General features: G+C 46.3%; 1 long non-coding RNA gene across 3 annotated transcripts; it reads left to right on the forward strand.

Annotated features, from left to right (window-relative positions):
* The first annotated feature begins 5935 nt into the window (after positions 1 to 5935).
* On the forward strand, positions 5936 to 14383 carry LOC128932291 (uncharacterized). 3 transcript variants are annotated; one of them, XR_013536427.1, is made up of 4 exons: positions 5936 to 6362; positions 7716 to 10936; positions 11637 to 11733; positions 12215 to 14383. It is a non-coding gene; the product is annotated as an uncharacterized LOC128932291 (long non-coding RNA). The 3 variants fall into 3 exon arrangements; XR_013536429.1 differs by having other exon boundaries at positions 5936 to 6103; XR_013536428.1 differs by having other exon boundaries at positions 5936 to 6044.
* Positions 14384 to 72089: the final 57706 nt, after the last annotated feature.

Genomic DNA, 72089 nt, shown 5'->3' on the forward strand with positions numbered 1-72089 from the left:
CCCTTCTTACCTGCTCCAGTTTATTCTCCACAGGGCAGCTAGAGAGAGTCTCTTAAAACATAAGATGTTCAGGCAAGAGGGGCAAAAGAAAAGAAAAAAGAAAACGTAAGATGTATCACAGTCACTGCTCTGCTCAAAACCCTTCAATAACTGCCCCCCCCCACTTAGAATAAAAATTCAAGGTCCTTACCATGACCTAAAAGGCCTCTTTCAGCATGGCCCCAACAGCCTTTCCTGCCTTGTTTTCTACCCTCTGCTCCCTGCTTCTCCCACTCCAGTCCCTCTGGCCTCTTGGCCAAGTGGTCCCACCCCAGGACTTTCAGATGTGTGGTTCCCTTGCCCAGAAACACTCCTTTCTCCCCACTGTTCCCTGACTGTCTCCTCAGCATTCTCTGCAGAGAAGAATTCCTTGGCTGTGTGTCTGTAACACTCCTACCACCCCTCTGCATGGCATTATGTATTCATCTTGTCTATTTGCTTATTGTCAGTCACCTATGCTGGACTGAAGCTCCCTGAGGGCAGGAATTTGATTTTGTTCAGTACTCTGTCTCCAGGGAGAAGAACAGTGCCTGTCTCAACAAGTATGTGTCAGATAAATAAATGTTTCTAATAGTAACACATCTATTCACTTACCTTTTTCTCTAGGAATTTTGGGGTGGGTGTGTGGGAGGTACCAGTCTATACACATGTGAGTTGAGCTCCCTGCTCAATAATCTGTAGGATGGATGAAGTGCTTTGCTTTCAGCCAGCTGGAAACAATAATAAATGTCCTTGTATAATTTGTAAGACCTACCTAATTTTGGAGAGACCTGCCCAACTCTGTCTGAAATTAACATTGTTAGTTGCATCTACCCTCATGGAATGGCTGACCCTTAAAGAAAGTTGACTGTGTGCCAAGCACTGTTCTAAGATTTTTTCGTAGATTTCTCATTTAATCCTCACAGCAGCTCCAAGGGAGGGTGTGACTATTATTCCCATTTTATAGATTAAAAAACTGAGGCTAGCGAGCCCTCCAAAGCGTCACCTCTAAGAAGCAGTGCAAGCAGAATTTAAACCCAGCAGTCAGCTTTAAAGATTGAGCTATTTCTTACTGCAGCACAGACCCCGGGGAGAAGGCAATATCTGCTCAGCAGTCGGCCTGCAGCCCTTACCTGTAATGGACACTAATTAGCTGATCTGCTCATCAGTTCTCAGGAAGAGGTTTGGCCTGTCTTGTCTGCGGGCTGTGGCGAGCTTTTTGTTAAGTATATATCTCAAGCTGGGAAAATAGTGAGCTATTATTTCCTTTTAGGATATAATATTGCAAATGAGATCTTCCCATGTTTCTAGTTCTCACTTTTGAGACTATGCTCTTAAGGGAGAGAAAATAAGGGACCAATATAGGCTTCTTTGACCCCAGGGATAGCTGTGAGTGGCGAATCTTCAGGGAACTATCCCGCTAGCTTAAGCACAGAACTGTTTACCATGGGGAACAGTTCTCATTCTTCAGTGAAATCATTTAGTCACGGTGCTGACCTCACTCAAGGTCATTAGCCAGACATTGCCTCTGGTTTGCGAATAGCTTTATTCTCTTCTGGACATCCATAATAGTGTGAATCAGGGAGGTTTATCATGTTTAAAAATTATTCCTCATTTTCATTTCATGGATAATCACGTGTTGTACTTCACACACAAGGATGAATCATTGGGATGCAGCGTGGGGTGGAAAGTGCGTGGTTTTAGTGTCGTGTAGACTGGGAGTTCGTTTTTGTCTCTGCTACTTACTCCAGTGTAGTTTTGGGCGAGGCGATAAGCCTCTGGAGCCTCTGGTTCTTCATTTCCCCTTGTAGCTTTGCTGTGGGTATGAGGGACGATCAATGTTAAGCCCACAGCAGGGGGTTGATTGCTCTGGCTGTTAATATCAATATTATAACATATGAACTAGAAGCCTTCCCAACCCACCTGCCAAAGCTCTGACGGCCACTCCCTCAGTGCACAGGACGGTCACCTTCCCCAGGTGAAAGGCAGGCCTCCAGAGGCTGGTGAAAGAGAACAGAAAGACAGCAGCATGGCCCAGTGGTGAAAAGGAAAATCACCTCTGTGCCTTCTGACCACCGCCTGAGCCTGTTTTGCATTGAGACCAATGTCCTGGTGACAGTCTCCTTCGGCTGCGATGGGATCTCACACTGCCGCCTCTTTGATCTGTGGTCTGGCTTTGCGCAGAGAGGGCTGAGCTTGTGCAGGCTTCCATTGTCCCCTAGGATTCACAGGTTGTGACAGTGCAAGGGAAAAACACCAACAGCTCTGCTCTTTTACTTCCTCCCAGAGTTGCTCATCTCCCTGCCTGGCCGAGAAGCCCCTATCCGCCACCCCGAGCAAGCGCTGCTCCTGAGATGCCAGGGAAATGGCGCCCTCTGGTGTTGGCTCAACGCCTGTGTTCAGCACCGGGAGCTGTCCAATTCTGCCTTGAGAGCCAAGTCTCTGCAAAGCAAACTTTATATGCAAAGTCTTGTTTGGCAGAAATCCTTTTCCACAAGAGGTAATCTCTGGACGAAAAGCACTGTGCCTACAATGAGAAGGAATCAGGTGGTTATTGTTTTTAATGGACTTAAGCGTTTGGCAGTTGTACCATAAGCTCAGCATGGAAAAATAAGAGCCCTACAGCGGGGAGAAGATGCTCCCAGTCTCTCGTTCTCTTTATTTTTTTTTATTTTACTTTAAGTTCTGGATCTTGCAGGATTGTTACATAGATGCACACATGTCTCAAGAAGTGCTGTAGAATTGCAGAAGCGATGCCCCCTTCCAGGTGTGACGAGAGAGATATGCGGTTCACTTTCCCTGGTGTGGTCCTGATGAGCTTCAGTCAGATGAGGCGGCCCTTGTTGAACCGCCAGCTGCCGGTTTACTCTTCTCAACTGCAGCAGTTGCATAGACCACCTGGAGTAACAGGGCCTTTCCCTCCCCTGGATGAATTATCCCACTAGATTCAAGGAGAAGGGACTTGGGAGACAGCACCTTTGGCTCTAGGATACTTAAATACCAAATCCCCTCACCCCTTTGCATCTTGCTAGCCCAGAAGAGACTTCAAAGTGATTGTCAGGCATTAGGCTATGAAACCAGAGGTGGGGAAAGCATCGTTTATCAAAAGTGAACGTATGGAACTGCTCCATTCTTTACTTAAACTTAAATCTCTCCATAACCAAGAAGAAAGCGTGATTGAGACATAGATTCTGTCTCTGGGCTTTGTGAAACAACCACCAGGCACCCCGTGGGGGCAGTTCTGCACCAGAGTTTTGGAGAGTGTTAAAGCATGACAATAAGCAGGACTAATAATAGCCTTTGCACTAGACCCCAGGGGACTCCTGGCAGCCTCAATTACTCTAGTTCTTTTTTTCCTTTGCCCTGTATAAGCCGTAGCTGCCCTTGAATGCAGAGGCTTTTAGCCAGAGAATTGGAATTCGCTCTTTCAAACTTGCCGTACATTTCTCCCTCTCTCATCATGTGTTAAACTGTATCTTATCTCAGATGGTTCTGCTTGCTTAATTATTGTTGTCTGCTGTTAATTGCCAGCAGTAATCTAAGTCTAATGTGCTTACTAATGAGCACAGCTTAGGAGTTCCACATGTGAAGATTTATAAGAGTGGTTCCTTCATTATCATCACTAAATGTTCCCATATATATTCTCACTTGACACGTGTAGAGGCAAAAATAATAAAAACTGTAAAGTGCTGTGAGATATGAGAGAGCAAAATGTTCATAAAGGGAAAGTTATGACTGTATCTTGGACTTATAAAATGCTAGCCATTTGCAGGGTCACACAATAGCCAACTGGGATCAGATGCCAGGTTCCCAACTCCTGATTGGGTAAGGTGCCCAATGTGGAGTACTTGTCCCGAAGAACACATATGTATATCCTGCTAGTTGAATTGAGCTTTTGCAAATAAATGAACCAGAATGTTCATTGTGTTATTATTTACAACAGCGAAAGTTTGGAAACAACCCAGATGGCCAGCACTAAGGAAATGGTAAAATAAATGATGATACACTTGTACTAGGAATATTTTCTAAATATTATAAAATTATAATTATGTATCATATACAGATAATTGCAATTATATATTTTACATAAGTATTTAAAAATCATTTTTGGACAATAATGATCTGGTAGAACACTTCCAATATAACGTTGAATGAAACATACCAAGATATAAAACTAAATGCAGATAGTATAACAGCAATTTTTTTTTTTTTGAGACGAAGTCTTGCTCTGTCGCCAGGCTGGAGTGCAGTGGCACAATCTCAGCTCACTGCAACCTCCACCTCCTAGGTTCAAGTGATTCTTCCACCTCAGCCTCCCGAGTAGCTGGGACCACAGGCACGTGCCACCCATGCCTGGCTATTTTTTATTTTTTTGTATTTTTAGTAGAGACAGGGTTTCACCATGTTTGCCAGGATGGTCTTCATCTCTTGACCTCGTTATCTGCCATCCTCGGCCTCCCAAAGTGCTGGGATTACAGGCGTGAGCCACCACACCCAGCCCAGCAATTCTTTTTAACATATAATGTAAGAGAAGGAAGAATACATTAAATATTAATAGTGGCTTTTTTGAAGTGGAAGATTATGAGTTATTTTTGTCTCCTTTTGAAACTTTTCTGTATTTTACACGTTTTCTACAATTTGCGTGTCTTAATTAAATTTACAATTAGAAAAACATTTTTAAAATTGTTTCCAGCTATACTTAGAGATAATTGACAAGAATTGTATAAATTAAAAGTGTACAACTTCATGTTTTGGTATGCATCAACATTGTAAAATAATTACCACATCAGGACAAGTAACACACCTACCACCTGACACAGTTACCATTTCCCTTTTTGTAAAAAAAAAAAAAAGTATTTTTAACAGAAAAAAGGTACAGTATAATCAGGGCTTAGTAACTTGGAAGAGATTTTTCTCAGACGGAGAAATGGCATTTACAAAGAATTTTGAAGAAATTCATAGAAACTAGAGCTATTTGCACAACTGCTATGGAATTATTAAATGGCAAAACTTTAGCCTGAGTGAAGAAGACAAGTCAGTATCTTCTGTCTCTTACATTTTGTTCCATTACTTCTTTCTCCAAACAATATCCACTGAGTGATCAGATGTTGTTGCTGAGCACCTGAGCTATTGACTGTTGTAACAGTGGAAACAAGGTCAAGAGAAGCTTCCCTTTCTTTGTATGTGTGTGTATGTCTGGGGCTGTGCAGTGTCAAGCAAGCCTGGAGCTCCAGTAAAATTGTTCAGCTACAAATCTGTTCCCTACACTAACATTCCACTTACTAGAAATAAAATAAACTGAAATTAAAACAATCTCATGTTTTTTGTATACAAAATAGAAAACATTCCTTGATACTACCCCATGGCAAAAATGCCATATGATATAAAATAGTACCATTAATTTGAACTTCAGCTGACAGTAAGTTTCAAGTACAATAAGATAATTTAGCTTTCCATCGAATCATCTCATATCTGGGAATTTATACAAAAGAAAAAAATCAAAAAGAAGAAATGCAACATGCCTAAAGAAATTCGTTCCCAGATTATTTCCAACAGCATAAAAGTAGAAGCAACAAGAAGTTCAAAGAAGAGAAGGATTTGTAATAAAATGAAAGCACATTGGAATTGATGTTGTAACCACCCAATGGATTCATTTTTGCCCACTGCCCAGGTAGAGCCAGTTTGTCAAGACAGGGGAATTGCAATAGAGAAAGAGTTTAATTTATGCAGAGCCATCTGAATGGGAAACCATGGTTTTATTATCACTCAAATCAGTCTCCCCAAAAATTCAGACAGAGACTAGGGTTTTTCAAGGACAGTTTGGCAGGTAGGGGGCCAGGGAGTGCTGGTTGGTTGGATCAGAGATGAGATCATAGAGAGTCAAAGCTGTCCTTTTGTGCTGAGTCAGCTCATAGCTGGGGGCCACAGGACTGGTTGTTGGGTCCAGGTGGAGCTACTGGTCATCAGAAATGCAAACACCTGAAAAGACATCTCGAAAGGCCAATCTTCGGTTCTACAGTAGTCAAGTAACTGTCAGGGGTAACTGGGGAAATTGCAAATCTTGTGACCTCTGGAAAAATGGCTGGTAATCATTTATGTCTACACATTAGCAGGACTCAGGCTCTTCTCATCCTCCTAACCTGGTGGCCTTCCATTAGCTTTATGAAGGCGGTTTAGTTTTGGGGAAGGACTATTATCATTTAAACTATAAAGTATATTCCTCTCAAAGTTACCTCGACCCAAGCCCAGGAATGCCTAAGAGAAGCTTGGAGGTTAAGAGCAAGACTGGAGTTGGTTAAATCTTTCACTGTCATCATTTTCTCCCTGTTATAATTTTCACAAAGGTAATTTCAATATTATGAAGTAAAGAAATACAAAGGAATGTTTGTAGTAGGACATTAAAAATTGAGAACATTAAAGAGTTATTTTTTATTTTTATGAATGTCATATGAAATACATGCAGAAAAAACTATTTTGTTAGAATGGTAGCATTGTAGATTATATTCTATTTTCCAGGGATTTTTTTCTTCATAGTAAAAAAAAAGATGAAAATTGTTCCATGGGTTTTGTCAGATCACCTCCTGTTGGGCTGGATTGTTATAACTGTCATGTACAGCATCTATAAGGCACGGTGGCTGAAAAGGCAGTCTTTGGAGACAGATCGTTTGAGTTCACAAGCCTGGTTCTACCATTTTCTAGCTTCATGACCTTGGACCGTTTACTTAACCCCTCTCTAAGTGTCAGGCCTCCATGTGCAAGCTGGGACCCAGAAAGTCTAAGGTCCTGCCTACCTCAGCTAGTCCCACTCTCCCCTCCCCGCCACTCCTTATGTACCTATTACACAGCTTGAACAAAATGAATGATTCATCCTATTATCCCACTCATATCCCTCACTCTGGATAATGCTGAAGTGATAATTTTCTCACTACAGCTGTAGTACTTTCATATGTATCTCTAAAAGATACAGGCCCTTTTATTTAATATAACCACAAAACCATTATCATACTTAAAAAGTTAGCAATAGTTCTTAAGGGAGCCATTTAAGGGCTTGTCCCAAGGTGAGCCTGCTACATTTCAATGATCAGGGGCCGAGCATTGTGGTTCACACCAGTAATCCCAGCACTTCGGGAGGCTGAGGCAGGAGGATGACTGGAGCTGAAGAGTTCAAGATCAGCCCAGGCAACATAGTGAGACTTTATTTCTACAAAAACTTTTAAAAGTCAAAATTTTTGATTTTAAAAATTAAATCAAGTGGTTTTCTTTTGCAGGCCTATAGTCTCAGCTGCTAGGGAGGCTGAGGCAGGAGGAACACTTGAGCCTAGGAGGTCCAGGCTGCAGTGAGCCATGACTGTCCCACTGCATTCCAGCCTGGGTGACAGAGTAAGATACTGCCTCAAAAGTAATAATAATAATAATGTAAAGTAAATATAGGATTAGAATGGGGCAACCTGAGAGCCCAGGCCTATCTGTCTAATGTCACCCACCCTTCCTCCAGCACTGAGAACAGGCAGCTCTGAGAACCACCTGAGTCGTCACCATCTGGGAGGTGTGGGCAGACTCAGCCCAGCGTTTTGCCTATGTAAGCACGGAAAGACCAAAGTGAGGGCTCCAGTTCTGGAAGAATTCTTCAAATAGACCTAAAACAAATCGCCTAAGAGGATGATGGAGGGTAATGGTTTTCAAACTGTGGTTCACAGGACCCAGGGTTCACTGAAAATGGAAGAGACAAGACGGATTGCAAAGGCTGGGCTCGGTGCCCCACCCAACCTAACAAGTGACTCCACTTTTACCTGTTTCAACTACTGGACTTCTAGAGCGGTGCAATATGAAGAAAGCATCCTGTGCCAAAATAAAGGTCTCTTGGGGACAGGCTCCTTTGCAGGTCAGGGAGGCCTCTGTGGGAGAGTGTGGGATACAGGCTCAGAGACCCCACTCCCTGCCTCCACCTGAGCTCAGAGCAGCCATGACCCTCAGACACATCGTCTGTAAAGTGAACACAGACAGCACAGTTCTTTGCAGGGATTGAGTGGAATGAGGAACACGACCACACCTAGCCCATATTGGGTATTTATGCATGTTAGCTGAATATGATCTAAATATATCTGCCAAGCTGATAAACTGCCATATTGAGAAGCTTGCAAGATAATATTTTTCAGAAAATTTGGAAAACTAGATAGTCTTTCTGCAGATTTGTGCATGTTAATTAATATACATTACCAGGTGGCTTTCCCATGACCTAATTTTAAGCCACAAAGAAATGAATCTGTGGCAAGTGGGTTCCAGTGCGGCGTTCAGAGTCACCTAGCCAGGTGGGCAGTGGCATGCTTCAGCAACCAAGGGTTATCTCCTAAAAAATGAGTCTCCTGAGCCCCTTGCCAGAGGTGAGGGGACTGAGTGACAAGTGTCCCAGATCCTGAGAATGTTTGGCAGATCTCAGGATGGGATTCTTCCCAAATATGGATTTTGCTTTTCATTGGACTTTTAGAAACATTTTGAAGTACAACTCACAGTGACTTCATCTGCATAGCATCGGGGCTTCTTTCCTGTTACCGGGGAAATGTTCATGATTTGTGGGGACTGATTCACTACGGTGTATCAAAGAGAAAAGATGGGTGGCAAGAGCACTGGTCTGTTTTGTTTTGATTTTGGGTGTGAGCAGAAAGAGAGGGGATGAGGGCATTCGGGTCACCAGGAGGGCAGTGCAGCCCGTGTCTTGCAGGGCGAATTTGTCTTTTGCTGAAGCACAGCTGAGCTCAGCTGGGACAAAGAATATCCCTTAATGTGTCTGAGTTTCTCACCCTGTTAGCTCTCTGGCAGCGGCAGCGCACAAATGGGGCTTTCTGGATTTTTCGCTGGCCTCCGGCTTCCCAGGCGAACCATTCTCCATCACCTGGCATAATGAGCTGTGACTTCTGCCGGATGAAACTAACATTGCTTCACAGCTCACCAGAGCAAATTTTGGCTCTTGGCCCAGATGAACCACCACTTCCCACTGCCCGTTATAAAAACAGGAATGGCATGCTTGCCTGGCACCTGTCAGTGCTGAGTTTTGACTGAAGGAATTTCTTTCATCCTCTGTTGTCATGGAGCTGTGGAAATATGAGCCTTCACGTGGGGTGTGCACAGGTGAAACTGCAAAGGCAGGCAGTGATTTGAACTGACGGCTCCTCTGACATTCAAATTCAGGCTCAGGAGGGCTCCTGCTTCTAACTCAGTCTCCATAGAAATCATACCCACAGATGGGCTTGGACGTGTGAAACCTCACCAGTGTGCTCACCAGCCTGGAGTAGCCCACTCCCACTGTCAAAAACCCTTCTTTCCCTTCTTCTCATCCCTCACCCTCATTTTCCTCAGACACACTCCATTGCTTCTGTCTGATTTCGGTAAAGAGATTTTTAACGGGCTCTCAGATTCGTGAAGAGCTGTCGCTCTCTGACACTAAAGGAGCCCCCATATCTCTCTAAACTTTTCTCAAACCAGGGACAAAATGAGAATTCCAAACTCCTCTTTGGATCCTTGGACAACTGAAACAGTTTACAAAATATATTCCTAGGAGCCAGTGGTGGTAACAGAGTTCTCTGTCCTGGGAAAGGAGGGTATAACTTGTCACCCCTTGGGGACTCTTCCCTTACTCTGAAAGGGCAATAACGTCACAGTAGACAAGGAGAAAAGTGGCAGCGGCTCTCCCATGCTCAGGTCCAGAACAGACCAGGGAACCGGAGGATGGTGAAAGTACGAACCTCAGTCTAAATGAAGCCGGGAATGTCCACTAGGGATTAGCGGGGGAATGGTCCATGGGAGAGCAGAGGTGTCCACATCCATCATAGGTAGAGAAGCGCTCACAGAATGCAGGATCTCTGACTCCCCATGGCCCAACCAAATTTAGACACGCTTTGTTCTTGTCACCTGTGGGACATTATGGGGTAAATGTGGAAGGAGGGAGGGCCGATCCTGCGTCTCACTGGCATTCATATTGTGATGTGGCTGCTCCTGACATTGCAGGTGACATAAGGAAGAAAAGCACTGCTGAGGTTAAAGGAGCTGATGGTTTCACAAGGCAAACAGCTCATCTGCCCCGGTCTGATGGGGAGAGGGCTGGACACGCTGAGGCCGCTCGAGTTGCTGTTCTTGACATTCACGCTCGACTCGGGTTCTCTGCTCCTGTCTTCACCCTCAGAGGAGTTGTTTGATCCTTTGGACGCCCACCCCTAGACACTCAACTGCACTACACCCCATGTCCAAGGCCACTCCCTGTTCCCTGTTCCCATGTTATCACTCAGCTCCGTTCCACCCAGACGATACCTCCGGGTCCCATCCTCACACTGACCCCATCCTTCCAGCCTCTGCACTGTCTTACTGCCCAAGCTCTTCCTCTTGCATCTCATCTCAGCGTGTGTCCCTAGACCAGCCATTCTCTCTGTCATGAGCTGCCTTCTGGTTTCAGTTCCTTCTCGGTCAGCCTGGAGTCGGTCACCACCACAGGTTTCCTCTGCCAAGTCCCAGGACTCTCTAGTCCTCCCATTGCACCTGTCCCAAAGAAGCCCAGCCTTAAAGCGCCCCGGCCACTTGCCCTCCTCAGCCTCCAGGTCCTGTTGGAGAACACCAGGCCCTGTGCACGCCAGTGCCACCACCTTGCTGGGTCCTTGATGCAGCTGGACAAGCACCACACACCTCTGCGGCCAGATTGCTGCTCCACCCACCCCCAAATGCTCACTCATGTTGCCTGTGCACCAAATTCTCCACTCCAAGGCCTTTCTCTTCATTTTTAGCAGTCAGTTTTGCTTCCTATTTCACTGAGAAAATGAAGGTCACAGGAAAAGGACTCTCCAAGCAGTGCCTCTCCACCCTCTCCCAGGGAGTCTTACAAATCTACCCCCATCTGCACCCACCTCGTAACTACCTCTCCTGGCCCATCCAGGTAGGCATGCCCTTCTGCCACTCAAGTCCATCTTTCCACCTGTGATGTGGAGCTCACCCTCAGTGCTTCCTCAAAGATCCTGCTCAGTTACCCGCTCCCATCCTGTTTTCTGAGGTGAACCATCACCGTCCCTAAACACTCTTTCCTCTAAGCCACGTAAACACTGTTGTCTATTTGTCTTACAGAAAAGCCAGACCACCCAAATCCCAAATCCCCATCCAGCTACCATCCACCCTTGAATATGTTTCTTCTCAGCAGACTGCAAACCACTCTCCTGAAATAGCTCCCCTTGACTTTGTCAGTGGTTTCCATCCTTTATTTTGCTAAATCCATTCGCTGCTTTTCTCTCCTTATCTTACTGGGTATTTAACACTGGCCTTATAGTTAGTACTCATGGTGGATCCCTCAGGTGGAAGCTCTTCCTTCCCTGGGCTTCTGAAACAGACATGCCCTGACTTCTAGGTTTCCTGCCGTGCACTGTCCACTTCTCGGCAATAGCCTTTATGCATTTGTCTTTCTCTGTTTACGTCTTAAAGACAATGTCTATAAGGTTTCCCTCTGGTCCTTTACACTTCTTACTCTGCATGCTCTTCTAGGGTGCTCTTTTTCTTTCTTTCTTCTTTCTTTCTTTCTTTTTTCTTTTTCTTTTCTTTTCTTTTTTTTTTTTTTTTTTGAGACAGAGTTTCACTCTTGTTCCCAGGCTGGAATGCAATGGCGTGATCTCAGCTCACTGCAACCTCGACCTCCCGAGTTCAAGCATTCTTCTGCCTCAGCCTCCCAAGTAGCTGGGATTTCAGGTATGTGCCACTATGCCTGACTAATTTTTTTGTATGTTTAATAGAGACAGGGTTTCACCATGTTGGCCAGGCTGGTCTCGAACTCCTGACCTCAGATGATCTGCCCGCCTTGGCCTCCCAAAGTGCTGGGATTATAGGCGTGAGCCACCACACCCAGCCCTTGCTCTTCCAGGGTGCTATTTCCACACCCGTGGTTCTAGCTGGCATTTGTACTCCAGAGTCCTTGCTGTCAGCCCTGGTCACTGTTCTGTGATTGGGACCTATTACTTATTTTGCATCTTCCCCGAATGTCCTACACACCCCACCCCGCTTATCACATGCAAAATTAAATTCATCTTCACCACTTACATTTTTCTTCCACCCTTGTGTTCTCTTGAGAAATACATCATCTTGCAAGCTATTGTCTAAGTTCCAGAACTGAAAATCATTGTGGTTACCTCCGTATCACTTCCATTTCTAATTACTTATTCATTTTTTAAAGCTTTCCCTGCATTTCCTCATCCTCCTTCCTACTGCCAACTTGTGAGGGCCGCATTCTACAGATGCCTCCCCCACCATCCCCTCCAAGAGTTATTCAAACACTAACCTCAGTGCTTCTGTGAAGGATTTTGCAGCGATATTAAAGTCTCACAGCAGCTGACATCAAGATCCAGGTGTGCCTCATGTAGTCACAGGAGCCCCTTAAAAGCAGAGTTTTCTCCGCTTTCAGAAAAGAAAAGAAAAAAAGCACAGGTAAGACCAGAGATGTACCGTTGCTGGCTTTGAAGATAGAGGGGCCGCATGCAGAGAAATGAGGCATGTGGAAGCTGGGTGTGGCCCCCAAGAATCAGCCACCAAGAAATGAGAACTTCAGTCCTACAACCACAAGACATCGAATTCTGTCAACAACCTGAATGAGCTGGGAGAGAACCCCCGACCCCTGGATGAGGCTGCAGCCACAGCCAATAACTACATTTCCCAGTGAGGCCTTGAGAACACCATCTAGCAGGCCCACAGAAACTGTGAGAGAATCAGTGGTAACGTTGCTCTTTGATTTGTGGTCATTTGTTAAGCAGCAACAGAAAAGGAAGACACAATTTCTTAGAACAGATTATCTTCCCTTGTCACCTTTTTTAACTAGCACCAGTGGAATTCCTTCCAATCCGTGATGAGAGGTGGTTTTCTAAAATGCAAATCTAGTGTCGTCATTCTTTCTCCCAACATTTCAGAGGCTTTCGTTTCTCAAATCCTTTACTGAGCTCTCAAGGCCCTTCAGAGTTGGACTTCCACCAGCCTTTCTGGCTTCCCTCTTGTACATCACAAATACCTTTCTCTCCCACCCACAAAGCAGACCGCACTCTCCGAATGGAGATGCAGTCTCCTGTTCTTCACCCATGTGACCCTGCCTGGACGTCCTTCCATCCTTCTCACTATACAGATAATTCCCACTCATCCATCAAAATGGAGCTTTCTGCTACTGCCTTCGGAAAGCCTTCCTTGACATATTCAGTTTGATTTCCATGTTTCTCTTTGCTGTTTTCATAGCATTCATTTTTGCATCTATCATAAGAGCTGACAATATGTGCAGACGGCGTTCTAAGTGATTCTGTCTGAAAGCTTGCTTCCACTTCATAGGAATGATTTTCAAGTCACAATAACCTTGTTACTATTATCTCCACTTTTATGGCAACTGCTGTAGTTGGGATGTTTGCCCCCTCCAAACCTCATGTTAAAATTTGATTCCCGGCGTTGGAGGTGAGGCCTGATGGGAGGTGTTCGGGTCATCGGGACGGATCCCTCAGTATGTCTTGGTGCTGTCCTTGGAACAATGAGTGAGTTCTTGTGCTGTTAGCCCCCACAAGGACTGATTGTGGAACAGGGCCTAGTTCCTGTTCCTCTCTCTCTCTCCATGTAATCTCTACATGCTGACTCCCCTTTACCGTCCACCACAAGTGGAAGCAGCCTGAAGCCCTTGCCAGAAGCAGATGCTGGCACCATGCTTCTTGTGCAGCCTGCAAAACCATGAGCCAAATAAACCTCCATCCTTTATAAATTAGTTGGCCTCATATATTTCTTTATAGCAATGCAAAATGGACTGAGACAATTGGGAAACTGAGATTAAGTAAATTTCCAAGGTCACACAATCATAAGTAATAGAACTGGGATTTGAACTCAGGCAATCTCTGAATCCTTATACTATAGCACTTATTAAGCTATACTTTAATCAATGGCATAATTACCTAACTCCTTCTTTATACTGTGAGTTCTTTTGAAGGCCAAAGTCAAGTTTTAATCACTGCCTGTCCCCTTAACTAGAAAAGTGCCTGACTCTCAATAGGTATGTTTTGAATGAATGAGTGGGAAAATTATGGCACTCTTGGTTCTCAAGCTCCAAAGTGCCTCATGTTGGAAGGCCCACTTTAAAGGCTGTCTCTGAATCACAATTATTAAATAGTCACGATCGTAGGAAATAAAGTTGGATAGAGTTTTTCCTTTTCAACTTGATCCCATCCCTCTTTATCCCATTTAGCCAAATTGCTGGTACTTGGTATTTCCAAATAAATGTCTAATGAGTGCTTATTGGACAATGCATTTACTCGTCAAATGTGATTGAAAAGCCATTCTCCCTTGTCAGCCTCACAACCATCACCACCACCAAATTAAGAACATAAAACAGGTGCCATCTAATGAAAAATTCAAGAGGAACAGCATAGGTGAGAAATAATCTAGCTGTCTCAAACACGTAATTACTAAGGGAAGGTAGAATAAATGCCTCAACAGTGAGGTGGTCCTGGTGGAGGAAGACTTCTGGAGTTGAGCTTCAGGCCCATCAGTAGGAAGAGGTATGGACACTGACCCATGGAAGCCTTGCTAGAGCAGGGAAAAGTGTCAGGAGGAAGGAAAAGAGAAGTGCAGGGCAAAGCATGTCAAGACACGGAATGCATGGACTGGACCAGAGCAAATGGGCCAGATGATGAAGGGGAAGGTTGGGAGCCATGTGGAAGACCAAGTCCAGGCCAAGGTACTCAATACTGTTTCCAATGGTGTTGGAGCTTGTGTGTCCTGAGGTGACAGGAGAGCCTTAGATGCCCATGAGTGGGCACTGGCCCCAGTTCCTGGTCATATCTTTGCTCCTTGCTGTTCTCCCCCCGCCCCTTAGAAAGCTTATTATCACTTTCTGCCTCTGCCATTTCGGCACCCAGCCTGCCTCTGGGCTGCACTCCTAGACACTACCTGATCCACCTCTGCTTCTTCTAGAAGCCTTTGCTGTGCTGGACAAAATTTACACAGAGCAACCCTAGATTCCTAGGCAGAGGGGTGCTGGGATATTGAATTAGTCCATTTTCACAATGCTGACAAAGACATACCCGAGACCAGGTAATTTAGAAAAGAAAGAGGTTTAATTGGGCTTACAGTTTCACACGGCTGGGGAAGCCTCACAATTATGGCAGAAGGCAAGGAGGAACGAGTCCCATCTTACATGGATGGCAGCAGACAGAGAGAGAGATTGGCCAGGGAAACTCCCCCTTACAATACCATCAGATCTCATGAGACTTATTCACTATCATGAGAACAGCATGGCAAAGACCTGCCCCCATGATTCAATTACCTCCCACCAGGTCCCTCCCACAACATGTGGGAATTCAAGATGAGATTTGGGTGAGGACAGAACCAAACCATATCAGATGTCAAGGGTCTACGAGAACCACTAAACCAACAAGATGTGGACTTCATGCACTGGAGAAAGGTCGTGGATTAAAAACTATTTCTTTTATTCCTAGACCTTTAACTGGATTATGTGACATGAAAGAGATCCTTCAGTCAGTGGATCATTCATGACTAAGTGCATAAGATTTTGTGAGTTTTATTAGCTAAACTCACTAGATGTGCTTTGCCATTGATTAATGGACCCTATTTTAATTTCACCTTTTTATAAAACCACATTCAAGAAAAGAACAAGAAATCTGAAACCTGCATCAGAATATGTCTTGAGTCTTCTGGAATACTGATCCACAGGCTGTGGCAGACACAGGTCCAGCCTTGTTCTCAACTCTTCCCTGCTGATGAAAACAGTATCTGATATGGCCAAGGCACAGTGGCTCACACCTGTATTCCCAGCCCTTTGGGAGGCTCAGGCAGATGGATTGCTTGAGTCCAGGAGGCGGAGTTGCAGTGAGCTGAGATTGCACCACTATGCTCCAGCCTGGATGACGGAGGGAGTGGCAGTCTCAAAAGAGAGTATGTGATATGGACTTAATAAACTTCTCCAGGGACCTACTTAAGATGGCACGTTGAGAACAACCCAGGATTGAAGCTCTCAGTGAACACGTGGAGGATGAGTCAGGGCCTCATTTCCAGACAGATCTTTGTTGCCCACAGAAAGGGAAAATTTCCAGGTATAAAAGAGACGTGGGACGCCCCCAAAGCGGTTTTGGCTGGTGCAGCCAGCAGCCGGTGCTGCAGTGCAGCAGCGCTCCACAGCACTCTGCACAAAGCGCACTGGTCCAGGTGCCCTGTTGAACCGGCAATCTGAGACTTGAGAGAGCAGATTGTCATATCCATCTGATTGAACAGGACTTGGACAGTGAACCAGGCCAGGAGATTACAGGGAAGCGGCATTTGGGCCAGGGCAGTGGGACAAACAAAATGGCGATTCCAAATGCTCCGGGTGGAGAGTTTCACTGCTGGCACAGCTGAACCCAGGATGGTGCAGCTCGGTGGGGGAGGGGCATTTGCCATTACTGAGGCAACCCGCCCCTACTGAGGTACACTCCCATTGCTGATGCAGCCTGCTGTTGCCACAACAGAAAGACTCCACCGCAGGGCATAGCCCGTGGCAGCAGGGTGGAGACCGCAGCAGCAGGGCAGAGCCTGCAGCAACAGGGCGGACCTCACACCTGCAGGGTGGAGCCTCGGCAGGCAAATAGTGACTAGACTGCCTCCTAGCTGGGCAGGACAGCGCAACAGACACATAAAGAAAACCCCAACCCCCTGAGACAGAGCATCTGAGAAAAAAAGGGGTTTTTTTAATGAGTTCTGCTGCAGCAGAATTAAGTGTAGCAGCCTAACAGCCCTGAATGAACAACAGAGCTCACAGATCAGCACTTGAGCTCCTATAAAGTACAGACTGTCTCCTCAAGCAGCTCCCTGACCCCTCTATATCCAGAAGCCTGACATTTGGCCGGCATCATTCTGGGACAAAGATAGCAGAAAAAGAAACTGGTAGTATCCCTCACTGTTCCACAGCTGCTATAGGTGCACCCCAGACAAGCAGGGCCTGGAGTGGACCTCAGCAGTCGTACAGCAGAGGGGCTAGACTGGTAGAAGGAAGACCAAGTAACAGAAATACTTCATCATCAACAATCTGGGCATCCACTCAGAGACCCAATTGAAAAGTCAGCAACTACTCAGATGACAGGTGGATAAATCCACAAAGATGGGAAGAAACCAGTGCAAAAAGGAGGAAAACACCCGAAACCAGAACACCGTGACTCCTACAAAGGATCAAAACTCCTCACCAGCAAGGGAACAAAGCTGGACAGAGAATGACTGTGATGAAATGACGGAATTAGACTTCAGAAGGTGGATAATGAGAAACTTTCGTGAGCTAAAAGAACATGTTTTAAATCAATGCAAAGAAACTAACAACCTTGAAAAAAGATTTGAGGAAATGATAACAAGAATGGATAACTTTGAGAGGAATATGAATGAATTGAAGGAGCTGAAAAACACAATACGAGAACTTTGCAAAGCATGCACAAGTTTCAACAGCCGAATTGACCAAGCAGAAGAAAGAATATCAGAAGTCAAAGATCAACTCAATGAAATAAAACGAGAGACCAAGATTAGAGAAAAAAGTGCAAAAAGGAATGAACAAAGTCTCCAAGAAATGTGGGACTATGTGAAGAGACCTAACCTACGTTTGATAGGTATACCAGAATGTGACGAAGAGAATGAAACCAAGTTGGAAAATACTCTTCAGGATATTATCCAGGAAAATTTCCCCCACCTAGCAAGGCAGGCCAACACTCAAATGCAGGAAATACAGAGAACACCACAAAGATATTCCGCAAGAAGAGCAACCCCAAGGCACATAATCGTCAGACTCACCAGGGTTGAAATAAAGTAGAAAATACTAAGGGCAGCCAGAGAGAAAGGTTGGGTCACCCGCAAAGGGAAGCCCATCAGACTCACAGCAGATCTCTTGGCAGATACTCTACAAGCCAGAAGAGGGTGGGGGCCAATATTCAACATCCTTAAAGAAAAGAACTTTCAACCCAGAATTTCATATACAGCCAAACTGAGCTTCAGAAGTGAAGGAAAAATAAAATCCTTTGCGAACAAACAAGTACTCAGAGATTTTGTCACCACCAGACCTGCTTTACAAGAGCTCCTGAAAGAGGCACTACACATAGAAAGGAACAACCAGTACCAGCCATTCCAAAATCACACTAAATGCTAAAGAGCATCAACATAATGAAGAATCTACAACAACTAACAGGCAAAACAGCCAGCTAGCATCAAAATGGCAGTATCAAATTCATACATAACAATATTAACCCTAAATGTAAATGGACTAAATGCACCAATCAAAAGACACAGACTGGCAAATTGGATAAAAAACCAAAACCCATCGGTGTGCTGTATCCAGGAAACCCATCTCACATGCAAGGATACACAAAGGCTCAAAATAAAGGGATGGAGGAAGATTTACTAAGCAAATGGAGAGCAAAAAAAAGCAGGAGTTGCAATTCTCATCTCTGAAAAAATAGACTTTAAAGCAACAAAGATCAAAAGAGAAAAAGAAGGCCATTACATAATGGTAAAAGGATCGATACAAGAAGAGCTAACAATCCTAAACATATATGGACCCAATACAGGAGCACCCAGATGCATAAGGCAAGTTCTTAATGGCTTAAAAAGAGACTTAGACTCCCACACAATAATAGTCGGAGACTTGAACACTCCACTGTCAATAATGGACAGATCAATCAGACAGAAAATCAACAAGGATATCCAGGGCTTGAACTCAGATCTGGAACAAGCAAACCTGATAGACATTTACAGAACTCTCCACCCCAAATCCACAGAATATACATTCTTCTCAGCACCACATCACACCTACTCTAAAATTGACCACATAATTGGAAGTAAAGCACTCCTCAGCAAATGCAAAACAACTGAAATCATAACAAACATTTTCTCAGACCATAGTGCAATCAAGTTAGAACTCAGAATTCAGAAACCAACCCAGAACCGCACAGCTTCATGGAAACTGAACAACTGGCTCTTGAATGTTGACTGGATAAACAATGAAATGAAGGCAGAAATAAAGAAGTTCTTCGAAACCAACGAGAATGAAGACACAACATGCCAGAATCTCTGGGACATATTTAAAGCAGTCTCTAGAGGAAAACATATAGCAATAAGTGCCCATATGAGGAGAATGGAGAGATCCAAAATTGACACCCTATCATCAAAATTGAAAGAGCTAGAGGAGCAAGATCAAAAAAACTCAAAACCTAGCAGAAGACAAGAAATAACTAAGATCAGAGCTGAACTGAAGGAGATAGAGACACACAAAACCCTTCAAAAAATCAGTAAATCCAAGAGCTGGTTTCTTGAAAAGTTCAACAAAATAGACAGACCACTAGCCAGATTGATTAAAAATAAAAGAGAGAACAACCAAATAGATGCAATAAAAAATGATGAAGGGGAAATCACCACAGATCCCACAGAAATTCAAACCATCATCAGAGAATATTACAAACAACTCTATGCGCATAAACTAGTAAACCTGGAAGAAATGGATAAATTCCTGGACTCTTGTGTCCTCCCAAGCCTTAACCAGGAGGAAGCTGAAACTATGAATAGACCAATAACAAGGTCAGAAGTCAAGGCAGCAATTAAGAGCCTACCACACAAAAAAAGCCCAGGTCCAGATGGGTTCAGAGCCAAATTCTACCAGACACACAAAGAGGAGCTGGTACCATTCCTTCTGAAACTATTCCAAATAATCCAAAAAGAGGGAATCCTTCCCAAATTATTTTATGAGACCAACATCATCCTGATACCAAAACCCAGCAGAGACCCAACAAGAAAAGAAAACTTCAGGCCAAGATCCATGATGAACATAGGTGCAAAAATCTTCAATAAAATATCGGCAAGCCGATTGCAACAGCAAATCAAAAAACTTATCCATCATGATCAAGTAGGATTCATCCTGGGGATGCAAGGCTGGTTCAACATATGCAAGTCTATAAACGTAATTCACCACATAAACAGAACCAAAAACAAAAACCACATGATTATCTCAATTGACGCAGAGAAGGCATTCTACAAAATTCAACAGCCTTTTATGCTAAAAACCCTCAATAAACTCAGTATCGATGGAATGTATCTCAAAGTAATAAAAGCTACTTACGACAAACCAACAGCCAATATCATACTGAATGGGCAAAAACTGGAAGCATTCCCTTTGAAATCCGGCACTAGACAAGGATGCCCTCTTTCACCACTCCTATTCAATATAGTACTGGAAGTTCTAGCCAGAGCAATCGGGCAAGAAAAAGAAATAAAGGGCATTCAAATAGGAAAGGAGGAAGCCAAATTGTCTCTATTTGCAGACGACATGATAGTATACCTAGAAGACCCCATTGTCTCAGCCCAAAAACTCCTGAAACTGATAAGCAACTTCAGCAAAGTCTCAGGATATAAAATCAATGTGCAAAAATCACAAGCATTCCTATACACCAATAACAGACTTAAAGAGAGCCAAATCAAGAACAAACTGCCATTCACAATTGCTACAAAAAGAATAAAATACCTAGGAATACAACTCACAAGGAATGTAAGGGACCTCTTCAAGGAAAACTACAAACCACTGCTCAACGAAATAAGAGAGGACACAAACAGATGGAGAAACATTCCATGTTCATGGTTAGGAAGAATTAATATCGTGAAAATGGCTATATTGCCCAAAGTAATTTACAGAATCAATGCTATCCCCATCAAGCTACCATTGACTTTCTTCACAGAACTGGAAAAAACCACCATGAACTTCATATGGAACCAAAAGAGAGCCCGCATAACCAAGTCAATTCTAAGCAAAAAGAACACAGCGGGGGGCATCACACTACTGGATTTCAAACTATACTACAAGGCTACAGTAATCAAAACAGCATGGTACTGGTACCAAAACAGAGATATAGACCAATGGAACAAAACAGAGGCATCAGAAGCAACACAACATATCTACAACCATACAATCTTTGACAAACCTGACAAAAACAAGCAATGGGGAAAGGATTCCTTGTTTAATAAATGGTGTTGGGAAAACTGGCTAGTCATGTGCAGAAAGCAGAAACTGGACCCCTTCCTGACACCTTACACTAAAATTAACTCCAGATGGATTAAAGACTTAAACATAAGACCTGGCACCATAAAAACCCTAGAAGAAAATCTAGGCAAAACCATTCAGGACATAGGAGTAGGCAAGGACTTCATGACCAAAACACCAAAAGCATTGGCAACAAAAGCCAAAACAGACAAATGGGACCTATTGAAACTCCACAGCTTCTGCACGGCAAAAGAAACAGTCACTAGAGTGAATTAGCAACCAACAGAATGGGAAAAAATTTTTGCAGTTTACCCATCTGACAAAGGGCTGATATCCAGAATTTACAATGAACTCAAACAGATTTACAGGAAAAAAACAAACAAGCCCATTCAAAAGTGGGCAAAGGATATGAACAGACACTTTACGAAAGAAGACATATATGAGGCCAACAATCATATGAAAAAATGCTCATCATCACTGGTCATTAGAGAGATGCAAATCAAAACCACATTGAGATACCATCTCACGCCAGTTAGAATGGCGATCATTAAAAAATCTGGAGACAACAGATGCTGGAGAGGATGTGGAGAAGAAGGAATAGTTTTACACTGTTGGTGGGAGTGTAAATTAGTTCAACCATTGTGGAAGACAGGGTGGCGATTTTCCAAGGCCTTAGAAATAGAAATTCCATTTGACCCAGCAATCCCATTACTGGGTATATATCCAAAGGACTACAAATCATTCTACTATAAGGACACATGCACACGAATGTTCACTGCAGCACTGTTTACAATAGCAAAGACCTGGCACCAACCCAAATGCCCATTGATGATAGACTGGATTGGGAAAATGTGGCACATATACACCATGGAATATTATGCAGCAATCAGAAATGATGAGTTCGTGTCGTTTGTAGGGACATGGATGAATCTGGAGAACATCATTCTCAGCAAACTGACACAAGAACAGAAAATGAAATACCGCATATTCTCACTCATAGGAGGGTGATGAAAAATGAGAACATATGGACACAGGGAGGGGAGTACTACACACTGGAGTCTATTGGGGGGAAAAGGGGAGGGCCAGTGGCGGGGGGAGCTGGGGAGGGATAGCCTGGGGAGAAATGCCAAATGTGGGTGAAGGGGAGAAAAGAAGCAAAACACACTGCCATGTGTGTACCTATGCAACTGTCTTGCATGTTCTGCACATGTACCCCAAAACCTAAAATGCAATAAAAAATTAAATAATAATAATAATAATAATAAAATAAATAAATAAATAAACTTCTTCAAATTAACTAAAAGAAATAAAGATCAACCCCTGTCATATCTAAGCCAAAGGACGATAGTGATTCTACAGGAATCTGGGCAGATATGAAACCTGGGATGTCAGACTCTGACAAGCTACCCCTCATAAAGATTCTTCCAAGATCTCTCGGGGTGGGAATTTCAGCTTCTGTGGTCTCTGTCCATCCATCCACCAAAAGTGGCAGGAAGGAGACATTTTTCCTAGTGTATAGTTCCAAGGACAGTGGCAATGTGCTTTCTAACTTTGTGAAGACAAAATGTCAACATTCTGCAGTAGGACAAAAAAGATGTGAGAAATTAATTTTCTTGCTCAGTTTTAGTTCCTTGATGATTAATAAAAAGATGATGGTGACTTTGGGAAGAATTCAGAAGGTTCCAGTATTCTCTTACTGGAACAGTAACTTCCATTCTGGAAAACAGCTCTGAGACTAAAAGCCACCATTTTAAGTGGAGTGCTTTTCTTTCTTAACCGCTGGCTTTTCAACTTCAAGCATACGGGCAAATGGAAAGTACAGCTGGATAAACACCTGGATGTCTTTTACCTCATTTCACCAATTTTTAATATTTTGTGATGAGCTGGGTTTTGATGTATGTGTTCTTGATAGTACTAGCAATTTTGGTGCTCATTTCTAATCCAGTTATTTTTAAAACGAGTGTGGACTGGATATACAGAGGGGCCACACACTGATCCAAGATACAGGGAAGACAACCCACAAAATCTCAGTCTTTGTGGAACTCATGTCATCTAGTGGGGAAGACAGAAAATAAATAAACAAGTATGGAATAAATGCAATATTATGTGAGGTAGTGTGAAGATTAACTGATTCAGTTTTAAGTGCCATAAGCCAATATTCTAGTCAAACTATGAAACTTGACCTTCTTCAAGGCATCTGGAAGTTAGTCTTTGGGAACCTGTCCAATGGCCACTGGAAAGCACTAAACCCTGAGCAGCATGCCCCAGCCAGCAAATCCTGGCCTTATGTCCATCAACACCTCATGCTAGCTTGCATAAAAAGGCAAAAGGCAAAGCGGTAGGCTGGTGGCTGGAAGAGGACTTGAGGGACTCTGGATACTCAACACAGGGCCGTGCCTAAATGCAACAAGACGGCAGCAGTGGAGGGAAAGCTATGGGAGAATAAAGAGGATAACGTTCAGTTTCACTCTAAGCTGCCTCCATACATAGCTTATGCTTGGCTTCCAGTACATAGTGAACTGTAACCTCACTGGATGTGTAAACAGCCGGCATCCTAGTCTTGTAGCGAGTAGCTGAGTCTCAACCAATCACAGCAGATGAGCTTGGGCCAAGCAGAGGCGACCCACTGTTTAAACCTGTCCAAATAAGGCAAATACCCAGCTGTGACCAATCCAGCTGTTTCTGTACCTCACTTCCAATTTCTAGACATTCCTATTCCTTTTCTTTTTCTTCCCCATAAATGTTATCCGGCCATGTGGCAGCCCTACATCTCTCTCAACCTCTTCTGGTTCTAGAGGATACCCAATTCATGAATGGTCCTTTGCCCAATTAAACTCTGTTACATGTAGTGTTGTCTAAAGTTTTTCTTTTAACAATAGCAATCAGGACTCTGGGTCCCTGGGAAAGTGAAATGATTGGCAATCAGAATCAGGCGAGAAACCAGCCTTGGTGAGAGAAAATCCACATCCTCGCTCTAGGAGAAACGAGGAAAGCTTAGGGGTGTGGGGCTGGATTACACTCCTGGATCTGGGGCGGAAAGCTTGAGTGTTCCCAGCAGTCAACTCCACGAAGCAGGTGGTGAGGCCATCAGCTGAGAGTGAGAAAGGAGGAAAAGGCAGGGGTGACGGGGGGAGAGAGCCTGAACTGAGTATTCATTGTGGAGAACTGAGAGTGAGCTGGCAGGGATTGTGGCTGCTGTTTCTCGGAAACTCTTTTTTGATTGAATCTGCATGTGTCATTTCAGAAGCTCCCACCTGCACTTGAGTTGAAAATAGAAAGCCCTGTCGCCCCCACTTTCACCTCCTTCCAGCCTTTAGCAGAAGTTGAAGTGAAATGGATTCCTGTGCCCAGGCGCAGTGGCTCACACCTGTAATTCCAGCACTTTGGGAGGCCAAAGTGGATGGATCACTTGAGGTCAGGAGTTCGAGATCAGCCTGACCACAAAAATTAACCAGGCATGGTGGCACACACCTGTAGTCCCTGCTACTCGGGAGCCTGAGGAAGGAGAATTACTTGAACCTGGGAAGACGGAGGTTGCAGTGAGCAGAGATCATGCCATTGCACTCCAGCATGGGTGACAGAGCAAGACTCCATCTCAAAAAAGAAAAGAAAAGGTTGAGCATGGTGTGGGTCACAAGGTCAGGAGTTCAAGACCACCCTGGCCAACATGGTGAAACCCCCATCACTACTAAAAATACAAAAATTAGCTGGGTGTGGTGGCATGCACCTATAACCCCAGCTACTTGGGAGGCTGAGGCAGGAGAATTGCTTGAACCTGGGAAGACAGAGGTTGCAGTGAGCTGAGATCACACCATTGCACTCCAGCCTGGGTGACAGAGCAAGACTCTGGTCCTGCCCCCCAAAAAAGAAATGGGCTCCCATTTCTGTCAGAAACAAGCAGAGGTGATCTTGCAGGTCTGGCCTCCTTTCTGGGCTGTCTTTCGGGTAGAGAGGGTTCCCCGGCAAGGAGGGAACAAGGTTCCTCAAGGCTGAGTTTGTCAGGCTGGTCAGACTGATTCCCTGGTGTGGGACAGGGAATGAATGCAGAGTCCTGAGTGGGGCAGACACTGGCTTCTATTTCCAAATCAAACCACAGGGCCCCTGGAGCTTCTGTTTTACAGAAGAGAAAGTTGTAGCTTATTGGAAAGGGAAAGACCTGAATGAATATTGAGTACATCCTGTGCAAATACTTAATTAGAGTAAGCTTTTAAAATTCATATTGTGGCTCATTGACTCAAAGGTGTGAGAACAGCTATATTTATCACTCCTCCAGACCCAGCTAGATCATTAAGAAGAAAATGAAAGGCTCTAAATTTTAACGACCTTTCCTTCAGCAAAGGCGCTGTAGCTGGAACACTGAGGGCATTCCATTTGATTTATAGCAAAGCCTTTCCTTCTGACCCTGGAGTGAGTGGTAAGGGAAAGAACTGCTGGGCTGATGGTGGCTAATGGCTTTTGTGGGTGAGGAAGGGGGACAGGAGAGGAAGCTGGGCTTTTGTTAATGATCTGCAATTGACAGACATCTGTCATAATTCTCTATCTCATTTTACTCTCACAACAAGCATATATGGTAGAAATCTTTCCCCTCCTCCTTCCTTCATCTCAGGTTCTGTGGGAATGACCCACTTCATAGGAAGGTCAGAACAGTTGTGTGAGCTGCTTAAAGATCCAGAGATAATAAGAGAAGGATCTGTGTTCCCCAAAGCCAATTAGCTTTCAACTAACTATACCCTATAAATTCCCAGAGTTGAAAAGAAGGCCTTAAGAAAACAGTATGTGTATGATATTCTGGTTCAGATTGATGGAAAATGCTGTCAGTAGATTGTCAGCATCTGCTATGTCCTAGGCACTCCACCAGGTGGGGTCATATTTCAGAGGTGGATAAATCATGTCCCTACTGCGGGAGCCCAGGGAGTACCTGGATATATCTAGCCCCCGCTTAGTGGAGCCAGTACTATGCTGTAGAGAAGCCAGAAGAAGGTAAGAGTCCCTGTCTTGAAGTCCCACGAGCTCCACTGGGAAGAGAAGACATATAGGCAGAAACGTCAAAGAACAAGCCAGCCCCTAATAGGCTGCTCATTAATGTAGAGGTTAGAGCAAATGGGGCAGAGATTCATGCTACCGGGAGATGTGGGAAGACGGAATGGGAGGTCTGAGCTGCTGGGAGAGTCTGTTTGCAGGAAACAGGTCACGACAACATGATGTACCCTTTGACACCATGAAGGGCCCCTGCTAAAGGTGTCTCCCCTCTGGGGCCATTTCACACTTCACATGATGTGATGGAAAAATAATTGGGCCATCTAACCCTAACTCTGCTACTCAAATTGGATGACCTTGACTGAGTCACTAACTCTTTTTGGTCCCAAATTTTGTTGTCTTATCCATCTACAATGAAGCAGTGAAACATGCTGGACGCTGGGCCTTTTTAATACCCTGTTTATTAGCCCAGAAGGAATAGTAAATTCTCCTGTAAGACCAAAGTTCATTTGATTTGATTTGATTTGATTTGATGATTATGTCACACATAACATCAAGGAAGTTTCCCATGACTTAAAGCAGAAGGATAAAGACATGGGATCAAACTGAGGGAAGGCCAGGCATGTAACCCCATCACTCTGGGAGGCCAAGGCGGGTGGATCACTTGAGGTCAGGAGTTCAACACTAGCCTGGCCAACATGGTAAAACCCCGTCTCTACTAAAAATACAAAAATTAGCCGGGTATGGTGGCATGTGCCTGTAGTCCAAGCTACTTGGGATGTTGAGGTGGGAGAATTGCTTGAACCTGGGAGGCGGAGGTAGCAGTGAGCCAAGATTGCACCACTGCACTCCAGCCTGGGTGATAGAGTGAGACACCACCTCAAGAAAAAAAAAAAGAGAGAGAAAGAAAAGTTAAAAGAGGTAGAGGAGGATTCCAAGCAATCTAACATCTAACAAACATCCCATTAGAGAACATGAAGGTGAGGAAGGGGGCAAGTATTTAACACAGGAAAGTCAACTTTAAAAATGAACAGTATAAAAGTCATGTTTAGTCATAGAGTTACAGGTAAAGTTTCTTCTTGGCAGAAGAAATACAGGAGCTTTCCCATAGAAAGAACTCATTGAGAATCAAGCAATTTCGATTTTAAAAACCCCTCACTTCATTTCATCTTGGTAAAACTACAGGACTCCAATAACCGAGAGCAAGTTTTAAAAGCTTCCAGAGGGATAAAAATGAGGGACTTGCATACAAACAAGAATGAAATTGTCCACAGTCATCTTGTTGATGATAACGAAGCAATTCCTTCAATATCCTGAAAGTTAGTTTGAATCTGAAATTGTATCTCCAGTCAAATGATCAATCCAAGATTGTCTAAGTGGCCAATAAACATATGAATAGACACTCATCATCATTTCTTATCACAGAAATGCAAATTAAACCCACAGCAATATATCTACCAGTATGACTAAAGTTAAAAGGACTAACAAGTGTTGACAAGGACGTGAATCAACTGCAGCTCTCGTCTATTGCTGGTGGAGGCATGAATGGCTCAGCCACTTTGGAAAAGTGTCTGACAGAATCTACTATATATCCAAAAGATGGTCACAAAAAGACATGTGCAAAGATGTTCGCAATTTGTAATTGCCAAAACTTTAAGACACCCCAAATGTCCATCAACAGAAGAATGGCTAAACTCCTTACAACACATCTACTTAAAAAGGACAATCTACTGATATACACAATAACATGGGATAATTAGTTAATATGTTCAATGAAAGAAACCAAATATGAAGTCAGAACTGAATGATTCCATTTATATGAAGTTCTAGAATAGGCAAAATTAATCTGTGGTGACAGAACCCAGTCATTGCCTGAGGAGGTGAAGCAATAGAATTGTTTCAAAAGAGGCACAGGGAAACCTCAGTGATGGAAATGTTGTATACCTTAATATGGGCAGTGGCTACACACTTACAATTCACTTTCTTTTTCTTTCCTTTTTTTCTTTTTTTTTTTTTTTGAGATGGAGTTTTGTTCTTATCAGCCAGGCTGGAGTGCAGTGACGCAATCTCAGCTCACTGTAACCTCCGTCTCCCAGGTTCAAGCGATTCTCCTGCCTCAGCCACCTGATTAGCTAGGATTACAGGCGTGCACCACCACACCCAGTTAATTTTGTATTTTTAATAGAGACAGTGTTTCACCGTGTTGGCCAGGCTGGTCTTGAACTCTTGACCTCAGCTGATCTGCCCACCTTGGCCTCCCAGAGTTCTGGGATTACAGGTGTGTGCCACTGAGCCTGGCCTCATTTTCTTTACTGTATGCAAATTATACCTCAATAACAAAAAAGGTAAAGAGAAATTGTCAAACAAATGGGAGCAAAAGAAAGACATTTTGGGGTCTGCAAGAACTCAGAAAAAGTTGCTCATTTTCTCAAACTTTATGCAAACAAGATTGCTCATGAATGCTCTCCAGCAAAATGAAAAAGTAATCAAAGAGAATGATATGGGCAAAATAAACAGTAATCACTGAGCTAGACAGAGATAAAAGAAATCACTTGAAGCTTGCAGGATTCTTTGTTGAGAGGCAAGATTCTGACGGCAAAAATATATATGTATATACATGTATATTTCCTTCTCTAAAGGTTTCATTATACTACGCATCTATGCAATAATTTTTTATAATTATAATCTTATACATCTCTTTATGCAATTTCAGTGGTTAAAGTCAACTTAAAGATGAAGTACAAAAGACATGTTTAGTCACAAAACTTGATACAAAATTGACAAGCCTAGACAAGCTAAAAAAAAAAAAAGGTGTTTTTTTTTTGAGGCAGAGTCTTGCTCTGTCACCCAGGCTGGAGTGCAGTGGTGTGATCTCAGTTCACTGCAACCTCTGCCTCCTGGATCAAGCAATTCTCCTGCCTCGGCCTCCCGAGTAGCTGGGACTGCAGGTGCCTACCACCACGCCTGGCTAATTTTTGTATTTTTAGTAGAGACAGGGTTTCAGCATGTTGGCCAGGCTGGTCTCGAACTCCTGACCTCAAGTGATACACCTGCCTTGGCCTCCCAAAGTGCTGGGATTACAGGCGTAAGCCACCACACCTGGCTGACAATGTAAAATTGATAAAACTGACTACTGAAACTAGGGGCAGGAGGGAAGATACTCACCTCCTAATCTTTAAGACTAAGAGTCCACAGACACAAGTTAAGGTGAATAAACCAAAATACTGGAGTCGATGCATACAATTTAAAGTTGTAAAATCAACCGTTAGAAAAAATAATAATAACATTGCATGAAATAACAGAAAGGGGAGGGGAAGGGGAGTGTAAAGGAGTGTAAGGTGAAATTCTTTGTCTTTTGGAACAGATTGTCCATAGATACTGTCTGATCACCAATTTATGGATAATCTTCTCTGAAAGATAAGAAACAGTTACAAGGAATCACCTGGAGAAATTTCTAAACCCAAGAAGAAGAGAAAAAGACTGTTAGCTGCCTGGAAATTAGTCCAGGATGGAATCGTAAGGGCAAAGGTTATTTACATTTTTTCCAGTTGATGCCTGCCTGTCTGTGTATTTTAAGTTTATATTCATGAATTACTTTAAGGAGAAAGGGAAGGGAGGAGGGAAGAGGGATGGAGGATGAAGGGAAGGCAGACTCTGCCATTTCTGGCTGTGGAGCTCTGAGACAGAGTGCCGAGGTAGCAGAAATAGGTCAGCTAAGCTGGAAACTATGGTTTCTTAGAAATGCAATTAAATAATCATTTTTGTGGAAAGGCAGAAACGTATTCTGCCTGTAAATATCCATGATGGGAACAGAAGAAGACATTCGGTCTCAGCAGGTTTCAGAACTGAGAAGCCAGAAGAGCTTCTCAGTTGGAAGATTCAAGAACTCTGCAGATGAGACCTCATCTCTACATTTAAAAAAAAAAAAAAAAAGCCAGGAGTGGTGGTAGTACACACCTGTGGTCCAGCTACTCAGGAGCCTAAGGCAATAGGATCACTTTGGCCTGGGAGGTCAAGACTGACATTGCACCACTGCATTCCAGCCTGAGTGACAGAGAGAGACCCGGTCTCAAAAAAAATCAAGGAGCTCTGCAGAGGATCTTTAGAAGAGAGCTGTTTTCTGCAGATAAGGTAAAAAGAAAACTCCATGGTCTTCTGTTCATACCATCGTGTTTAGACACTAGACACCATCTCAGAAAATGTCTCTTCACCCCACCATCCATTCTACAAAGCTTAATTGAGCCCAACTGTGCCAGGCTTGGAATCTGGGGAGCCAAACACCAGCCTCAGTTCCACCATCCTGAGCTAGCAGTGGGGCGGGGTGGGGGCAGTGCAGAAAGGCATAGCCAGGGTGTGAACCAGGGCAGGCTCATGAAGATGGAGAAAAGACAGGTCGTGCTGCGGACGGGACTTGTTCCTGTATTGAAGCAAGTGGATTTAAGAATGTCACTGTTACCGAGTGGGAGAGGGAGCCTGGACACAAAGCCTAGCTTCCTGCTTCCTGGTTCTCCGACCTCAGTTTCCTATCTATAAAACAGAGACCACTGTTGTGATGATTCATTAAAGTGCCAAGACAAGGCCAGCCACAGGAAGTGCTCCAAGGAGTCAAGACATCCCAGGAGGCTAAGCAAGACCAGGAGGCAAGACCGCCAGGGGCACCGCTGCAGCCCAGAAAAGACCCGAGTCAGACTGGCAGAGCCGCAGAGGGCGTGTAGGGGGCTCTGCCTACCCTTGTACTCCCATCGCTGGTTATTGCTCAACCCCTCCACCGTATTTTCAGGTGGTAGCACCCTGCCGTCCAGCAGCCTTCCCTCCTGCCAAGATCTGGCCTGGGAGAGGTACCTGAACTCCCCCAGGCAACCCGGGGCTCAGGCGAGGAAGGAAAGGCACTGCAATGGAGCAGCAGCTGCTGGGGAGAGCTGGCCCCGGGTGGTGGCCCCCAGGGCAGTGCAGTGTGCAGAGAACCTGGGGTCCTGTCACCGTGGTGCAGAACGCTGGCTGAGCTGATCTTTCTCTGGAGCGCACGCTGGTATCCGTGAGTGGAGGGAGCGGGAGAGGGTTCACTTTCCTTTCAGCACTAACTTAGTCATTGAAGAGGCGGCTCTGTCCTAGCTTGGAGCCCTGCTGCCTGGTGGGGAGCCGCGTAGACCAGGACCAGGACGCGCAGGGCTGGTTCACTGCCGCGGCCCGGGCCTGAGCCTTCAATTCCTGTCGGAGGTCCCACCGCGGCCTCCTGCGCACAAGCAGGCCTCTTTCTCAGCCCCCCCCTGCTGCTCTCCTCCCTTTCCAGGGCTTCTGGGAACCCGCAGACCCCTGCCCCTCCGGCGGGGGGATTGCGGGGTGGGGTGGGGGGCGCTGTGCCCGTCCCTACCTCAGGCTCATTTACCTAACACTGCCCTCTGCCGGGGCGCCCTCTACAGGGGAGAAGCACTTGGTGCCCATGGGCTCTGCCTCTGCCTAACCGGGTGTCAGTATACTGAGATTTTTATTGTCTGGTTCCTTCACCTGCTGCTTCTCAGAGACCCAAGCAACATCCTAGTCATCTCTTTCAGACTTCCCCTTCTTTCTCTACCAGGAGGGAATTTTTCCCCTTTCTAGGTGGTAGTCTCTCTCTTTTTTTTTTTTTTTGAGTTTCGCTCTTGTTACCCAGCCTTTAGTGCAATGGCGTGATCTCGGCTCACCACAACCTCCACCTCCTGGATTCAAGCAATTCTCCTGCCTCAGCCTCCGGACTAGCTGGGACTACAGGCGTGCACCACCATGCCCAGCTAATTTTTGTATTTTTAATAGAGACGGGGTTTCACCATGTTGACCAGGATGGTCTCAATCTCCTGACCTCGTGATCCACCCGCCTCAGCCTCCCAAAGTGCTGGGATTACAGGCGTGAGCCACGGCGCCCGGCCGGTAGTCTCTCTTCTGACCCCATCCTGCTTCCCTTCTCCAACAGGTTTCACAGTAATACTCTACATTCACACTGCTAAGGTTTGTCCTCGTCCTATAAAGGAAAGCTTTTTATATAAAACTTGTCTCTATCATTGAAGTCTGGCTTTCAATACTACCGTTTCTTTGTGGCCTGAAGAGTCTCTAAGTGGAGACTCAAAATGCTTGGTGATTTCTTTCTTCAAGGTAGCCCTGGACCCCTCCCCTCTCCCCTTTCCCCACCACCAATAAATTCCTCTGATTCAGTATGTGAGAAGCCACCGGACAACAACCAGGACAGCAGCCGGTTTCTGCGGCATTAAAAATACATCAGTCTAATACGGTCCCCCACACACTATTCCTATTACGCAAGCAACTGATATATTGTGTGGCATTTGGAATGTCGGGCCACAGTTTCTAGGTCCTAGTCTTGGAGGGTTGGGGCATCTGTGACATAGGGCCCATCCACTGAGCAGCTGGGACAATGGAAATGGAATTCTCGCCGTTCTGGAAGCTGGGAATTCAAGATGAAGGCCAGCAGGCTCAGCGCCTGGTGAGAGCCTGTTTCGTGGCTCATAGTCTTCTCACTGTGTCCTCCCATGTTGGGAAAAGACCAGAGAGCTCTCCAGGGCCCTTTCATAAGGGCGCTAATCCCATTATTAACCCTCCCAGAGGCCCTACCTCCTCATACCATCACATTGGAATCAGAGATTCAACATAGGAAGTTTGGGGGATACAGACATTCAGACCACAGCAATCCTAGATCCAAGACAGCAGGCAAGGTCCATTTAGGTAACGGCCCATGGATTGCTTTTCCTTTGTGCTGAGTTTAAGTGGAGCCTCTGCTGCTGTCCCTGCAGTATCTGGGGTCCTTGTCGCTGTCAGGAGAGACACAGCCAGAGGTGTGGGGATAACCCAGAGGGAGATGAGGCCACTCTGGGAAGAAGAGCTAGCACCAGCCTCTGCCCCTTAGAAAGGAGGCGGTCCTAGCAGAAATGTTTTCTGCATGGCTGAGATGGGACATTTGCACAGCTTCTTAACAAAGGCTGAATTCTGCTGGGGTGGGGACAGAATGAGGATGTGGTTGGAAAGGGGTTTAGCCTGTAAACAAAGCTGCACTCCTTCTGCTCTACTGTCTAAGCTCCGCTTCCACCTACAGACTGAGATTCCTCTAATGCAAAGGCTGGAGAGGAAGCAGAGCTCATGGATTTCACCAGATCATGGATGGCAAGACTCTGAGAATCGTTAAGCACAGACAGGCGGCAACACCAGGAGCCAGCCAGAGCAGAGGCTGGGCCTGGGCTGTGGGCTGGGATGTGGGGGTCCTTTGACCCTCTTCACATTAGGCTTGGGTGGCACCTGGCTCATTTGCAAAGCCCCACCAATGCTCCAGGTTGCAGAGGCTGCACTTGGTGGCTCTTGCCTGCGATATTCCTTATGCGGGATCCATTCATATTTTTCTCTCACTGAGTCAACCACTGGGTAGGAAGAGACACATATATAGCCGGGCATTTGGGTAACTCTGTGGACACGTTGGGGCAACGACCACATCTCCATACTTCTATGCCCAGTCCCTACCACCAGGCGCGAGCCCTGCAAATACCATGACTGCATCCATGTGGCACTAAGCGGACACTGCAGTGGTGAGGCTGGGGAGGTCATGTGGGAACTTCCCACATGTATTCTAACTGATAGAAATCATGAAATAAAACTGCTGAAAGTACAGGAAAGCAACTTTGTAAATTGAGAAACCAGAGCAAAGATTATGTGGCTTTTGTAACAATGTAAGATTATAATGAAATAAAAATAAAACCGTAGGCACTGTGGCATAATTCAGCCTATCTGACATTTCATTTGTACCATGCTAGGAAGAAACCCATCCCCACCGTGGGCTCCAACCTGATGACACTTCCCACAGGTCACCAGAAGACAAGATATCCTTGGCCTCTGAGAATAAGGATGGAGCTTGGAACGTGGTGTTGGCTCTCCACGGAGAAGCTGCTGGTTTGTTTGCTGTATTCTGCCCTTAACCAGTCAGCACTGACCTCTACAACAGGGACAGGGCTCGCTGGGGCTCAGGTTATTCCTCTCCCCAGAGCTTTCTTAGCATCCTTAGACATTCCTCCCTAACACTTTTCAATTTAATTCCATTCTCTTTTCAGAGAGAGAGAGTGAGTGAGTGAAAATGTAATTTAAAATAAATTGCGCAATTAGGCGATGCTTGTCTTCATGCAGCATCTGCCTGGACCAGCTGGTTAGCCGTCTGATTAAAGTGACCCAAAAGCATCTCTGTCATTTCTGTAATTTTTATCAACTAAAATTTGGCATCTGAGCTCCTTGCTACAAAGTCTGTAGAGAGAGCACCTAGGGAACCCTATGTTGGTCCAGGCCTCTCTCTCTGGCTCACAGCTCATCTGCAGACACTGAGGAGTTCAGCTGCCAGGGTCAGGGACACACAGATCCCAGACTCACTTTTCAGTCTGTGAATTTACTTATTCAGCGTGTAACCCATGCAGAACCGATGTGGCTTCTCTGAACACCCCGCAACGGGTTGCCAACCAGGATGGAGCATGTCCTTCAGTCCCCTGTGACTTGCCTTGCTCCATTTACTCCCCTCCCCCATGAACCCCAAGGTCACGGCACCCCCAGGGGTCCTGCCGCCTCCTCTCCTGGCCTCAGCCATGTCTGCTCACTCACGTCTTTGATCTCCATGGACAGAGCTGGGGAGGCTTCAGATCATCTTAGCGGAAGAGTGAACAAAGCTGGCCCTCACTGGTCTGGCCTCAGAGTTTAGCACAATCAACAGAATCTTTTATACCTCCAAGAATGACTTCTCCTATAACTCCCATATGTCTTTAGACTAAAAATGTCTCTGTCGCTTTTTGTCCCTTTTGAGTTGTATTACAAAGGACTCCCTACCTGTGCAGTGCAAAATCAATATGTATCTGCCTCTAAAAGGGGGTTAGTCTATGCTGAGCCACAGGAAGAAAGTAAGCAGGGAGAGAAAACCAAACCAAACCGGCCCACCACACTTACTGGCCCATTCCGTCCTGCTGACTCCATCCCCTACACGTTTCTGGAATCCTCTCTCATCTGCCCATCCTCACAGCACCATCCCGTTCCAGGCTATGAGGACTACTGAGCTACCAAAATCTTGACTGCCAATGCTCCTACTGCCACCGCCGCTAAGAAAGGCAACCAACTGGTCTACCCTATCACCAGTCTGCTGCCATTTGAAGTGCAGATGTGCCATGAGCAATTGCAGCTGCCTGCCTGTTGCTCTGCGAACATGGAGCTGAGACTCTGTACCTTGGAAAGGCTGCCTCCTCCCTTCTCTCTGGAATTCTGGCTGCTGTTGGGTCCTAGGTCACAACATGCTAGTTCCTCCCTTATAGAGGCTTTACAGAAACTGTCCACTCTGCCTGGAGCCTTCCAGCCCTCCATCCTTGCTAGATATATGACCCTTCAGTTCCCCCAGTCTCTCTCCAATGCTCTAGGTTGAGCTCCCCCACTGCCACGCCACACGTGCCTCTCACCTAGTTTAGTTTGACTGCTTAGTTGGTGACCTCCCTTACCTGAAGGTTCTACTCATTTCGTCTCCCCAGCACTTTGCACGAGGCTTAGCATGTAGTAAATGTGCAGTAAAATATTAGTTGAATGGGTAAGTTTGTCTGGTTCGTACTGTTTCTCCACCAGATGTAGCCATGAGTTTGGCTGAGCCCCTGATTCTTAGCTGAGATTTGACCCGTCCCCCTCCCTAGGAGCTGAGAGTCATCCTTTGTTTCTCTGGGTTCCTGGAGTTCACTGTATTTCAGAGGCCCTGGGTGGAATGCAGGCAGTCTTCTTAACTTTAAGACTGTCAGCCTCATCACCAAGTTGCCTCTTTCCCATCCTCCCTCCAGGCATTGGCTGGCAAGGTGAGCTGGCTCAGATGGTTAATGAAAACAGTGACGTGTTCCTGGAGAGGTGGGCTTTAATGTTTCATACTAATGACAGGAGCGGTGTGGCTTGGTTGTGTCAGGGCTGAAAGCAAGGCTGAGGGAGAGAGGGAGCCTTAGACAACAAGCCAGAAGTTGGACGCTAGTGCAGGCCAGGACAGAATAGGCTGGGCCCGGCGAGAGCCAGCTGCGAGAACGTTACTGGTGGTGGAGCGTCTGCAAGGCTGCTCTGGGACCGTGGTGGTTTTCCCTTAGAAGCCCGGGGATAGATGGAGAGGTGGGACAGAACATTCCAACACATGGGGAAGAATGTGGAGGCAGAATGGCCATCCCACTGTGGGAGGGCAGAGAGGCTATGATTAGGTTGGTGCAAAAGAAATTGTTGTTTTTGCCATTGAAAGTAATGGCCAAAACCACAATTACTTTTACACCAATAGAAATGGGTAAATACTCCCTTAGAGCAGGGGTTTCCACTTTGATTGCACATTGGAATCACCTGAGGAGCTTTAAGAACACTGATACGTGGGTCCCACTCCCAGAAATTGAAATGCAATTGGCCTGGGCTGCGACCTGGAGTTGGTATTTATTTTTTAAAGCTCCCCTGGTTGTTCTAATGTGAGACCAAGCTTGAGAACCAGAGAACCACTGGCTTAGAAGACTAAGGTAATTAAGACTGGCCTAGACTTGGGGGAAGTGAAAGATAACGGTAGTTGTGTCAGGAAAATATACTCCAAATGATTGCAACCTGTGGGTTCTTAAAACAGGAATCTGATGTTGTCAACAAAATCTTGTTCAAATATCCCTCAGATATCTTTAAGCAGCTCTGTGGTTGGAAAAAATTGAACACTCCCCTAATTTTCTTATTTAGCAGGCTGAGATTTGCATCAATTAGTAATTCTTTCCTCATGACATACCGTTAGAAAGTGATGGGCAGTTTAATCCCCCAGGGTTTAGGTCTGCAGACTCAGACTTCAGCTGAGTACTCTTCATTCTTAAACTTACTGCAAAGTAAGTTTGTTTGAAATGCAAACTCCCAACCCCCATGCTTAAAGATTTGAAGACAGTGAGTCTGTGACAGGCCTGGACTAGGTGTGTCTAACAAACTCCCCAGGTAATAGTGTGACATTTCACATTCCATGGTTCCAGGTACCCTAATGTCTGCAGTCCTGTCAGAAATGCTGGAAGTACCTGCGAGCTTTCCACCTGTGAGGCGAGCACAGGGCTGCTGGCATGCTTCACCTGGGGCCCATGCCATCCAAGAGGGACATTGCGTAATTTGGGGTACCACATGAATACACCCTGATATGGTTTAGCTGTGTCCCCACCCAAATCTCATCTCGAATTCCCACGTGTTGTGGGAGGGACCCAATGAGGGATGATTGAATCATGGGGGCAGGTCTTTCCCCTGCTGTTCTCATAATAGCGAATGAGTCTCACAAGACCTGATGGTTTTATAAGAAGCAGCTTCCATGACCAAGCTCTCTTTTTGCCTGCTGCCATGTAAGACATGACTTGCTCCTCCTTGCTTTGTGCCATGATTGTGAGGCCTCCCCAGCCATGCAGAACTGTGAGTCCATTAAACCTCTTTCTTTTGTAAATTGCCCGGTCTCAAATACGTCTTTATCAGTAGTGCGAAAAGACACTAATACACACCCTCATCACGCCAATGTTACCAAGCTGACTGAAATGGTGACCTGTTCACAGTTCCTCCTGTGCAGTTCCACACTAAAGTGAAAGCAATAACAAATCTGCTTTAGGGAAGAGTCCCACTCCTGAGATGTTCCTGTTTCCAGTTAGGGATTTGCTTTCTGCAAACAGTTTTTTCAGGGGGATCAGTTAGCCCTAAGTATTGGAAGAGAGCACATATGATGCATGGTCCCGAGCCTAAACATGATGGACTAAAGGGAGTGAAAAAGAACAGTAGTGAGATTTAATTGAGGGGCATGGGTGGTCAGACCCAGTGAGCCCCAGCCAGCGATTTCTCTTGGCACCTCACTTTTCCCTCATGGAAAAGATTCATGCTGCCTGCTGCTGCCTGCCCTGTCCCATCGGGGTTAAGGAGATAACGCTGACCTCCTGACCAGGCTTGATGGATGTTAAAGATAACACTGTTAACATTTGAGGACTGGTCAGCAGTTTTCCAAATGGCTGTACAATTTTTTTTTCTTTTGAGACAGGGCCTCGCTCTGTCACTGTATATCAGATGCACCTGACAGCAGTCACTTAAGAAATGAGAGCTGCCACATGGAGGTTGCCAGCATTAAGTGTGCTAAATGAAAATGCCAAGTAAACTTCATGCTTTTTACAAGTGGTTGCTGTTCTCCTGTCCAGCGTGCCAGCACAGAACTGCCGTGTGAGTACGTTCCTCCAGATTAAACCCTACCTTTTGTCCACTGGCTCTGGGTCTCTCCTTCAGCCTCTTCCACCTGGTACCATCCCTACTGAAGTTATTAGGAGTCATCACAACCGTTGCCCATGCTGGAGGGCTCAGGAGATCCACCTGCCTCAGCCTCCTGAATAGCTAGGACTGTAGTGGCACACCACCACACCTACTTTTTTTTTTTTTTGGTAGAGACAGGGTCTCATTATGTCTCCCAGGCTGCTCTCAATCTCCTGGCCTCAAGTGATCCTCCTAGCCTCAAGCAGTCCTCCTGCCTCAGCCTTCCAAATTTCTGGGATAACAGGCTTGAGCCACCACTCCCAGCCTGACTTCACCATTTTCTATTCCCACCAGCAGTAAATGAGGGTTCCGATTTCTCCACGTCCTCACCAGCCCTTGTTACTCTGTACTGGAGAGCAGAAGCCTCATGGTGTCCTGCAACCAACCATTTACAAAGGCTTTTAGTTGTTGGCTGCCAATAACGGAGACCAGAAAATGAGTCGTCCAATGGAGAAGATCTTCAATGATGCCAAAACTCTTGTTGAAATATCAAAAGACCATGACAATGCAGAAAAACCTCTTTATGAGCAAACCACAGCTCTCAAGAGCAGTGCAAGTGATCAGCTTTGGGATTCATAATGAGAAGTACTGATAACAAATGCTGAGGGCTAAAGTGTTTCCTAAAAAGAAGGCCGACCTTGGTATAATCATGAAATTTAACAAACAGCATTCCAAGATATTACAAGCTCACGTTGACCAGATAACTGAAATAGCAGCAGTAATGAGGAAAGCCACTGAGGTTGGTGAGCATCAGAGTTGCATGAGATAGTAAAAAAATTTTCAGCTTAAACAGAAAATCAAGGATTTGAGAGAAATCCTTCAAATAATGAAAAATCATGATCTCAATCAGCTCACATAAATGATGTTCTCAAGAGTCGGTTTTTGAAAATGCATAACTAATTGGCATAGGATTTATTCTTATTAAAAGATCATTTAAAAACAATTTAGTAGGTGGGTAGATGAGAAGCTCTCATAATGACGTCACAGGATACCTTCTTTGGAGAAATGTGTGCTCATGTCCTTTGCCCATTTTCAAAGTGGTATATAATTTTAAAGACACAGATTGTTACTCCATTCATTAACTGATTGAGTTGGCCAGCCCAGGCATCTTTTGGAGCTGTGTCACAGAAGTTTCCAGCTCTTCTCAGCCTCAGATCACTTGGGGGAAAAAAATCTTCTTGTTATTGAGTTGTAAGCATTCTTTATATATTCTAGACCCAAATTCCTTATCATATAGGTGATTTGAAAATCTTTTCTCTTAGTCTGTGGCTTGTCTTTTCATTTTCTTGATGATATGATTTCAAGTGGAAATGTTTTTAATTTTGATGAAGTACAATTTATCTACTTCTTTTTTGCTTCTATGTTTTACATTACAGTTAAGACCAACCTAGGATCATTAAGATTTACACTTATGTTTTACAGTGTTAGCTTTACTTTGGGGTCTATGGCCTATTTGACTTAATTTTGTATATGCCGTGAGATGAGGGTCTAACTTCATTCTTTCGCATGTGGATATTCAGTTCTTCCAACAGTATTAGCCAAAAAAAAACAAAAAACGATTCTTTCCTCATCGGATTGTGTTGACATATTTGTCAAAAATAAGTTTCCAGGATTTGTTTTTGAACCTCCAATTCTAGTCCCTTGATAGCTTTATCCTATGCCAATACTGCATTGTCGTGATCACTGTAGATTTATAGTACGTTTTGAAATCAGAAGGTTTCAGTCCTTTACCTTTGTTCTTCCTTTCAAGATTGCTTCAGCTGTTCAGGGTCCATATGAATTTTGGGGTCAACTTGGCAATTTCTGCAGAAACAACCAGCTAGAACTTTGAATCTGTAGATCAATTTGGAAAATATTGCCATCTTAACAGTATGAAGTCTCAGTGTCCCAGCTCTGGTAGATTCATTTAATTATATCATCATCATCATCATCATCACTGATTTATTTATCATCAGTCACTGATTACCTCAAGGAAAGACACAGAAGTGAAATCCACAATTTTTACATTCTCTAAATATAGATGGCAGCACTAAAATGCAAAGGTATCATTGGATAACATAAGCAGATTATGTTGCATCAATTTTCTTAAGATATTTGGAAGGATTCTTTGAAAATCTTCAGACTTTTCATCATTTCTTTCTTTCTTATCTTTTTTTTTTTTTTTTGAGACGGAATCTTACTCTGTTGCCCAGGCTGAAGTACACTGGCACAATTTCCACTTGACCCTCCCTCCACCTCCCAGGTTCAAGAGATTCTCCTGCCTCAGCCTTCTGAATAGCTGGGATCACCAGCATCTGCCTTTTACAAGTGGTTGTGTAAATCTGCCAACATGCCCAGCTAATTTTTGTATTTTTTTAAGTAGAGACGGGGTTTCACCTTGTTGGTCAGCTGGTCTCGAACTTCTGACCTCAGGTGATCCACCCACTTCGGCCTCTCAAAGTGCTAGGATTACAGGTGTAAGCCTCCGCACCTGGCCAGACTTTTAATCATTTCTATCAATTTGGAGGTTTGTTCGCTTGTTGGCTTTAGTTTCCATTTGTGCCTGGTATCGTGCTAGTTTTCAGTATGAAAGTCTGTTTATATAGACATGCTCTGGCTGTCCTCAGAGGCTGACACTGGAGAATCACTGGCACCCTAGTAGGGCAATGTCAAAGATCAAAGTGTGTCTGTTTTAACTTTTTCTCCAGACATTGTGGTACTGTTAACTTTTTCTGCAGACGTTGTAGTTACAGGTCAATGTGGGTGGCTCCAGAGAGAAAACTGCTTTCCCTGGAAACTCACTGGCCCTGGACATAAATGGAAGCTTGCTGGAATGAGGCAGACGACTCTAACAGAGGTGAAGAGTGCGAGTTCATTTCACAACTGCGCTTTGAGGAGCCAGGGAGGTAGTGGGAACTGGCAGGTAGCAGAGTCAGAGATCACTGGTCTTGCCTGTGCCTTAGTGAAACAAGACTCTGAGATACAGAAGGTGTAAATTTGGTTCAATTCGCTAGAGCCACAGTTACTAACAAAGACCATCGGGAGGTGCTGATTTGTGTCTTGGCCTTGCCAGTGTCAGCTCACACAATCATAGACTCTCCTCTCTGGAACGCTCCTTCCCAAAAGTACACCATGTTGGAATTCTTGGAATGGGAACTTCCTACCTGGGCTTTGCTCTGGGAGCCCTTGTATCCTTCCATCTCCTCGCCAGGAAGGCCTGGGACAATGCTGCCTGTCAGAGACAGGACTCCCTCTACCGGCTTCGGGGAGAGCTTGGCAAAGAGGCAGGAAGATGGTGAATGAACAAAAGCACTACAGGCCATGTCTGTGGCCTTTAGAAGGAAGAGAACAGAGACTCTCAGGGGCAGAGTCTGGGTTCCTTTGTTAAAGATTCTTGGTTCTGCTCCAACCTGAGCAGATTCTAGTCTCATCCTGAGCTGAATGTTCGGGACCCAGCCACAGACATCTTCTTGAGTATTTTTAAATGTTCCATCACAATGGAATCTATCACAATGACCAGATAGGCTGCCAGCATAGTGATAGATGACACAGGGTGGTTACTTTCTCTGGCTCTCCGAATGCAGAATCTAGGAAGAAAAGCTTGTCTGGTAAGTGGAGGTTTGGGGGTCAGAAGGCTGGGGTCTGCCTGCCCATTGCCACCTCAGCTCTATCCATGGCAGCTCAACCACAGTTTCCAAGGAGGGAACACCAGCCTACCGAGGGACAACAGACCCTCCAAAGTTACCAGGGGTTGGGTGGGCAGGTGTCCCGACAGGGGTGGGAAGTGGAATGGTTGGTTAAAAAAGATCACGTTGAAATTTTACTAGAGTGGAAATATCGATAATAAATACCCTTTCAGCTGCCAACCTATAATCTGAGCATTAATTGAATCAACTTCCATTTTAAGTTCCACCTTGGTTTTCATAAAACCAATAGTTATTTAGAAAGGACCAGGTCACTGGGTACCATTCTAGGCAGCGAGTGAGAGTGAGGAACAAGAGGAGTGTGGTCACAGCCCTCAGGAGCTGACATTTGTTTAAGGTAGAGGGGCACAAAAAAATGGAAACGAGTAAGGAATGGAAGTTTCGGTGGAGCCATAAGAACAGAGGCAGAGGTAGGAAGTTGAGAGCACTGCAGCCAGGGTGGTGAACTAGAAGGGGAAGAGCCTGTCTTTACTGATACCCTCTATTGAGGTGATTTATGTGGAATATGTCACTAGGTCCCCATGGAGGATGTATTCCTGTCCTCATAGTACACACAGCAGAACTCAGGCTTTGAGAGACCAGGTTAGCTGCCCAAGGCCCCACAGGGAGTCACTGGTAAATTCAGAGTCAGGGAACTCCGAAGCCTGTGTTTTTCCCATAGTCCTGCCTCTCAACACCTCTCTGTAACCCCTTTATTCTACAGACGGTCCCTAAATGAGCTTGTGGGAAGCAGAAACCTGGAGACCTCCACAGCGCTGTGTGTGGGGAAGCCGTCTCTGTGTGCGTCTTCAGTGCAGAAGGAATTGCATGAAAATGGGCTGCAAACCCAGGTTCCAAAGAGAAGTGAAGGAGTAAGACCTTGCCCCAAGGTCATGGTCCAGGGAGAAGCCCTGCCTGGTTCTTCAATCCTAGTGGAAGACATTCCTAGCCAAGGAGTTCATGAAATTTTTCTGCGGGTAAAGCTCACCCCCATGGCCTCCCTGCTAGACAGCGGCTCACAGCCTCCCAGCCACACCAGCACACTCTGTGAGCTGTGCTATTTTTAAGCTATTTCTTAAACCCCTCTTTTCCATGCCCTTTTTCTCTGACAGGTGAAGAATTGCCATCATTTTAGCACTGAATAACATTCATTATTTGCTGTGATGAAAGACCTGATTTACTACCTGGGTACTCCCTCTTCCGAAACCATGCCGAGGCCACCTTTTTCATACCAAGAGGGAATCAGTGCTGTTTTGTACCTGCAGACACGTGCAAATCAATGAAGAATGGATCTCCATGTGTAGTGGGAAGGGAAGGGCTCCACCAGGGACATTTTCAAAACTGTTCCGCAGTTTGGAGCCGTGGATCAGTGCACAAGAAGGAAGCAGCTTTAAAAATAATCTGAACCTGTCACATTAGCAGCCTGGATTGTCCTCAGCATCTTGAAGACAGTTGTCAAGTACAGGCAGTGACTTCACAGGACGATAAATGCTCTTTAACTTCTTGTGCAAAGTTCATTAATTGGCTTCCATAGAAGACAGTCACATCCCTTGGCCAAGAGCAGTGGCTCACACCTATAATCCCAGCACTTTGGGAGGAAGACACAGGAGGACTGCTTGAGTTCAGGAGCTCCAGATCAACCTCCGTAACATAGTGAGACCCCTGTCTCTAGAGAAATAAAAAAAATAAAATTAGCAGATTGTGGTGGCTCACACCTGTAGTCGCAGCTATGTGGGGGAGATCACTTGAGCCCAGAAGTTTGAGGCTGTGGTGAGCCATGATCTCATCACCAAACTCCAGCCTGGGTGACAGAATGAGACCCTGTCTCTTAAAAAAAAAAAAAAAAAAAAGAAGAAGAAAAAATGGAAGTTTCATCCCAGAGAGGTCTCCAGCCTCCAGCCTGTGCACATTTAACACTATACATTTGAGCAGCTTCCTTGTGCCCATCACCAGCATGGCACAAACCCAGCTGCCATCCAGTAAGCGTGTGTGAGAGCCTCAAGAGCTCCTGTAACCAAGACAGGGGAAGGTGCACACCAGGGAACCAACAGTGCTCTGTGACCAGTGTGGGCACCCTGGAGGAGCCCTCGCTGCAGTCACCTGGGGGCTGATTTGAACACTGGGCACCACTGCTAAGTCGTGTCTTTGATTTGTTCTCCTTACTGCCCCAGGTCTCCTCTCTCCTGCCCAGGACTCACTTCCATACAAATAAATGGCCAACATCAGCTTTCATCCATCCCAGAGTCCAGGGGCACTTGTCTGGTGCTTGGTAGGGCAGCCTGCCCTTCCAAGTGTACTCCCAAGCATGGGGTCACAGCAGGGCGTGGTAGGGAGTGGTCCCTGAAGCTGTGACTACTCTCCTGCCTGGGGACAAGTACAGCTGCGGAGGAGGCTCCATCCAAGAGGACCCAAACCTGGGGATGTTCCGACTCTGCATCTTCTCTTCAGCTTGATCTTGCATCTCAAAATAGCACTCTCATCTGTCGGCTTCCCAGGCTTGATCTAACAATGCAGAAACAGATTTGAACTTCACACACTGTGCTTTTGTGTTTGCCAGCTTCAGAAATAGTACAGGCGGGAAACAGCTAGTGGAAAGAGGCCCAATTCTTCCATAATCCGTGTTTAGTCTCAGTTTCTGTGCTAGCCCTTCCCTTCTCACCGATGACCCTGACAGGGACGTGGCTGCCTTCATCCTCGTGTGCCAGGGGCCGTGGTGAATGCTGTGGACTGAGAAAGCCTGTTGGGGAGCACGATGCTGCCCACTCAGGCCAGCAGCAAGTGGTGAAGGAGAGAGGTAACTGCCCTGTGAATGCCCTGAACCAAATTGAGAGCCCAGGGTCCCAGCACAGAGCCAACAGGAGGATTGCAAACACACCAGCAGCTGTGCACAGCACAGAAGAAAGCAAACTGCAAACCACAGCTCACTGGGGCAAAACAAAACGCACCACCTCCATCCCTTGGGCAGAAAATGCCCTAGAAGGTGTGGGATAGTTTGCCATGGAGTGAAGGTCAAACCTGTGCCTGCCTCAATGTCGTCCGGAGAAGATAATTCCAAAAGCAGAGGCAGCAAGATGATTTGGGAATTGTGTTCACTTTGCACATAGGTCATGTGTTTCCATAGGATAAAAATGAGTTGAGGCCGGGCATGGTGGCTCATGCCTGCAATCCCAGCACTTTTGGAGGCCAAGGCAGGCAGATCACTTCAGATCAGGAGTTCAAGACCAGCCTGTCCAACATGGTGAAACCCCATGTCTACTAAAAATACAAAAATTATCCGAGTGTATTCCCAGCTACTCAGGAGGCTGAGGCAGGAGAATTGCTTGAACCTGGGACGCAAAGGTTGCAGTGAGCTGAGACCGTATCCACTGAGCTCCAGCCTGGGTGACAGAGCAAGACCCAGTCTCAAAAAAAGAAAAAGAGTTGTTTGCGCCTGCTCTGTAAAACACTAATATGATTATTTCCATTTTCATGTCCAGAAATAAAGTCCCAATATTAATAAATATCTGTTCATTAAGCGTTTCCTCTAATAACATAACCCCTAAGGTCCTGTTGCTCGTTGCTGTGCATTTAGGTGCAAACATCTGCTGCTGGCAAGTGTGCCCCCGCCGTGCAAGTGAGCCTGTGTGTGCTCCTGCTGCCTGAACGCCCTGCCGTCCCCAAGGCTGTCACTATTACACTATCACGATTCTGGGGCTGCTGGTCTCGTGGCAGCATCAGCAGCCTATAGGAGAAGGCAAAAGGACATGTTGAGCCCTGCATTGTTTTATGGGGGAAACTTTTTCTGCGTCCTCCTGCCTCGTCCCACGTTTACTGCCTGCCCTGCTTCTATGGCTCATGTCCAGGAATGGGTGAGCACTGGGCATTTTCCCATTGAACTATATCAGTAACAGCCAATATTTATAGAGCTCTTATTACTGTTAATGCCTTTATTAATTCATTTAACCCTCAACACCGTTCGTTTCTGTTTTTAGAGATGCGGTCTGCTCTGCCACCCAGGCTGGCATGCAGGCGGGATCACGGCTCACTGCAGCTTCAACCTCCTTGACTCAGGTGCTCTCCTTCCCTCTGCCTCCTGAGTAGCTGGGACTGCAGATGCAAACCACCAGCAAACATACAGCGTTTTTTGTTTTTTGTTTTTTTTTTGAAAGAGAGACGGGGTTTTACTATATTGCCCAGTCTAGTCTCGAACTCCTGGGTGCAAGCAATCACCCCACTCAGCCTTGCAAATAGCTGGGATTACAGGTGCCAGCCGCTGTGCCTGGCCCCCTCAATGCTGTTTCACAGCTGTAGTCATCATCTCGTTTTTCAGACAAGAAATCTGAAGCTTAGCAAGGCCAGGTAACTTGTCCGAGGGCACTCTGATAAAAAGGGGTGGAGCCAGATGGGGCCAAGACTGTCTGACCCCAAATCCCACCACATTACCACAGCACCCTGGCTTTCTGGAGTGGGTGCAGAGAAGAGCAGGAAGTGCTTCTTGCTGGTGTATAGACAAGATGCTCGTGAAGCGTTTAACTCTTCCCTGGCCCACGGCCTGCTTCAAGGAAGGTGACTACAGGCGGTTTTCCTACACCAAGTTGTTATGGCATGCACCATGTGTCAATAGGGAAATTCTGTTCCCCTGACTGCAACCAATGGGCCACCAAGCTCTGTGAGGGCAGGACAGTGCCTCTTACCTATTGGTGAAGCTCCAGTACCTAGCACATAGTAGGTGCTCAATAAATATCTGTTGAATAAATAAATGAATCAGAATTTGGTGCCCATGGCTAAGGCAGCCAAGTCTGGGTTATAAACATGTGATGCCAACTGTGTTGGTTGTGCCCCGACACAAAGCTTTACCTAAGAGATGCTTTGCATTGGGTGGCAGCAAACCAGCCTCATCAGATCTTTGGAAAGTATGGAGGTCATGGAAGCACACTCCATGAAGCCTGTCATGCACCCCAGTCTGGAAACCCAGAGGGACAGTGCAGCCCAGGAGCTGATGCCCTGTGCCACTAGGTTCTGGAATCTTCACTAAACCCCCAGTACCAAAGGTGAGCTGACCTGTCTCAGCCTACCATCCCCAGAACTTACCCCAGTCTGTTAGGGAAAGTTTTTTGATTCCAGATTGCTTTGATTTGAATATCTGGGTCCCTCCAGAATTCATATGTTGAAATTCTGACCCCACGAGGTGATGGTGTTGGGAGGCGGAGCCTTTGGGAGGTAACCAAGTCACAAAAGTAGAACCCTCATGCTTGGAATTAGTGCCCTAGAAGAGAGACTCTAGATAGCTCCCTTGCCCCTTCTGCCAAGTGAGGACACAGTGAGAAGATGAATAAATGAAACAGAAATTGGTGCCCAAGCCTCAAGCAGACGAGTCTGGGTTGTAAAAATGTAAAGCCAATAGTCTCTTGTGGCCCAACACAAAGCTTTACCTAACTCTCCTATCAATCAGAAAGCAGGCTCTCACCAGACTCTCAATCTGCCTGCACCTCGATCTTGAACTTCTCAGACTCCAGAACTGACCCATCAATTTCTGTTGTTGATGACACCCAGTGTAAGGTCTTTTTTGTTATAGCGGCCCAAGCAGGATGAGACACAAAAGAACCAAGTCTTCCCATAGAAGAGAGTGGAGAAGGCAGGGTTCTTCCCAGCCCACCTGCTTCTTTCTTTCTCCAGTTGGTCAAGAGGATCCCGCAGAGGTCTGCTCTGCCCCGGAAGCCTTGTGTGTGCACTGGCGTGGGGGTGACTGCCCTTTCTTTGACTCACAGGGAAACAGGTGTGTCAGAGAAGCCAGTGACATCTTTAAGAACTAAAGAAGGGCGTTATGGTTCAAAACATCACTCCATCCTTACCTGTGTGGGAAAGATCCTCACGGTCACTCACACAGCAAAGCGGATGTCCCTGTGTTTAGGTTCATGGAGGGCCATGTGGTCTCTCAATCTTGAAATGTGGAAGCCACAGGAGGAAACCTGGCTACAAAGACAAGCAAAAACATTAAATACAAGTTAAGCGAATGCACAACGTGTGACCCACTTAGACACGCTGTGACCTGGTGATTTTTTTTTAAAGCTTTTATCAGAGTCGGCAAATTCCCACAAATATTAGTCTCAGGTGATTTGGCTTCATGTTTCAGAATAATGTGTCTGTGATTAACAGCCTGGGCGTCTTCACATTATTGATTCCCTGGGCCTGGTGTGGTCAGCATGTACACCAGGGATCACAAGGTCATTTTCTAACTTGCTCTGAGCCTGTGGTTTTGTGGTTATTGCCATCTGCTGCTGTTGTTATTGCTATTGTTACTGGATCTCACACACAGTCCGAAGCTAAACATAAAGCTTCATCCTGCAAGCATCATTTCATGCGACTGTCACAGTCTCCTCCCAAGGATAAGCTGTGAGGTCACTTCCCATGACTGGCTGGCCTACAAAAGCCTACTGTCATCCTGCCATGTGGTTTCGCCCAGGGTCAGCACAGGGGCATGGGTAACACTGCAGCCCAGACGTGCAGCAGCTTTACACTGTTTCTCCCTCACCAAGCACAGGCACATCCTATCAAGAATATGGCCGTGAATGCACATCCTGATTAAAGGCTGGAGAAATAATTTTGTGTTGTTGTGACTTAGCTGCAAATGAAATAACTACCCTTTGCATGCTCCCATTCTGTTTTTCAAACGTTAAAGTTAGAGGTATAAAAGTGTGATCATGCCCATAGCTGGGAAGGCAGAAAGGTTTAGTCTTCAAATCAGCCCTGAGATTGAGTGATGGCTGCCTGGAGATCTTGCTGAGAGCCATTGTCAGGCTGGGTCCAGGCATGGCAGCAGAGAGCTCAGGATTGATTAGTCACGTCTGCCATGGGAGCAGGAGTGAAGACAGTGGAATTGATGTGTAACTTATTTTGCCAACTTGGTTTATGGTGCAGATTCTATTATGTGCCCTTTGACTTCCTCCCCCCATTCTCTTTATGAAAATGTTTCAAAGACTTTCCTCACTAAATAAGCTAAATTCTCAGTCACTAGTCATTCCCACAAAGTGAAAAGAAGTCAGCACAAAGATCAAGGAATCCTGGCTGTATCTGGGATTGAGTGAAATTCCTCAATGGGCTCATGCTGGTCACACAAGAGGACAGCATGGCATGGTGGGAGAGCACAAGCCTTGCACTTGAATTCTGACCTATCACTAGCTCAGTGGCCTTGAGAAGGTTACTGAGTCTCAGATTCTTCATCTCTAACATGGAGCCAACAACTCCTACCTTCCTGGATAGCTGTGAAAATAAGACCTCACCTATGTAAAGTTCAGGGAGTTATGTTGAGTCCCCTGGGGACAGCAAGACTATGAATGGCTATGGAATGGGGAGCTCTGGTTAGTAGAAGCTGCTGGTTAACCGGGTCTCACTGCCATCACTCAATAACATGCCATCATGGGAAGAACCACAGAATGGAGTCAGAAGACAAGAGCACACACTCCAGCTCAGCCACTTCCCCGGGGGCACCCTAAGAAACTGACCTCTCTGAACCCCAGGGTGCACAAGTCTGTGTTCTGTGAAACAGAGTTAATAATCCACCATTAGGGCAATTTTGACCTTAAACATACTTAAGAAAGTACCTGGCTCACAGTGGTTGCTCAAAAATCATATATCAAATCTTCAATTTCCTTTAACTTTTATTTGGTAAAACAGACCCTTTTTTTTGAGACAGTCTCGCTCTGTCACCAGGCACCAGGCTGGAGTGCAATGGTACAATCTCAGCTGACTGCAACCTCTGCCTCCCAGGTTCAAGCAATTCTCCTGCCTCAGCCTCCTGAGCAGCTGGGACCACAGGCAGGTGCCACCATGCCCAGCTAACTTTAGTATTTTTTAGTAGAGACAGGGTTTCGCCATGTTGGCCAGGATGGTCTCGATCTCGTGACCTTGTGATCCGCCCACCTTGGCCTCCCAAAGTGCTGGGATGGTGTGAGCCACCGTGCCTGGCTGACTTTATTTTTTTTAGAACAGTTTTAGGTTTAAAAAAAAAAAAAAATGAGAAGCTAATACAGAGAGTTCCCATGTACCCCACCCACACTTTCCCCTATTATTAATACCTTACATTGGTGTGGTTCATCTGTTACAATTAATGAACCAATATTGGTACATTGTTAACAAAGTCCATAGTTTATTCAAATTTCTTTGTTTTTTTTTTTTTTTCCTAATGTCCTTCCATTCCGGGACCCCAAACGAAATTCCACATTACGTTTAGTCATTATATTTCCTTAGGCTCCTCTGGGCTGTGGCAGTTTCTCGACCTTTACTTGTTTTTTGTTTTGTTTTTGACAACTTTGAGAGCCTTGAGGAGCACTGGTTAGTGTTTTGTAAGACATCCCTCTATTGGAATTTGATTTCTGTGGTGATTAGACTGGGGTTATGGGCTTGGGAGACGAAAACCACAAATATAAAGTACCGTCCTCATTACATCATAGCAAGAGTAGATGCATGATTTATCATTATTCATATTGGCCTTGATCACCTCGCTGAGATAGTATCTTAGTCCATTTGTGCTGATATTAAAAATACCTTAGACTGGGTTACTTAGAAGAACAGAAGTGTTTGCTTTACGGTTCTGGAGGCTGAGACATCCAAGATCAAGAAGCCAGCTGATTCAGTGTCTGGTGAGGGCTGCACTCGGCTTCCAAGATGGTGCCTGTTGCTGTGTCCTCCCGCGGCAAGAGGCGGAAGGGCAAACGGCACTATGGTATACCCCGACCCTCTTTTATAAGAGCACTCATGACCCCTCCTGAAAGGCCTGCCTCTTAATACCACCACCTTCGAGTTTAAGTTCCAGCATATGAATTTCGGAGGAACACAGACATTCAAATCACAGGAGGTAGTGTCTGTGTGGTTTTTCCACTGTAAAATTACCCTTTCTTCTTTTTTTTTTTTTTTCTTTGAGACGGATGAGACGGAGTTTCGCTCTTGTTACCCAGGCTGGAGTGCAATGGGGCGATCTCGGCTCACCGCATCCTCCGCCTCCTGGGTTCAGGCAATTCTCCTGCCTCAGCCTCCGGCGTAGCTGGGATTACAGGCACGCGCCACCGTGCCCAGATAATTTTTTGTATTTTTAGTAGAGACAGGGTTTCACCATGTTGACCAGAATGATCTCAATCTCTTGACCTCGTGATCCACCCGCCTCGGCCTCCCAAAGTGCTGGGATTACAGGCGTGAGCCACCGCGTCTGGCCTACAAAATTACCCTTTCTTCTTGCCCTTCCTATACTGGGCTCTTTGGAGGGAAGGCACTATGCATAGTGACTTAAGGAGTGGGGAGTTGCCGTCATCTCCTTTAGGGTGAAGGATCTACATAAATTATTTAGAATTCTGCAAAAGAGATCATCTCTTCTCTTCCATTTATTTATTCAATCATTTATTTATATTAGTGTGGATTCTTGGGTGTTTATCTTATATGTTGGGTCATAATCCAATACCATTTTACCTACTTTGTCATTCAAATTGTTCCAGATTTGGCCAATGGAGAGTTCTTTCCATTGGTTCCTGTGTTGCTTTGATAAATTCCCATCAGTGTAGGTTTATTTTGCTTTTTAGCCCTTCCTTACTTTCTGAAACTTTAGGATATCTTTTACTTTTTATTTTGAAATAATTATAGATTCACAGGAAATTGCAACAAAATGTACAGCGAAGTCCTATGCACCCTCTCCCAAAGTTAACATCTGGCACAACTGTATTACAGGAAATACAAAATATAACATAAAACCCAGGAAATTAGCATTGGTACAATGCAGAGTTTATGCAGATTTCTCCAGTTACACACACCCGTATTAGTGTGTGTGGAGGATGTATAATTCTATGCAATTGTATCACGTGTGTAGCATAATGTAACCACCCCCCAATCAAGATACAGCACTATTCAACCCCACAAGGCTCTTTCCTTGTCACCCCTTAACACCTGCTCCTTCTCCTCCCCTCCCCAAACCCTGGCAACAATGAATCTATTCTCTATGTCTGCATTTTTGTTATTTCAAGCATGTTATATCAATGGAATCATAGCATATGGAACCTTCTTAGATTAGCTGTTTTCACTGAGCGTAATTCCCTGGAGATTCATCCAGGCTGTGGTGTATATCAGTAGGTCATTCCTTTGCTGGACAGTATTCCACAGTGTGGCTATGCCACAGGGAGTATAATTGCCCCCTGTTGAAGGACATCTGGGTAGTTTCCAGTTTTCAGCTACTGGGAACAAAGCTACTACTATGAATGTTTGTGTCCATGTTATTCATCATATAAGCTTTTATTTCTCTGAAATAAATGCTCAAGAATGCAATCGCTGGGTCATATGGTAAAAAAGACACTACCAAACTCTTTTCCGGAATGAATGCCATTTCATGTTTCCACTAGCTACGTTTGCGAGATCTAGTCTCTCAATATCCTCAGCAGCATTTGGTTTTGTCACTATTTTTTATTTTAACCGTTCTGATAAGAGTGCAGTGCTATCTCATTGTGGTTTTAATTTGCATTTCCCTAATGGCCAATGATGCTGAAATCTTTTCATGTGCTTGTTTATAAATCTTAATTTTTTTAAAGGTGAAAATAGCAACTACATACTACCAAATTTCTAAGCACGAGTAAATTTTTCTTGGAATCAGAAAGTGAGAATCTTTTTAGGAGCCCAGACCCCTACGGTAGGCTTTTGAACATGAGGTATTTCCTCTGTTGAAATAACAGTGGTTATTAGTTGGACACTTACTTTATGCCAAGTGAAGCCAGGCACTTAAATTTCATTGAAACCTCCCACAGATCTGCAGGGAATGTGAGATAAAAGAGAGCAAGTACTCTGCCATTTGCCCAAACGGGTAGCAGCTCACACAACCAGAACGTAAAACTAGGTCTGTGAAACTCCAAAGCACTTGTTCTCTCCACTGTCACCTCCCCTGATGGAAGTTAGCAGCAGAACCAAACTTTCTGGCTAATTGAGCTCTGGCGCTATCTATTCAGATCCTTGATACAGGAGTGCTTTCCCTCCCTTCGGCCTCCAGCTCCAGCTGGATGAATATAAAGTGAATTAAAATGCGTTTGACCCACAGCTGCTATTTCACCTTTCACTACTTTGTTGCCTGAGGCACCAGAAAACATTCTGATTCCCCTTCTCAGAGCTTCACCTGTACAGGTGTGGGATGAAGTAAACTGCTCTGGAACTGCTGGTGCCAGTTGATTGTCGTTCCTGAGCTGTTAACATCAGAAACGCTGTCTGCCACCAAGACCTGCCTTCCTCCCGAGGCGCAGCATAGCTTCGCACCAGTCCCTGGAGCTGAGTCAGACCATGCTGTGGAGGGCAATGACCTCAAAAGCAGGGCTGCAAGATCAACGGCACCTGGGCCTCGATGGTTCCGAAGAGAGGTCATCAACCCAGCTAGGGCTTTTCTGAGGGAGAGTAACACACTTCTCCCTGGTTTAAGTCACTGTTACACTGAGTCTTGGTCACATACAGCTGAACCTGCATCTTAGCCATTCATATTCGATTCAGCCCCAGAGCAGCCCACGTACCACTGGCCTCCCTACCCTGCCCACTGCAGACAAGACTAACCTATCCCCCAGGAGTGGCCCCCTGAGCTCAGGGCTCCAGCCAACCACTGCCAATCATTTGGACTGCCCTGAGGAATGAGTTCAATGCCATTGCTGTCTGGAGGCTGAACAATGCCATACTGTGTCCTGGAGGCCCCTTCTTTACAAAGTGGCGTGTGTCCTGCTGGTCTGCTCCCCAGACATGGCCCCTGTGTCCTGTGAGGTAACTTGCTCTCCTCATACTCTGCAGTGGAGGGAGGAGGGAGTCCCCGGCCAATACCCAGGAAGCTGGTCCAGTTCACATGGGACAGCCAAGCCCCGGCTCAGAAAAAGATTGCATCTTCAACATCTGTGTTCTTCTTCTGGCCCTGCTGCTTAACATTTAGCTGCAAAATGAAGCCACCCCTCAGCTGAAGGGTGTATCTCCTAAGCCCCTTGCCCTTGGTCAGCTCCAAGCAGAAGTTTTTGAATTGGTTTTTGAGAGGCAGGAGTGAGCCAGGCGCTTAGCAGAGAAGGCCGCGTCCCTCAAAGACGCAGGACAGCTCTGTCTGGTCCTGGTCTTCGTCTAGCAGCAGATCGGGTTCCCCACCTCTTGAGCCATTCTGGAATGAATAAACGAACATGCCCCGGGAGCCGCCTGGGTGCCCGACCAAATTCTCAGGCCCTGGGGCCAGGGGCTGGCTTGGAGTCCCCGCTGCTCTGCTCTCCAGCTGAGTGACTTCAGGCAATGGCACAAAGCCAGGCCAGGTAACCTCTCAAACCTGGGGCTCCAACTGTAAAATGAAAATAAGAGCACACCGCTCATTGCAGTGACTAAAAATTGTATAAAACACACTTCCCTGGTCCTGATGGTCCTGATGTGTGGTAAGCATGTGACAAATGTTGGGGATTTAACTACTTTAGGTCTCTGGGCTAGATGGCATTAGCTTCACATCAGCTTCAGCTTACAGGAGGTAAGGGAGCTGACTACAGTGACAGAAAGGGTGTTCCGTGGAATCTCTGCAAGCCCAGGGGTGCTGGCAGCACCCAGCTGCTGTCTAAATGCATTGTCCCCCCTGAGTGCCAACCATCGTGGCCACTGTGGACTCTGCCAATGGACCAGCTTCCCCAGCCATCAAGTTGGCCCTCGGATATCTCCTGGGCTCTTCTCTGGGCCAAGGGGCAAGTCTCATGCTTCCTAAGGAATGAAAGAGTCTGTGTCAGAGGTTGATGCTTCTGGACTCCCATTCTAGGACACTCCCAGGCCCCCATGCTTCTCAGAGGCTGGACTCTAGACCAGCTGTGTCAGGGAGCCCAAGCAACATGCAGCAGGCAGCAAAGCCCCACTGGTCCAGGCCCACACTGCAGGGAGAGAGCCAGGGCCCTGCCGGCCTAGCCACAGGGCACACTTGGCAAAACAATCCCATCGCTAAAGTCCCTGGGTGACAGTCAGACCTCCCAGCACTGCCCTCTCACCTGTGCAAGCGGAAACACCTCCAGGAACCTTTCTTTTCTTTCTTTTTTATTTTTATTTTTATAAGTTCTGGGATACAGGTGCAGAATGTGCAGGTTTGTTACATAGGTCTGCGTGTGCCAGGTGGTTTGCTGCCCCCATCAACCCACCATCTAGGTTTTATGCACCACATGCATTAGGTATTTGTCCTAATGCTCTCCCTCCCGTTGCCCACCCCCGCACAGGCCTGGGTGTGTGATGTTCCCCTCCCTGTGTCCGTGTGTTCTCATTGTTCAGCTTCCACTTGTGAGAATATGCGATGTTTGGTTTTCTGTTCCTGTTCCTGTGTTAGTCTGCTGAGGATGATGGTTTCCAGCTTCATCCCTGTCCCTGCAAAGGACATGAACTCATTCTTTTTTTACAGCTGCAACAGACACCTTTCCATGGCAGCACCCCCCAGGGAAGACATGCGTTGTTCCCCTCTCCGCAGGCTCTGGGGCTGTCACAGCTCCTTGAGCCTCACTGTCTTCTCCTAGAAGATGGCAATATGCATAAATAGATAACCCTTGGGAAAGGACTCTCCACTCTTACCAACTGTGGTACCAACACTAGGGGCGTGCCTGTCAAGGAGGGGACACCTGTCCTTCCTTTGTGTGTCATTCTGTGCAGCCGCAGGACCAATCTAGGATCATGGGCTCCCTTGACAGTCTTTATTCACACATACCTGGGAGGGACCCCAGCTCTGAGCTCACTGCAGGACTTCAGACAGACATTGCAAATTTCTTAAGAACCAATTTCCTCATTTGAAATATTAGAATAGGTCCGCGTTGTCATAAATATTATACATGTCAGAATCATTCAGGATTAGAAGTAGCATCCTACACATGTGAAGCATCTGGCCCCTCACACACACCTGCTAACTTGTTGCTTTCACTATAAATATCATCCTGACTTTGAGCTGAGAAGTGTGGCTGCTGTTCCAGCAGCTGTAAAAGGGCTCTGCTTTGGAGGGAAGGATTTCATGGAAGGGACCTCATCTACATTCCCTGGCGGCCCCCTGAGGAGTAACATTCCCCTCCCTCACCTCACCTGACCACCTGCAATTGTTTGAGTGCTCTTACACACTCCCCTTATGGCCACAGTGGACCCAGAACCAGTGTTATTGTTATGATCTGCCCTGTGCTCAGGTGGAGAAACGGGGCCTCCTGTTGACAGTGGCAGAGCCAAGACCCACACTCGGGAACTTCTGGCTCCAGCCCTGCGGCCCTTCCCCTTCTCCAGCCTGGCTCTCCCTGTCTGCACGAGTCATATTTAGTAGCAGTTTTGGGGTTTCATTAACAGAATCATGAATCTTGCCTCTTCTGTCTATAATATGAGAGTGTAACATCATGAAAGGGGAAAGAAAAGCTGCCGAATCCCGATGCAGAGAGGGTTTGGTGGCTTCCTTGTGTTGGTTCACTTCTGTGTCCCAGCAGCCCCCTGTCTCTTGCCAAGAGGAAGGCTGAAATTGAAAACAGATTCGACCCACATGTCAGGTCTCCTGTTCTGATCACCAGGGCAATGAGGGGCTGTTTCCCAGGAAGGACGGTCTCCCAGACTCTGAACGCTTAGTCAGGATGTTAGGAGTTGACATTTTCTCTCCAGAACTTCGGTCTCAACATCAGTCGCATTAACTCGTGCCCCAGGACTCCCAGCGGAGGCATCAGGGTCTGTTCCTGTGAACAGCTGTCTTGAGCAATGAGCACAAAGGAGATGGCCAAAGGGGAACTGCATAGACCCCTGTGAACCGGGAGATACGCCGTCGACACGGGGTCAACATGGCGGCTTTGAAGGGCGTGGTAGAGCCACATCTCCAACCACAGGCCACAACAGGAAGTTGTGGGGCACTTGCCATGTGCCCCGTATGTATCAGATAATTTGCAAGGTGGAAACCTGCCTGCCCTTGAGGACACAAATATACTTACTTGAAATTCTGCACAAGTTTAGTGTACAATACATACTAGAAATACATACTTAAAGTTAATTTATGGGGCCGGGCGCGGTGGCTCACGCCTGTAATCCCAGCACTTTGGGAGGCCGAGACGGGTGGATCACAAGGTCAAGAGATTGAGACCATCCAGGTCAACATGGTGAAACCCCATCTCTACTAAAAATACAAAAAATTAGCTGGGCATGGTGGCACGTGCCTGTAATCCCAGCTACTCGGGAGGCTGAGGCAGGAGAATTGCCTGAGCCCAGGAGGCGGAGGTTGCGGTGAGCCGAGATTGCGCCATTGCACTCCAGCCTGGGTAACAAGAGCGAAACTCCGTCTCAAAAAAAAAAAGTTAATTTATGGAGTATAGACCAGAGGAGTGTCAAGAACTATGAAGGGTCTGAGATTTGACCCTGATTTTCAGCCAATGAGTCAGCCTGCCAGGGTTTCATGGATGTTAGTGGAAGACACAAGACTCCTGGGTCAGAGACCATAGGCTTTTGCCACAGAGCAAGAAGCATGAGCTTAGCATTTGCATCAGACCCTTTTGCCGTCCCCACAACCATCCAAGTTCGTGAGGGGGGGCGGGTGTGGTATGCACAGAGTGGATCTTTTTCACAGCTCAGGAGCCCTGTGCTTAGGGAACCCCCAATCCTATAAGGGGGCTGCAAGCAAATGTGCCTAATTGCCCCAGAAGGAGACTTTATCATATTGGTCAGTGAAGAAATCTGCTCTGTGTGGCAAACATGTTTGAAAACTTGTCCAGAACAAAGCCCATGCGTGCCCTGCTCACAGGAGACCTGTGGAGAATGGCAGAGTTAGGAACGCAGGTTACAGGACTGCAGAGCCACCTTCCGAGGAGATACAAAAATCTATAAACAAGAAGTTAGACATCGAGGAAGACTTCACCTAACTGAAAGGAGAAAGGCGCTTCCAGGTGACTGAGGAGATGCGCTGTGACTTCCTCCCAGCACTTTCCCTCTCTGCATCTGTTTAACTCCATGCCAGTAATCTGTGGGTAGAGATTTCTTGAGCACATGCCCGGTGGGGGAGGTACTGCTCCGAGGATATCGGGTGGAAGAGGGGAGTACACTGGAAGGTGTCATTTTCTTGAAAGTGATCTAAGAGGTGGCTGAAAAATCCGCTGGGGCAGAGGTCATTAAGGGACCTCCTTCTCAATGAGAAACAAGGGAGGAATTGAGCCAAGAAGTGCTCTCGCAGCGATGGAAACTCTGTTCCCCCGTTTTGTGGGAAGCCTGGAGTGGTGAGGCCAAGAGTCATGACTGCAGCCAGTCGTCAGCTGTCTAAACTAACAGAGAGGTGTGACATCCCGAGGAGAGAACAGTTTGAAAGCCCTGCTTCTTCAGGCTTTAAGAACACCCTGTGATTCCAAGCAAGTTCTGCTTTTTCCATAAGGAGGAGAGAAACCAACAGAGCAGCACGTTCCCTTTGAATTCACAGGACGATGTGTTTCTGGAGCCTGTGTGCCCAGCGTTGTGCCAGGAGGTGCAAGATACCACCGGATAAAAAGGACACATTTCGCTGCAGCATCAACTTTTTATCCACCCACTCGTTCACTTATTCAACAATGAATTTATCCATGCATTGGACAATCAGTTCACTCAACATAAGCTAAATTCACATCAACTTTTTTCAAACACTCTTAGGGATGTTAAAAATATTTCCCACTAGTTTATGTCTTCATTTATTTATTCAGCAAGACTTTCATCAAGCAACTGCTATGCACGAGTGTGGTTCTAGGTATGCAAATAAATGGGTAAGACAATCTTAGGAAGGGATAAAGGGAAAGAAGATTAAAGTGGCCAGGCGTGGTGGCTCATGCCTGCAATCTTAGCACTTTGGGAGGCCAAGGTGGGCAGATCACTTGAGGCCAGGAGTTCAAGACCAGCCTGCCCAACATGGTGAAACCCCATCTCTACTAAAAATACAAAACTTAGCTGGATATGGTGGTGCATCACTATAATCCCAGCTACTCAGGAGGCTAAGGCAGGAGAATCACTTTAACCCAGGAGGCAGGGGTTGCAGTGAGTCAAGATCGTGCCACTGCACTCCACCCTGGGTGACACAGCCAGACAAAAAAGCAACCAAGCAGGAAGGGAAGGGAAGGGGAGGAGAGGGGGGAGGGGAGGGGAGGGGGAGGGGGGAGGGGAGGGGAAGAAGGAAGGAAGGAAGGAAGGAAGGAAGGAAGGAAGGAAGGAAGGAAGGAAGGAAGGGAGGGAAGGAAGGGAGCAAAGTAACAGAAGGGACTGCTAAACTAGATGGGTAGAGAGGAAGGGACATTTTAGTTGATATCTGAATGACAAGAAGGAGCAGGAGGTGAAGTGGGCAGAGGGTGGAAGAGAAAATCAAGTGCAAAGGTCCTGAGGTCTGGGATGTTCCAAGGATAGGAAGGAGACCAGTGTCCTTAAAGTGCTGGGAGCAAGGAAGTGAAAGGCAAGAAACAGCAGAGAATCGTAGGAAGAACCCCAGTATGATGGGAAGCCTCGGGAGGGCTTTCACTGGGGGAGCTATTTGACCTGATTTATGCTTTAAATAGCAGCCTGGGCAAGAGAGTAGGCGGGAGCCCAGTGAGGAGACTAATGCTGGCTTATGTGCACTCTCCTGTGGTATTAAAGTACTTGAATGGAAAAGCCGAATGAGAAGCCCAGGCCTCTGTCAACCATGGGTTGCAGGTGGGAAAGCACCTGCAGCTTGCATATGTGGGGCAAACACACTCTAAACATGGGTAGAAATATATGCCAGCATCCTGAAAGGGCGACAGCAACCTACAGGTCATCAGTGGACTGCAGCTGATATGTACGTGAAAGCCTCAAGGCAGGAATTGGCCTTCTAGAAAGAAAAAAGGTGGCCAGGAGCGGTGGCTTGCACCTGTAATACCAGCACTTTGGGAGGCCAAGGGGGGTGGATCACCTAAGGTCAGGAGTTCGGGACCAGCTTAGCCAACATGGTGAAACCCCATCTCTGCTAAAAATACAAAAAAAAAAAAACAACAACAACACAAAAATTAGCTGGGCGTGGTGGTGGATGCCTGTAATCTCAGCTACTTGGGAGGCTGAGGCAGGAGAATCACTTGAACCCGGGAGGCAGAAGCTGCAGTGAGCCAAGATTGTGCCATTGCACTCCAGCCTGGGTGACAAGAATGAAACTCTATCTCAAAAAATAATAATAATAACAAAAGAAGAAGAAAGGAAAAAGGAAAGGAAGAGAGGAGAGGAGAGGAGAGGGGAGGGGAGGGGAGGGGAGGGGAGGGGAGGGGAGGGGAGGGGAGGGGAGGGGAGGGGAGGGGAGGGGAGGAGAAAGGCTTACCCATCAACCTGCCAAGCTCTCCTCTCCCTCTTAGCCCAAGCCTGGGACTTCTGATCAAAAGGAACACTCTAACTCCATGTATACCTTTGTATTCAAATCTGACTGCCCAGGCACATGGCAGTTTGGGGGTAAGAGTTAGCAAAGAGCAGGAGAAACCAGCCACACACATCACTGCCAAGGAACACTTGTTGAAACCTACCATGTGCAAAGCGTAAGAGATGAAAGAGATGCATCTCTTGGAGATGCAACTGCCCTCCTGGAAGAGGTGGTCTGGATAGAGAAGCAGGGAAGAGGCATCCCAGGATGACATCCCAGGCTCCTGCAGTCCTCATCCTCCAGGCAAGAACTCCAGCACTGTGTATGGGTGGCCAGGCTGGTGCAAGCCAGCTGAGGGTCAGAGGCAGCATAGGTAGTGGACCCAGAGCCTGGCTGCCCAGTGAGCACCAACCCCCATGCGGGCACTAGAGCAGACCCACTGAACCCTCCAGGAGGTGAGGCCTATCTGGAAGGGGTGGACACCACCCCCTGCTCCGTGGTGCAGGCCACAGCTCACAGCTCACCAGGCCAGCCACGCCAGGTCAAGGCACAGGCTCAGCCTCCATCATCCACACATTGTTTGCTTCCTAATTTGTTTCTCATTGTTCTCTCCCTAATGAGTCCCTTCCAGCCTGCTAAAGGGCCTAAATTATTATTTTACTTTTCCAGGAAAATTGCACAATTTTGTGAGCACGCTGAGGCATGTTCAGCATTCCCTTGTAACATTCCCAGGCAAGGAGGCTGAACCACGCTGGGTTTCTGGGTCTGAAACAGTCACCTATCAGCTGAGCTTTCAGCAAGAGCGCGGCAGCCACGTGGCACACTTGAGTTCTCACCTGCTTGTTCTCTGTGTTAGTCATGACTGTGGTTGCAAACAACAAAAACCCACTCTGGCTAGTTTATGCAAAACAGGATTTTATTGGAAGGATACTAAGTAACTCACAGAATTGAAAGGGAGTAGTCAGAACCAAGGGAGGCTATGTGGCCACCACAACAGCCACATCCACACGGTGCAAGTCTGGCGTGGGCATGAAGGCTGCTGCCACTGCTGGGCCTGCCGCTGCCTCCACCACCACTGCCATTGGCACAAATTCCACGGAGTCCCTCAAATCTCTGCATCAGTCACTCCAGATGCAAAGACTAGGGAGAGAGCATGTGGCTGGGGAGGAGAGGGGCGTGTGCTTGTGCTGAGAGTGTCCCAGCCCTGACTGCTGTTCCCAACTTAAGAAGGGCTTTGAGATATTGAGCTCCAGAAACCATAACAAATGTCCACCGTAGTCACTGAATGTTGCAGCGACACTGGGAACAATCTTTTAACCAGTTTGTGCTTCAGGGTTGTCCTCAGCAAAGATTCATTGAATTGAAATGGCATGCTTTGAAAATATAAACCAGTAAGAAGACCTGAAACCAACTGGAATGCCCATCAATGACAGACTGGCACATACACACCATGGAATACTATGCAGCCATAAAAAACGATGAGTTCGTGTCCTTTGTAGGGACCTGGATGAATCTGGAAACCATCATTCTCAGCAAACTCACACAAGAACAGAAAACCAAACACCACATGTTCTCACTCATAGGCAGGTGTTGAACAATGAGAACACGTGGACTCAGGAAGAGGAGCATCACACACTGGGGTCAGCTGGGAGAGGGTAGAGGAGAGACAGTGGGGGATGAGGAGGGTGGGGAGGGATAACTTGGGGAGAAATGCTCGATATAGATGAAGGGGGAATGGAGGCAGCGAACCACCTGGTTATGTACACACCTATGCAACAACCCTGCATGACTAGCACACATAGCCCGGAACCTAAAGTACATTTGAAAAACGAAAGAAACAACCTGATGATAGTATTAGGAGAAGTTAGCAGGGGCCTAAATGACTTGAAACAGCACACGTGGAAAGGTGTGTAGTGCACCTGGATTGGCGGCTACCTCTCAACCTGGGATGGGTCCCAGCCACAGGGGCGCATGCCTACAACCGGCCCGCAGGAGATCAACCAGACACTGGAGTTACTGGACGTGGGTCTTTAAATAACCATGGTTCAAATATTAAAGGAACTCAGTGAAACGATGGGAAATTTCAGCAGCGAACTGGCGAGTATTTTTAAAAAGGATGAATACAGTAATTGCCATTGAAATTCAATGGCTAGATTTAGCAGTAGATGACATAGTCTTTAAGAATTAGTCGAGAATGTCAAAGAAAACATCCAGACTGAAGCATGGAGAGAAAAAAGGCAGAAAACACAGAAAAGAACATAAGAGACATACGGGACGCAGCACAAAAGGTATAAAATATGCATAGGTGGGATCCCAGGAGGAGAAGGAAGAATTCACGGAGAAAAGACAATATTTAAAGTTATTTAAAATAGATTAAAGACGTCAAAGCCATAGATTTGAGAATACTAGGAACCTCAAGGAGAAATATAAAGAAAATGAAATTGAGGCATATTGTGGTAAAGGTGCTAAAAGCTGAAAATGAATAGAAAATCTTAGAAGGAAACCAGCTGTTGAGGAGAGAGTATACCACAGTCACGGGGCAACAGTAAGCTGACCACTGACTTTTACCAGAAACAGCAGAAGACGGAAGACATGAAATCACATCTTCCAAGTGCTGGGGAGAAAATAGCTGACAGCATTCCACAGCCACCAAAAAATGCTCTTCAAATATTAAGTCGAACTGAAAATATTTCCAGACAACAAGACCTGAAATAATAGGCCACCAGCACACACACACTAAAAAGTATTTTTTAGACAGAAGAAAATGACCTCAGTGGAAGCGTGGAAATGCAGGAAGAAATGAAGAACACTGTGAAGTATAAATATTACAGTAGATAAATGTAAATTAATGCTGAATTTGTGCTGACCAGGTACAGAGCAATAATATTAATGTTTTGTAGAGTTTTAACTAGAAAGAGAAGTTACGAAGCAATAATAGTACCTAAGGCAGACAGAAAGAACTTAAAATGGTATAAGGCCCTTAAAATTCCCAGGAAGTGGTAAAAGACCCAATTTGTAACTGATTGGAATAAGTCAAAGATACATGTTGTGATCTCTAGGGTTAAGAAATCAGCATATATCGAACAAGCCAATAGAAGAGCAAAATAAAGAGCAATTAGAAGACAAGACAGAAAAGAAAAGGAACATAAAACAAAAGTAATCCATAGAAAACAAGTAATAGCCGGGAGCGGTGGCTCAAGCCTGTAATCCCAGCACTTTGGGAGGCTGAGGTGGGTGGATCACGAGGTCAAGAGATCGAGACCATCCTGGTCAACATGGTGAAACCCCGTCTCTACTAAAAATACAAAAAAGTTGCTGGCCATGTTGGCGCGTGCCTGTAATCCCAGCTACTCAGGAGGCTGAGGCAGGAGAATTGCCTGAACCCAGGAGGCGGAGGTTGCGGTGAGCTGAGATCGCGCCATTGCACTCCAGCCTGGGTAAGAAGAGTGAAACTCCGTCTCAAAAAAAAAAAAAAAAAGAAAACAAGTAATAAGAGATTTGAGCAAAAGCTACCAGTATTTACAATAAATGTAAAAAAATTAAAGAATCAAATTAAAAGATCAATTTTGTTTCCAAATGGATTTAAAAAGACATAACTATATACTGTGTATAGGAGATGCTCCTTAAATATAAGGTTGAAGAAAGTTTGAACGTGGAAGAATACAAATATATAAATAAAATATAAATATAAATATATAAATAAACTGAACAATAAGAACTTGAAGTCAGATTTAAAGACCTTCCTAACCTTTAAGAAGGACGTTGGAATGACCTGTTGTGGAAAGCTTCTCAGCTGTATTTAAGAATAAAGCCAAGTCTCATTCACCTTCCAGAAACAGAAAGCTGGGAAGGGCAGCCTCAGGACAAGTGTCCCGGTCTGTCCATATTTTATACTATGCCTGGGAAGAACATGGTTGGTCAGTAAATAAGTAATTTGTTATTGGAAATTGATCAGTCATTTGTCATATGCCTATTTATACTGCATCCCCAAGACATATAATTGAGAAAATACTACATTGAAAAGTCCAATATTCAAGTTAGTCATAGCACCTTTCCTCCCTACCAATATCCCCTGACCCTTCTAGCCTTGGCCTTTTCATTTTCAAAGTATTCTACCACCTGAGCTGGATCAGCTCTGAAGGCTGCTTAAATCTCTGGCCAGGAGTGAGCCTTTTCTACCTGGGACCCTGGTTCATCTTCGGGTTTTTAGTCCAACCATGATTGCCATAGGTATTGCCCTACTCAGTGTTAGGGGAAGGTCCCCTCCCATTGCCCGACACCCCACCCACCTTCCCCTGGCCTGCGCTTTCAGGCGATTTTATAATCCTGTTCCTTGGCTTGACCCCAGGACGTTGAGTTAATGGAATTCTGATTTCTCCTTGATGACCATATCTCAAACTCTGCAAATATGGCAAAGGGCTAGCGATTGTTAAATCCAGGTGATGCATAGGAGGGTGTTCATTGTATCCTCTCTACCCTCCCTACTCTCTCCACTTCTCTGTGCCTTTACAATGACTTCAATGAACTATGATCAGGCCACAGCACTGCAGCCTGGGTGACCAAGTGAGACCCTGTCCCTAAAAGGAAGAACAGGAAGAACAAGGAGGAGGAAGAGGAGAAGAAGAGGAAAAGGGGGAAGGGGAAGGGGAAGGGGAGGAGGAGGAGGAGGAGGAAGAAGAAGAAGAGCAAAGAGCATCTCCTAACAGGGCTGATTGGAGAATCAGAAAGAATGAATGAAAGCTTCTTATCTCACAGCTCCACAAAAGGCATTCCTTATTGGTCATTAGTAGTTGTTTATCAGCTGGGCACGATGCCATGTGCACCTGTAGTCCTAGCTACTTGGGAGGCTGAGGCTGGAGGATGCTTCACCCGGGAGTTTGAGGCCACCCTGGGCCACACAGGGACACCACATCTCCAAATACATTCATACATACATATTTCGTTTCTCAACCCGTTTCCCGGTCCTTTAACTGAGGGCAGAATATTAACAAGTAAGGGTGAGACTGAGATCAAAGAGTTACAGGCTTTTAAAATGTGCATAGTAGATCAGGGCAGTGCGGAAGGTTGTATGCCGGAGTCTTTTCTCAGGATCTGGAAGCCTGAGACCGCTCTGGAGAGGCTAAGAGGCGGGCTTGGGCGCCCTCCAGCGGTAATCGGTGGTAACCGTTCCCTACCGAGCCGCAGAGCCTTGAGTTGAAAATGCATTCATTGGAGCGATGCTCATGATGTCATTTTCCAGAGTTGGGTAAGGAGCTTTGTGGTTTCGAGGGCCTCCTTTCCGAGAGCCGCGGGCCCCCTGCCAGCCTTGTGCTGATCACCACTGTGTAGAACAGCTCGGAGCAGCACAGTTTGTAGGCAAAAACCACAGTGTGACTGGGTGGGTAGTAGGCGCTTTGGGACCTTACGGGGATTTCTGCTGAAATTACATTATTATTATTATTATTATTATTTTTGAGACAGAGTCTTGCTCTGTCACCAGGCGCCAGGCTGGAGTGCAGTGGCATGATCTCGGCTAACTGCAACCTCCACCTCCCGGGTTCAAGCAATTCTCCTGCCTCAGCCTCCCAAGTAGCTGGGATTACAGGCATGTGCCACCATGCCCAGCTAATTGTTGTGTTTTAGTAGAGATGGGGTCTCACCATGTTGGCCAGGCTGGTCTTGATCTCTTAACTTTGTGATCCACCCACCTCGGCCTCCCAAAGTTCTGGGATTACAAGCGTGAGCCACCAGCCTGGCCACATTCTTTGAAAATGTGATAGTGATGGAGATGTTGGTCTTTTCTGGAATCTTTTTCATTAGCTTAGGACAATGATCTATCCTACAGAAACTGGCAATTCAGCCATAATCCCCCCTAAAAAGGGTCGGAGGGGATGCTCACACAGGCTGTTTAGAGTGAGAGGCAGTGAGGGGAAGCCAATGGGAGACAGAAAAAAAGAGGAAGGAGAAGGAGAAGGAGGAGTAGAAGGAGAAGGAGAAGGAGGAGTAGAAGGAGAATGAGAAGGAGGAGTAGAAGGAGAGGAAGAGGAAGAGCAGCAAGTACTGACCCTTCACTGTATGCCAGGCCCTGTGTTCAGTACTTGACACGGATTTTCTCATTCCCTCCTCATAACCACCATATGAGGTCAGCACATTATTCATCCCACGTTACAGATGAACTCACTGAGGCAGAGAGAGGGCAAGTAACTTACCCTAAGTCACATGCCTTTAGGTGGCAAGGCTGACATCTGAGTCCAGCTCTCCGTGGCTGGAGCTCATGGTGACAGTCATCGTGCATCTTTTAACTGACATTTCTTCTCACCCTCAAATTTCCTTCTACAATAATCCCAGAAGAAAGAAAATGTCCATCACGAAAGGCTCCGTGTTGACAGATCTCAACACTGTGGCCAGGGTGTGGCAGCCAGGAGCCGGCCTTCGACATCAGCATTCCTGAGGTTGGATTCTGGTCAGGTGGCCTGGGGCAAGCGGCCAAGCTTTTCTGAACCCCGGTTTGCTTATATATAAACAGAGGTTGACAGTACCTTCCTCACAGGATCGATGGGAGGATTAAATGAATTACCATGTGGGGCTCACAGTGCACACTCAGTAATTGGCAGGCATTGGTAACACGGTGTCACAAACAATGCCCTGCACCCAACACTGCAAAAAGACAAGTCTGGCCGGGTGCGCGGTGGCTCACAACTGTAATCCCAGCACTTTGGGAGGCCAAGGCGGGCGGATCACTTGAGGTTGGGAGTTCCAGACCAGCCTGACCAACATGGCGAAACTCTATCTCTACTAAAGACATGAAAATTAGCTGGGCATGGTATTGTGTGCCTGCAATCCCAGCTACTTGGGAGGTTGAGGCACAAGAATCACTTGAAGCCAGGAGGCGGAGGTTGCAGTGAGCCAAGATCGCACCACTGCACTCCAGCCTGGGAGGCAGAGTGAAACTGTGTCTAAAATAAAAAAGACCCTCTCAGAGGAAGACGCGGTTGTGGTTGCTGCGGGTCGTGGATCTGCACGCTCCTGCTCCTGACTCACCGCTGTTTGCTCTTGCCAGGACCAAGGCTTTTAAGGATACCAGAAAAACACCCCTGGAGCCGGAGGTGGCAACTCACCGAATGTGAACCATTCTCACGTGGCAACTCACCGAATGTGAACCATTCTCACGTGGCAACTCACCGAATGTGAACCATTCTCACGTGGCAACTCACCGAATGTGAACCATTCTCACGTGGCAACTCACCGAATGTGAACCATTCTCACGTGCCGTGACGTAACATTCCTGGAGAAGGCGTGCGCTGACGTGATCAGAGGAGCAAAGGAAACAAATCTCAAAATGAAAGAGCTGTTTCGGATGCCTGTCGAGACTTTGAGAATCACTAGAAGAAAAACTCCTTGTGATGAGGTTCTAAGACATGGGATTTTTTCCAGATGAGAATGCACAAGCGACTCACTGCCTCGCACAGCCCTTCTGAGACTGTTAAGTAGGTGACTCCCATCAGTATTGAGCCAGGAGTTGAGGTGGAAGCCACCATCGCAGATGCTTAAGTCAGCTATTGTGATAAATTGGTTACCAGTTAAAAAACAAGACAAGTCAGAGTTGAGGGTTGAACAACAAGATGTGCTCACGTGCAGCACGAGCTTCCCTCTGTCCCTAAAAAGAGACTCCAGTTCAGAGACGAACTACAAAGAAGTCGCAGTGGCCCGGTCTCAGCAGGCATGAGAAGAGGCGTGAGGCCTGGGATGGGCGGTGGCCGGCTGCAGAGACCCGTGTTAAACAACTGAAGCAAGGAAACATCAGACTTTGATATGGAGTGGCCTGCAATCGAGGGGCTCCTGTTACAGCCATAGGTCCTGGGGGTCTCCGGGCCAGGGCAGTGACTGTTGAGGGGCATAAATGTCAAATCTTTTTCCAAGCCAGGGGCTTGGAGCAACAGTGGCTCACAGGGCTGACATATATAGTTGCACAGTCCGTGCACTGCACAAAGTCACCCAGCTGAGGGAAGACCCAGAGCTGACATTTGGCATATGCTGTACTTCAAGCCAGGCCCCCTGGCAGGAGTCGACATCTGACCTGGAGGAAGAGGCGCCTTTATTTAAGAATTCTGCCCAAAGGGATCACGTCATTAAAATTTGCGCAAAAAAGCCAGTAAGTGCTATCAGAGCCCTGGATGCCTAGCAGACTGGGGCTTTCCCGGACAGTCAGCCACTCTGTGCGGCCTGGCTGTTAAAGGGACACCATCCCTGGGTCCCACGCCATCACCAGGGGGAAGCTTGATGGAAGGTGCTGAGCCTGGTGGGAAGAGGGGCATCCCCGTCCGAGCAGGTGCAGGGGACTGTGGTGGGCCAGCTCAGGGGGAGGGGCTGTGCAAGAGACAAGGGCAGAAAGATGGCAGTGATGCCTGTGGGGCTCGCAGCAAACGGTGGATACATGAGTGGCTGCAAGGCAAGAAACACAAAACTGTACAGAGATCGGCCACATCCTCATGAACAAAGCCCAGCTGCAATGTGACAGCTCCCATTACAGCAGAAAAACACTGCCTTGGCGACTGGGGGAAGGAAGCGAAGCTGCTGGCCTGAGACCAGCACCAGCTTGGGACATTTCCTTCCAAAGATGTTCAGCCCCGGCCCGCCTGCGAGCCCCGAGACACAGGCTAACGTGACCCCAGACCTTAGGGGTGCTGGTGGAAAAGGAGGCCTCAGCCCTGGCAGGCTGGGGCAGGTGACAGTAGGCCTCGCTCAGTCGCCAGCAGAGGGAAGCAGAGCCACGTGGTCTAGTGGGGGCCACTCAGCCTGGGGCTCAAGACCACACTGTCCTGCAGTCCCCACGTTCCAGCCTCAGGTTCTGCTTTCATAAATGAAAAGAAGGGTGATATCCACTTTAAGGGGGAGTTTTAGAGACTGGAGATAAATGTCTGAACCTGGTGAACATGTAGCACGTGACAGCCATTGTCCTGCAGGGAGGCGCCAGCCTCGTGCCCATGACCATTTAGTGAAACAGTCTAGAGCAGCATGGTCTTGCAGGGAAAGGCCACTGCATGGCTGAGGGGCAGTGGGCTTTTCAGGACCTTACAGAGGCTGGAAGAGTTTGGAGGGTTCAGAAGACGAGAAGACAAGGGAAAGTTTGTGTAACTTCTTAGAGATTAATTAAGCCATTATGACCAAATGCTGATAGAAATACAGATAGTAAAGGCCACACTCCAAAACTTTGGGAGGCCAAGGTGGACAGATCCCTTGAGTTCAGGAGTTCAAGACCAGCTGGGCAACATGGCAAAACCCCATCTCTACCAAAAAAATATATATATACACAAAAATTAGCCCGATGTGGTGGCACCTGCCTGCAGTCCAAGCAGGTTGAGGTGGTAGGATTGACTACCTGAGCCTGGGAAGCAGGTTGAGGTGGTAGGATTGATTACCTGAGCCTGGGAAGCAGGTTGAGGTGGTAGGATTGATTACCTGAGCCTGGGAAACAGAGGTTGCAGTGAGCCAAGATTGCGCCACTGCACTCCAGCCCAGGTGACAGTGAGACCTTGTCTCAAAAAAAGTAAAAAATATTTTTTTTTAATAAAAAGATCACACTGGCAGGGTCTCAAGACGGAAATGAGGAACATATTGGGAACTGGAACAAAGGTCCCCCTTTTTACGCCCTAGCAAAAAACTTGGCTACATTTTGTCCTTGCTGTGGGGCTTTGTGGAAGGAGGAACTTAAGAGTGATGACCTAGGATATCTGGAGGAAGAAATTTCTAAGCAGTAAAGTGAGGAGGCTGCTGTGTGGTTACCTTTAACTTCTTATGGTAAATTGGTAGAGAAAAGGAAACAGGGCCTAAAAATTTGGAATATTTGCAGCGTGGCTGTGTTACAGAGAAGGAAAGAGCATTTACAGAAGAATTCTAGGGCGCTGTGGAGCAATCACTTGCTAGAGAGATTAGCACAGACGAAAGGGAGCCAGGTACTAATAGTCAAGACAGTGAGGAAAAGGCCCCGAAGGCATCTGAGAAACCTTCAAGGATGCTCTTCCCACCACAGGCTCAGAGGCCTCGGAGGACAGAATTATTTCGAGGGGCAGGCCCAGGGTGCTGCTGTCCTGTGCTGCCTTGAGATACTGATACCGCTCTTCAAATCCAGGCCGCTGTGGTTCCAGCTGTGGTTCAAACAACCTCAGGTTATGTTCTGGCCACCACTCTGAAGGGCACAAGCTGTAAGCCTTGGAAGCTTCCATCGGGTGTTAGTCTGCAAACACACAGGACACAAGAATGGTAGAGGCTTAGTGGCTTCTACCTAGATTTCAGAGAATATTTCTAAAAGCCTGGGGACTCAAGCAGAAGCCTATCATAGGAATGGGGCCCCCACAGAGAGATTCTACAAGGGCAGTGCTGAGGGGAAATGTAGGGGGAGTCGGAGCCTCCACACAGAGTCCCCGCTGAGACACTGCCTAGTAGAACTGTGGGAAGGGGGCTGCCGACCTAACCATTGTCAGAAGTAACTTGAGGCCCTACCTGGAAATGCTGCGGACACTCAGCTACAACCCATGAGCTCAGCCTCAGGGGATGTGTCCAGAAAAGCAATGGGACTAGGCTGCCCAAGGAGGGGAGTCCACTCTTCACAGCAGTGTGCCCAGGGGCATGGGGTCAAAGGAGATTACTTTTAAGCTTTAAATAAAAGTGTTTAAGCCATGGTGGTTTGCTGCATCTGTCAACCTGTCATCTAGGTTTGAAGCCCCACGTGTCTGCCCTGCTGGGTCTCGGACTTGCATTGGGGCCTGGCATCCTTTTCTTTTGGCTGATTTCTCCTCTGTGGAATACGAGTATCTATCCAGTGCCTGTACCACCACTGTATCTTCGAAGTAAATAACTTGATTTTAATTTAATAGGCTCACAGTTGTGAAGGACCTGCCCTGAGTCTCAGATGAGGCTTTAAACTTTGACTTTTGAGTTAATGCTGAAATGAATGAAGACTTTTGGAAATATGGGGAAGAAATGATGGTGTTTTGCCTGTGAGGAGAGCATGGCAGTTGAGGTGCCAAGGGTAGAATGCTACAGTTCGGATGTTTATGTCTCCAAATCTCACATTGAAATTTGTTCTTCAAGTTGGAGGTGAGGACTAGTGGGAGGTATTTGGGCCACACAGGCAGATTCCTCATGAATGTCTTGGTGCCGTCCTCACAGGGCAGAGTGAGTTCTCGCTCTTTCAGCTCTCATGAGAGCTGCTTGTTAAGGGAGCCTGGTATCTCCCTACCCTCTCTCTTCTCTCTTTCTCTTTTTCTCTCTGTTGCATCCTCTCTCACCATGTGATCTCTGTACACCCCAGTTCTTCTTCCCCTTCCCCACAACCAGAAGCATCCTGAGTTCCTCACCAGAAGCAGATGCTGGCTCCATGCTTCCTGTACAGCCTGCAGAACTGTGATCCAGATAAACCCCGTTGCTTTATAAACCACGCAACCTCAGGTATTCCTTTACAGCAACGCAAATGGACTAAAACACTTAGCAATCAACACTACTCCTCACTGGGGCTCTTCCAGGGCGCTACTCCTGCCTCACCAGGCCGCACTGGGCCTCCTTTAGGAGAAGCTTCTTCCAGCAGCTCCCATCCCACTAGGAGTCCAAGAAAATGGCCGAGGCCTTCAGTGGTGGCAGAGCCTGCAGTGTCACACACAAGGCCACTCAGCCATCTCTCTGAATTGGCCCCAACCCAACCAGTTCCCCTCCCACAGGTCCAAGCCTGCCCACTCTGCAAACTTGCTGCTCTCTCTGAGGAGGATGCTGATCGGACTCTGAGCTGCTGGAGTGTGGAGTCACATGGTTTAGAAGGCAGCTTCTGCTTTATTCCACT

The sequence above is a fragment of the Callithrix jacchus genome, chromosome 5 (assembly GCF_049354715.1).
Source record: "Callithrix jacchus isolate 240 chromosome 5, calJac240_pri, whole genome shotgun sequence".
Lineage (NCBI taxonomy): Eukaryota > Metazoa > Chordata > Mammalia > Primates > Cebidae > Callithrix > Callithrix jacchus.